We start from the raw sequence: 72,089 nt of genomic DNA, 5'->3' as shown, positions 1-72,089 counted from the left end.
GGCTAATAATTTGCAAGAAAAGGTACTATGGTTTTTAGACAGCTTTGTGGTTATGAGAACACAAATACAAGAAGCAGATCTAACCCTGCCCAGAAGGAGAAACACAAAATATTGCCTCTCTAAACTTCTTTTGGTTACAATGAAATTTAATAAAACCTAGTTGAAACAGTAGCACACTAATCACCCAAGAAAGATAGTGTGGTGACATAGACTATCCCTCCACAAAGCATACACAGGCTCTCCCCTTCATGCCTGAGGCGTTTGATAGGAAATAACAAGTTCTGGACTTATAAATCCTGCATTAATACAATATTCCATGAATTAATAGGGATTACTCTTTCCAGACCAGTTCTGCCCCACGACCCAACAACTCGGAAATTTGTTCAGGATTGTCAAAACCTGTCTCAGGAGAGATAGCAGAGTATACTGATATAGAAGCATTTTGTTGAACTGTTGGAAAAAGATTGCATTTTCATAATATGTTTAGTGCATTCTCCTATATAATCACCCTGACTGCAAAGTCTCAAACATGTACAGTGAAGCAGCCACAGATCTCCATGAAGCTTCTTGACAAGCCCAAGTACTGACAGTATTCAGGATATGTTCTGTAACCATCTGGACATCATAAAACAGGGAAAGGAAATTAAATTGGAGATAGCTTGCCAGCTAATTTGATCAGTTAAAGGTAAGATCAGCACTGCAGTATTTCCAAGAGGTGACAAAGATCTGCAATACAAATTGTTTGGGGATTTTTTTATTAAAAAAATTAAATCATCTGTTTTAATAATAATAGATGAAATTGATAAAAAGATTTGGCTTTGACTTAAAAAAAAAAAAAAAAAAAAAAAAAAAAAAGCCACAAACATTTTGCTTGACATATAGCTGTTTGACATTTCAGTTAATGAAAAGTTTTGACTTCTTCATACTACTTAGATTTCATCATGTTTTTCCAGTGATGAGAAAACAATAGGAGTCAAAAGATCAGTTATTTGTCCAGCTTTCACTGGTCATATTTAAGTAAATTTTCCAGACAGAGTGTCTTTGGCTCATGTCCTTTATCAGTGTGTCTCTATGGCAAATACCACTCAACGAAAATACCAACCTTGGCAGACTTCGCTAGATTTTACATCTTTAATTTGCTTATCTGTTCAAAAGATAAAAAAAAAAAAAAAAAAAAAAAAAAAAAAAAAAAAAAACCATAATTCAGCAAGCACCTAATAATATGAGTTCCGTATTGCCTCATCTACATACCTTTTAACTTGAGACATGCCAAGGTGAAATTTGGTCAAAGATTTGGATTCTGGATGTGAGGTTCATTCAAGCCTTGAAATAGATTTACCTGCATATAAGACAGCACATAACATTGCTATTGCTTATAATTAGTGATCTGTAAAGTAATGTGCAGCACTTTGGGCTTTCATTTATTTTAAGAATTGTAAAATGTATAAATACTGGTGGGGTCTTCTTGTTTGCTAGGCTGGGGATAACTTATAATAATGTAAACAATACTTTTTAAAAAACCAAAACAACAAATCTTTCTCCCATCCTACCAAGATTATGAACTTCTTTACAGAATAAAGAGGAAAATTCTAAAAATCATAAATTTGAAGTGATGACGTTTCTCATCCCAAGTCACCATTACATGCCATGGGGCCCTGCTCTCCTGGAGATGGCTGAACACCTGCTGGCCCTTGGGAAGCACTGAATTAAATCCTTGTTTGGCTTTTACTTGCATGCAGAGCTTTTGCTTTCCCTATTAAACTGTCTTTATGTCAACCCACAATATTTCCACCTCTTGCTCTTCCAATTCTTTCCCCAGTCCCACTGGTGGAGGAGAGGATGAGCGATTGCATGAGGTTCTTTTCCTGTCTGGGATGAATCCAGGACAGGTGTGAACGTCAATTCTCCACAATTCTGATTCTGTAAAGATCTCTCACATTTTTCCTCACTTTGTTTTTTATAACTATTTCTCTGCGGTGCTCGGGGGTTCCGCAACAGCTGAAGGCACACCAAGAAAACTGACAGAGCCAGGATACCAGAACAAAACCTTATGAATAAATCCACAGTCCTTGAGATGCTAAGTTTGTTGATATGTCATGGTAAATGCAGTTTGTCCCTGGAAAATCTAAAATAAGAAGGATAAATGGCAACAGGATAATTAATCTTTCTAGACTGTCATTTTTCAGGGCCCCAGTGCTCACTCCCAAAGTGCTCCATATAAGAAAATTTCAGCACACACTCAGTACTAGCCTTCTCTTTCCATCTCAGTCACTCAGTATTTTTATTAGGAATGCAGAGGGAAAGATAACTACTCCTGTGCTTCATACATTTTGCTGCTGATATAGAATTGAGGAGAGATGGCAAAGACCATGTCAGCAACCCTTATCATCCTACAAACTTGTATTTTCTCTGGCAATACAATTCAGTTACCATGGTGCTGTTTGTGGTACTAACATTTTGATTACATGCAGTCATTTTCAAAGGAAAGGACTGTTACAGTAACCACAGCAGCACTTAGTATTTTTCATCTTCAAAGAATATGACAGGCATCAGCTAATTATTTCTCATAGCCCTTTAATTCTCTTTAGAGGGGTATGTAGAAACGAATTCAATCCTGACTGTAAATAAACCCAACCATCTCAGCTTTACCATTCGAGCTGGAGCAGGCTAGTTAACACATTATTGGCCAGTGCCAGAAAGATTATTTTTGTTGACATCAATAACAAGCTGATTTTATATGGCACATCTGAAAAACAAGGAACAATTAAGTCTGTGCATTATAAGGTATATAACGCTTATTTATAAGGTTATCCCATTGCAAAGCAACAAATCCTGTTTTTTCAATCCAGTAAATCTCATAAGCAGTCTAAACTTTCAAGCCTGTGAGTGACCTTACTGACTTCATTTTAGAAGCTTAAGCACAGCTACAGATATTTTACAGGTCTGGGAATGCAAAACCAAGCACTTTCAAGACAAGGATGACTGTCAGCTGAAGATGGAGGCACAAATTGTTCTGGCACCTAATTCTAAACCTGTGATTTTAGATAGTGCCCTCTCTGTTAGCCACCCAAAAGAAAGCTTGCCAAGTCATTACCTTCCCTTTCTCCTCTCTATTTTACTGCTCATGAAGGTAGCAGGCATATATTTGATACGTGCACAGAACCATAACCATATATTTCATCTTATACACTACACACACCAACAACTATTAAAACCCGATGGTCCTGAAAGGCTGTGAACATTACATCTCTAGTAATGCACTGATTGCTGCAGTGCTGTCTGAGTGTTAAGCTGCTATAAACTCAGTGGTTCAAGAAGAAACAGAAGAGTCCTGCTTCAAATCTACTGGGTTTGTATGTGAACTGAAACAAAGCATCATCCCAGTGAATCAATACACGAGAGAATCTTTTCTTAGAATGTTTCTTAGAAAGCTTCTTTGAAAAGGATGGGAAGTTTTTCTAAATTAGTATACATTGACCCTCAGACATGGATAAGTTTACTTACACATAAGTAAAAATTTTATCTGCAAGTAGCTGGAGGTTCCCCATAAATTTCACAGATCTTGGGAAAATAAATGACTGCATAGCAATCCCTTTATGCAAAAAACCCTCCCTTCATTAATAAATATCATATCTTCCTCTTTCACTTCTTTTCTCTCATTTCTCTCTCTTCAACAGCAACAGTTTCCTTCAGATCTTTAAAATTCTCTGGTTTGAGCTATGCACCAGGTGGTATGAGAAGGCTGGGTGAAGGAAAAAAGAGAGAGCTTTTCTTCTGCCATCAGCACTTTCCTTTATGCATGTATAAAACAGAACATTCCACAAAAGACTTACCCCCACTATAAGACTGAAACTTTCTTTATCTTAACTGCCATACGGGTGCGCTATGTATTTTGTCTCCCTTTGCAGCTTTCCATTCCCCATATCCTTCATTCCATTGCACCCTGCATTTCTCCCTTGAGTTCAGTCCTCTTATTTCAAAATTCTTCCTTGAAATTAATATCTTTTCTGACTTAAAAATTAAAGCCTTTTCTTCCAAAACCAGGTATGATAGCTAAGAGTTTTCCCTTGGCTTGACTCAAGCCTATCATTCTGCTCAATTCCCATGCCTGTCTCTTCCTGCTTCATCACAGCTTTAGTAGCGCACATAAGCCAGACTGATATCTGTGTGTAAGGAATGACAGATATGACAGATCTGCTTACCCCTATTAAACCCAAACTGGGTATACTTGCCTTGGCATTTCTGGGAGGAGAGTGTAGGGAGGGAGGACAATTTAATAAAAATATGTCTCTGGGGTTCATTTCCCCAGAAGTTGACTATAGCCTTTAGTGAGAACCCCCAGCTGAACCCTCCCCCTCCTTACTTGATAGGCTGCAGGTGTTCAGTAGCCCTTCTGTCCACAGATTGGAGCTAAGAACTACAGGACACAAGTGCTGACCCCTTCAGGCATCCCATGAAGCCAAGTTCATTTCAGACCTCCACTCAGAGGACAACCTAATTTACTGTTTACCGTGCTAATAAATGTGTAAAAAGTGAATCATGTGAAAGCTGGAACCAGTAAATAAAAAGTTGGGCAAATTCATATTTTGTGTTCACTCTTCATAGGTTTTAGAAATTTGACTCACAGAGGATTACAGTACAAGGAAACTTTATGGAAAAGCAAGAGCATTCATTAAATGGAAATAAAGAGTATGATTAATTGAACTATAATTCAGACATCTCCATATCAGGAAACACTGGAGGTGACAAATCTGCTAGGTAGCATTCTTTGGATAAATATTTTTTTTTTTTTCTGTGGGTCTGGTACATCTCTGGAACAGACTCAATTTAAAAAAAAAAATTCAGTGCAGTTTTCAGTCTCTAACACATTGCAGATCTACTAAAGAAATCTTCTATGCCCAAAATAACACCATTTATTTTAAAATAATCAATACATCAGGCAGATAGAGCAACCACAGCACACTGAACCTTGAAGAAATAGGTTAGCCTAATGTTCTACAGCCCAAGGGAAGGACAGATGATATTTATATTGCCTCTGAATATGAATAAGAACACTAAAGTTTATAAGGTTATTCTATTAACTGGATCCATCACTGGAGAGCATGAAAATTGTATTATGTTTCCGGACAAGGTCTTGGGAGAATTGTAACGGGTCCATTGACATTATTTTTGACTTTTTCCTAAATTAAATGAAGGCTTTACATTTAAAAGATTTTCATTTGGATATAGATCAATGTTCCATTGCAAGTTTCAATTTATCCTGTCCTGTGTACTGTAAAAATTCTCTTGCTGTGATTTTTAGGAATATTTAATTAGCAAATACTATGTAAGTAATTATTTGTCCTACAAATGATTGTCTCATAAAAACAAGTTGGAAGTTATATACAACTACTTAACGAGAAATGAGACTTTCAATTGAGAATTTTAATTTCAAGATGTGTTAGTTGGAAAGTTATCCTCTGAAAAATAGAGATGTTCATAGTCTGTGTCCCCTGGCTTCCTCCCTTTCAAAACTAACAAAAGGTATGACTCTGACAGTTATATGACACTTGGACAAGAATTAGTGAGACAGTGGTGATATAGATGTGTAATGATCTGGTTTAAGTGTCATTCTATTGGTCCTGGAGATTCATGACTCCAGGCACAGAAAGCTTGATTGCTCAACTGTAGACTTTAATTAGCAAAAATAAGAAGATACAGTCTGTCCATGAAAATGCTCCAGTCATGTTTTCTGGAGACCAAAGTGAAGACACAAGTCTCCTTCCTCTCCAACAATTTGCCCACATGTGGGATACTGGATGTGTTCTGAAGCTACCACTCCTATTCTCCCACACAATCTCCTGTGCAAATCTACAATTGCACAAAGACAAGGGAGGTCTGAAACCACACTTCTCAGAAGGAGAGAAACACACAAGTCTGTGATGGGAATTTGGGCAGGAGGCAGTGTTCTGCTTCTAGATGATCAGAGAAGTAACTCTCATTACAGCTCATTAGTAATAGTCAAAAGCCTCATTCCTTTTTCTCTCAGCAATAACTGTCCTCCATCCTTTCTATCCCAAACCCATCCTCCAGAAGGAGTGACACTCTATACTGCACACATCAGTTGAAAGGCACATTTCTTTAGGGGACAGATGGCCAGGGTCAGCAATATAGCCACCTCTTCTAAGGCAGTTCTATTTCCCCAGTCCACTCACCTGGAAAATTAGGAGGGGGGGGGGGAAGTAGAAAATATTTTACTTTAAGTATATTTTAGTCCATAAAACTATGACTAAATGAAAAAAAAAAAAACAAAAAACAAAAAACAAAAAACAAAAAAAAAAAAAAAAAAAAAAAAAAAAAAAAAAAAAAAAAAAAACAAAAAAACCACCAACTCTTAACACCTAATAACCAGGATAATTCATTTTATCATAGGGATTAAACAGTTACAGGAAATCTGCTACTTCTTTAAAGAATTTAAATGATCCTCAACTCTAAAAATAACCAGACATTGAGAAGGCAAGTACCATGCAGACTCACACCTATTATCCATGGAGAAACAGAATTATAGTCAGAGTAGGACCTGTAACATCTCTGTGCTCTGTGGGACAGGCAAGGTCATTCTGAAATTACCACAAAGAGCCAGCGTAGAGAAGGAATATGAGATAGGAAACATTCATTCTTAGTAGCCTTGTCTTCCCTGTGAGGAGAAAAGATGAGTGTCTTGCTTTGCAACTAAACTAGTTAAAATCCAAATGAAGAAAAGGCAGCTTTGTAGTTGTCATGTGAGTTTGGTTTGTCTTTGTTTTTGTTTTTTTTTTAAAAATTCATTAAACTGGATCTTAATATGTTGTGGTTTAACTGCAGTTGGCAAGGAAGCACCACACAGCTCCCTGATCACTATGGTGAGATGGGTGAGGGAATTGGAAACATTGAAGTCAGAGAACTCATTGGCTGAGATGAAAATAGGTTTATAGGAAAAGCAAGAGCCACACCCACAAGCAAAGTAAAACAAGGAATTCATTAACCACTTCCCATGGCCAGGCTATTTCCAAGAAAAGTAAAGCTCCCTGATGTGTAGCTGTTGCCCTGATTTTTCAGCCTTCTGATTGTTTTTATTTCTATGGGAGTTTTCTCACCAATTGTAAGATAAACAAAGACTGATGCTTTGTAAACAACATTCTCTCTAGGGAGAAGGACAAATTGATGGACTTCTGAGTTGATCACTGGGGTCAGAGGAGTGTTCCTCTCGTCCCCCAATCCTTGACCAAATCCCAAAAACTATATAAGCTGAAATTCCCAAAATAAAGCTCTCCTTTTCTCGCTTTCAACCTGACGGGTGAGTGTCGTTCTTTTGTGTCCTGATTGCGACATACAGCAATTACTTGTGAAGACATATGCCATCACCCTCAACATCCTCCACTTCCCTTCTTCTTCCCCTAGTTTTATATACAGAGCATGATGCCATCAGGTCTAGAATCTCCCTTTGGTCAGTTGGGATCAGCTACCCTGACTGTGTCCCCTTCAAAAATTCCTACTCACTGGCAGGGCAGTAAGAAAAGCAGAAAAGGTCTTGACTGTACAGAAGGACTACTCAGCAATTAAAAAAAAGTTTCTGTACAATCCATCTTGCTTCAAGCATAATTCCAGAATACAGACCCTTGCCAGCAATAGTGAAGAAAATTAACTCTATCCTAGCTAAGATCGGCACATAATGGTACATAGTCTGAATGCCACATCTACTGCAGTCTGTTTCATATGGTACTCTAACAGTCTCAACCATCTGTAAAGGTTCAGAAAGAGATGTATAACATATGTAAGAAATTTATGGATAATTTATGGATATTTTAAGATAATTATTGAGAATTTCCTGAAGGAAAGTAACCTTAACACAGAGCAATCATCTCTGGTTCCTCTGGCCCTTCCATAGCTGCAGCCAAGAGCACTTGATTGCAAAAATAGCAAAAATGAGAGGCTATTGTCATCTTGGACAATATTAAATTCAGTCAATTACCATTTGGCTTCTGAATCAAATCAATTCAGAAGATGAATAAAAGCCCAAATTACCATTTCCTTGCTTTCTGCTAGGCAGAAAAAAACAGTTTTATCTTACCTGGCCATGCAGTTTTTAAACTGCTCACCAGTTCATCCACCTCACTGTCCACTAAATACTGACTCTCTTTCCTGTTTTTCCTTAGAAACCATTCCCCATTCTCCCTGTACACCTTCACCACTTTCCAAAATATCAGTGTTCCAGTCTTATCAAATTTAGAAAATATATGCTATAAGATCTGTAAATATCATAATCTTTTCCTACTCAATATCAAATTCACAGTGTACTGGCATGCAAGCTATACTCAATAAAAATGCCTTTTTTTTTTCTTTACTTTTGCTATGTCTAACAAATCAGATGTTCAATGAATCAGAAGTAAACATATTTTCCTATACAAAATACATTTAAGGACAATAAAAATGGAAAAAAGTGAACAAGTGAAATCCCACAAAGATAAAAATGATGATGGGTAAATGTCGAAATAAGCAAGGGTCTTAGATATAGTCAGCAAAATCCTGTAGATTTCAGCTTAAATTTTATAATATTCAACGTGGTTGCTGGGAAAATTTGTAAGTTCTGAAGTTACAATAGAAGGAGGGCCATACCAAGACCTTTGAAGCATAGAGCTGAAAGTCATACTTTGTCATTCTTCTTCACCTTCAGCAACATCTGAAATCAATGAAACTTTGAACACTGTCAACTGTTTCTCTGAATTAAGGCAAGACATACAAGTCTGGAAAATACCATCAAGCTACAGAAAGAACAAACACTGTATGTCACTTAAGAGAAAGTTTCTCTCTGTGAGATTTTTTATTCTGGATGGCAAGAAAATTTCAGAGTTTTCTTGTGTATAGCTATATTTTAACAGATGGACCTAGGAATTTAGAAAGCCTAAATATAGGTTTATTTTACATGTAATAATAATAAAACCAGTGTGTTGTGGTGTCATATTCCCATTATTTTATTTTACAGACAGGTCACTTAGCAATAGTATTTTATCTGAGATTGCCATCTCACAATAGAGATCACATTATCTTAAAGTATGTTTGATAGTAGATGAGTAGTAACCTAATCTTCTGTGTTCAAAACAGAATACAGATGACAGGGCTCTACTGTCCTAGAATAGATTTGTGCAACAGTAAGAATGAAGAATATAGAATAATAAAATAGCTAACTAAAATTACTACAGAAACATCAAGAGTTACAGGTAGTACATCTGATGTGTTATAAACATTTAAGACACTTTATGGACTTTTTCACATAGCAACAATTAAGAGCTTGGGCACATTTTCTTCCTTGTGGATGAGGAATACATTATTCTTGTGAAATTCTTATATCTTAGGTAGAGCCTTGAAACATTCTAGGAAACCTGAAATTGTGGAAAACCAATTTTTTCACAGCCAGGCTTTGCACCACATAAACCCAAATAGGAGGCTAAGGGACTCCTAATTTAGCTGCATTTCAAACACCTGAACTACCAGACTAATTCACCTGGCTAATCTCCTAATGAAGTTAGAGAGCTGTAAAACCTTCAGTATTTATTGGAGAGATTAATTCAGAGTACTTCCCTTTCTCTAGCCATTAATTTCAGATATACTAAAGTAGACCCAACTGGATTCTTACCCAGATGTTTAAAGCTCGACACTATACATATGTACTAAACCTTTGATCTGTATTAGAATCTCAACTCCTTCAACCGCTAAAATATTGAAGGCGTGGTGGGGATTAATTATAATAACAGATCATCTGGAATGCTAAGCTAACAGAGCAACATAATTATCTTCATTTCAAGACACTCCAAGCCAGTGAGCTAACCCATATACTAAGGGTTAATAAATTAACTCCTTCTTTCAGATTATTACTTTCCTGGCTAGGGTCTTTTGCAAAAATCTCACTTTCTCTTAGGAAATGTGAAGAAGTAATGGTAAAATTATTTTGAGTAATAATAATAATAATAATAATAATAGTAATAATAAAATAAAAAGAGTTATTATTGGTTTATTTCTCATTGATTTTCTAATTTGTTTTCCAGTATAAAACTTATTATTTTAGGCTGAACGTTTAAAATCGTTCCAGCATTTCCATAACTTGCAAAGTACTTCACATTTTAATATTAGTTGGCTTCATAAATTCCATATCCCTATCTTAAATAATAAATGTAGTCAAAGAGCAGTTATTATAACAAATGAGACATTTGACACTGGTTTCTATACAGGTTTTCTTGTGACGCCTCAAGCAGTTTTGCATGTTGTACATCACAATATATATGTGATCATTTAAACGTTCAGTGTGATTGATGGTTAATTAAAGCTTCTCATAGCAATGAGTCACAGTAACTTTGCAGTGCTGATAAATCCCCAACAGTCTGGTTGTCCTTTCTCTTCTAATTATATTGCCCCTGTTCTTTTATGAAAGTTATCAGGCACTACTAAATGAGTACCTGGATTTTTATGACATGCAAATAGAGCTAATATTGTGCCGATAGATCCACTGAGCTTTACTTTGCTATGCATGTTTACAAATGGTTTCATAAAATCTTTTTAAGAAGGGATTTTTTTAGTGCCTGTGTAAACTCATTGTGTGCTGCTTAATTAAGAAGTGTAACAATACAAATAACATTATGGTGTTATTAATCTCTGTGTAGGAAGTGAATTGTTTTAAAGGATTTTAGGGATTTTAACAGACTATATTTTTTAAAATGTACTTCATTGAAGCATATTTATATGTTGAATTTTCTGTTTTAGTAATCTCTGCTGCTAACTTAGCAGAGTTCATAATTTAGCAGCATAACATTTAACTTGTGAAGACAGGTCCTTTGTTAAATTGCTATTATAAAAATTCTTGCTCTATACTCTTTTTATTCTTTATTGCAAGGAACTAAGAAAAACCTTTAAGCTTGTGCTGAGTCCTTGAGATCAGCTGAAGTACACTACTACTATTTAAAATCCTCTTGCATCCAAACTTAAAATCAAGCTTTTTTTTTCACTGTTAATAAGTAAACAGAAAATTTCCATGAATTTCATTATACTTCTCAGTTATGGACTTTGGCTTTAAAAAAAATACAGTCATAAAAGTCAAGAATGACATGGAAATCTCTTTGGCTTCTTCTGATCAACTGTTCTTTTTACTGCTCCTCATCTAGATACTTTTACTCATTTGAAAGGTAAGTTGTTGACCTGAGTTGGTTTTTGTGTATAAGATATTCATCCAAAGTATGGTTTCATTTAAAAACTAAACCAAGATATGATATCAGAAAGAACAGAAACGTGACCAATGCTGCAGTGGATTTGTGAACATGTTCATGCACACGTTTGTCAGTTAACATCAAAGGTAATAAACAGAAATAAAGAATGTCCCTTAAACATACTAAGTAGCTGTCACCTGCTTTAAAGAAGGGTTTTGTTCTGGAGGTGAAATAAGAAAGTAAAGAAAACACAAAAATACATACAGCACTGGATGCACAAGAGTGGAAAAAGTCTGTTCAAAAGCTTGAAGAATGCTTTCCACTCTAACTGACCCTTTCTCAGATCTTGTTCTGGAACCAGAGGACTTTGTTCAGCTTTTGTTTTAACTGCCTGTCAACTTAGGAGCAAGATTGTCTTCCAGTGTTAAGAACACTGAGCCCTTTACTTGCTGCATTGGAAAGCCTTTTTTAAAAGGATGATTTATTGTTGTCTTCTTTAACCATAACATTGTCAACTGTTCAAATAGCTCACTTTCGGACAAAGCAATTCCTAGTTAATTGAATTTGTTCCAGCAATTTGAAATTGCTCTACTTTTGGGTGTAATTACACATGCAACTAATAAATACAGTGTAGGCTCAAACTCTTCCTGTTCTTTGCAGTCAGAAAATGTATTTGCAGAACCATTAATAAATACTATTTAAATGATAATTTTACTGTTACAAATTTAACTTAGCTTGTCTTTATTGACCCAGGTCTTCAAACAATGCAAAAGACCATAGATCCCAGTAAAATTATTCAAGTTATGGCAATAGCTAAATAAAATTAAAATCTTGTTTTGTGTTTTACCTGTAATATTTTTTGCTATTAAATAATTTCTCTATCATGGGCCTAGTATCCAATCTAAACCTCCCTGACAATATCAGGCCATTTCCTCTTGTCCTATTGCTTGTTACTAGGCAGAAGAGACTGACCCTCACCTGGCTACAGCTTCCTTTCAGGCAGTTGTAGAGTGATAAAGCCCCCCTGAGACTTCTTTTCTCCAGGCTAAACAACTCTAGCTCCCTCAGCTGCTCCTCATAAGATTTGTGCTCCAAACCCTTCACCAGTTCTGCTGCCTCTCTCTGAACATGATCCAGATCCTCAGTGTCCTTCTTGTAGTGAGGAGCCCAGAAATGCACACATGATTCAAACTGCCAAAGTTGAGAGACACAATCACTCTATACTCTTTTATGTGGATATGTGACTCAGTATAGCCATTCTTATATTTTATTGCAAGTGTACATGAACTTAAACTAGCAATTCACTACTTTTCATCTATTCCAAACATTGCATGGGATGATGAAACATGAAAAGGGCTAAATTTCACTATTATTATTAACTCTTCTTATTTTTACATTATGGATTAATTTCAATATACCCAGAAAGCATTGCATTAGCTGCCTCATTTTCAACTTCAAATAGAACAAATATATTATATGTGTAGTGTACCTCCTCCTCTTGTAAATTTTACTTAGCACAGCTCTGATTTTGCTTTTGATTTGATATATAATCAGCTAAGGAAAATACTCAGAGGGTTTTTTTTATCCCCTGCCCTATGTCCTTCTAAACGGTTCCACACCCATATAGTTGTGATAAATGCCAATACAACATATCTACAATTGTTCTATCCTTTATTAGTTAGTTGTGGGATGCAGTGATAGTCAGATGTAGATCAATGCTACATCTGTTTCCACTTGTTCTGTCCTATTCTGGAGTGAGTTAAAAAGAATTCCCACCAGTCTCCTTTTTCATTTATTCATTTAATCTTCTTAACACTCTTCAAGCCTGTTGCTAAGAGATAATCAAGAGAAGAAAAAAAGCTACATATAGAAACTAAGTAAAAGTCCTTACTTTAGGAAAAAAAATCTTCCAGAGTGCCTTGCAATCTTTCCAGCTGGCAGGAGATGTAATGTATAGTATACAGCAACCCAGCTCTGTCCTTTACACCAGAGAGAGATTAGCTGCTCCACGCAGACTATAAACTACAACTGGCAGCCTCATACAATGAGAACAGGCAGCCACAATCCACTGAAACTGATTCTGTGCCAAATGCCTCCAACCAGCCTTAGAGCCAAGGGACCAAACCATAATTCTTCAGGTAAATATATTCAACTAAATGAGTCCTTTCATTCCAAGCAAAGAAGACAGGGAGCAAATAAGAGCAAGAGACAGAAACTGGAACATAGTACCAGCACAGTAGTGGCAGCCCACATCCAATATAATTAGCAGTCATTCTGGAACATGTTAGGAAAGTCAGACTACAAGCAATTTGCATTTGGAATTAATGCCCAAGGCTACATCATGACAGAGGTCCAGAAAATCGAAACAAAGAGTCTCAAGGATGGAAAAGCACAGGCTACACAAATGCTGCTTTCTATCCATGCAATTGGTTAGACTTCAGAAAGTCTTCCCTAGAAAACTTTGGTTAGATTTGCCTCCCAGAGATCAGTGAAAACATCTTAAACAGCAGCACAAATGTTACCTAACTGCTGCAAGCCCTCTTGTTGATGGAAATGCTCTCTACTTAAGACATCTGTGTAGGCACTGCATATATTTGCAGCATGGAAAGTGTCAACCCGATGTAATTTACTGGCCAAACATCCTGAAATGCCATTTAGAAAGCACAAAGGTGGATAGCTTTTCCTTTTAGAAAGACAGAGGCAGCAACATAAATTATGTCACTTTACTAAATGACCAAATTATAATTGAATAACAGCTCTCCTTTCTCTCCATTTGTGTTATAATACAAACCTAATGACTAAACCTGTTACTCACAAACCTGTTTCTGAGTACCGCTGACCTTTGATTTCAAAAGGTGCCAAGAGTGGAATCTGCTTAATGTAGAAGCAGATTGTGAACCACCATGCCCTATTTCTTTAAGTGCACAGATCCAGGGAGGAGGCAGATGGATGTTGCTTTTTGTCTTGGATCAGAAAGAGCCTTTGGAGGAAGGGAAGACTTTTCCTTCATGCAAGCAGAAAGAGTGCCTAGGTGCCAGAGATGTTCTCTGGTGTGTAGGCAAGCAAGGGGATCATAAGACAGTAAAATGTCACCTTGGGAGAGCATACAGTGGGAAAGAAAAGGGTATTTTCAAACATTCACGTCTCCAAAATGGGAGCTAGCCACTTTCAAGATATCAACAATATTCATTTGTACTAATCCAGTCTCAGAACCTGGGCTAATAGCTAGCCTGGAAGACAAGAGAACTCCGAAAAGACAAAACAGGCAGTAAAAATTTCTTTTCACATTCCCTCAGCTTTATGTCATTATCTGGGCTCTCTACTTTTAAAAGTTCATACTTCTATTCTCTGTTCTAATAAAATCAGCGTTATTGATTCCAAATGTACTCCGTGTTTAGGGAATGATAAATTCAATAATTACTCCAGTCCCATCAAACAGTCACTGAAAAATATTTCAAAGTATGGCCCAGAGTCTCTTGCTTTCAAACTGGCCCTAAAAATGGTACTCTGGAAATCCTGTGCACAGCCCTGCCCTCATGAGACTCAGTTAGGGCTGAGACAGGCACTGCAATGAGAACCTCATAAAGAGGAGGATTTTTCAAAATATATGCCTGAGACACAGTGGGAGTTGTTTTATTGAAAGAATACTACTTGATTGTTGCCTTTTATTTTCCCTTTTTTTTTTTTATTTTTTTTTTTTAATCTATAGGGAATTCTTAATGAAAGAAGAATTAAAACCAGGTGGTTTTGTTTTAAAGAAGGAACACTTTGTTACACAGCCCCACAAACACAAATGGATGTATACACAAGCCTCCTACCAGGTGAAATTTTTCTACCTGTTAGAAAACATTCTCTCTCTCTCTCTCCCTCTCTCTCTCTCGCTTTCTCTATTTTACCATAAAATATAAAAAAGACCCAAACAGTATTGAAAATATACGATAGAAGGAATCTTCTGGAAAGAAGAAAGATTTATCCCTGGCTGGAAGCAGCTTTAAAAAAAATTACTTTGCCACAACATTTCATGCTACATGTTTTCGATTGCACACTTTCCCAAAATACCTGTCAGAGTTCAGCATTGAGCATGACTAAGAAAGCAAAGAGAAACAGGATCTATAAAGCAAGTAGAGGAAGGAACAGTTAAGAACTAAAAATGGGCTTATATGTTTGTTTACTTTAAAAAAAGCAGAGCTGTATATTGTCTCTTTAAATTCTATTCAAAAATTATCATATGAATTTTAATTTTCTAACATTTTCTCTAAAAATTTACATCTACCAGGAGTCCCAAAATAAAAATACTGAAGTTATTTAACATTTTAGAAATCTGAGACTTGATTCTCCGAACAGTTACTCCAACAGGATTTTTATGAACTTTACAGGGTCATTGCAATAACATTTATTTTTACAAATACCAGTATAAACATCAGGGAATAAAAGCATAGAAGATGAGAGTATGAGAAAGGATAGCTGAAGAATTTTTCCAATTACAGTTTCTGCTGCATCTTTATCATCACTGGTACATTAACTGTTATGGGTTGTACATTTTGTCCAATAATAGTGTCCAAGGAAGTATTTAGGATTATTAGGATTCTATGGTGCTAATTTAATTTGATATAAAGTTAATTTTATTGTCACTGTTGCAAGACACACTATTAATCTCCTGTTCTTGGAGAACCAGCATCCCTATAAGCAACATTATGAACCATTATTTTCCTCCAGCCCAAATGCATTTATATATTTTATCTATCTATATAGCTTCCTATGAATAATATGCATGTGGAAATTTTTCTAGGATTACTGGAAGTCGTGACTGAAAGTCTGAGCCTGTAATCATTACCTTGAATAATTGCTAACAAAAGGAAAGAGAAAACAAAAGTAATTATATCTTTAGTAGTCAAACATGAAATAGCTAGAAGTTCATCAATGAAATTGAGATATTCATTATTATTCCTCTAAAATGCATAATTTTTTTTTAAGTCACAAGTATATGGAACCAAAGTAATTATTCTCAAAGTTACTTAATATAATGAGGAAAAACACACATTGAAGTAACCTCTTTAAAAATCCAAATATAAAATCTCCATTGGCATCCCTATACTGTTAGACTGCAATAAGAGAAACCTGGGAAAAAAAAAAAAAAAAAAAAAAAAGAACCACCAAAGCCACCAAAGCTATCCCCAGCAGATAAAAATCAGAAGTAAGTTTTTAGTCAAACTAAACATATCTGACTCTGCAGAGTCCCCTTACTATTCACAATTGAAGAAATGTAAGTTTCCTTCTGCTGTCTGTCCTACTACTGAGGTAGCGCAGTTTAACTACCAAGATGATAAACTGTTGCTCTATCTTGAACTCTGAATTTATCACTCATAATAAAGTATGGAATACAAAATGTTTATTTATGGTTAACAAAGTTTTGCCCTACATTTTTACAGTTAAAAGTATTTTCAAAATGAGTTCCTTAATTCACTATAAAATAATAAAGACAAAGGAAAGTCATAGTGCTATTTGTCTACTCATTTCTAATCATCATTTCTAATTAAGCATTGAAACCTCCAGACAGCATATTCAACTTATGAAAGTCATATGCATTTTGCAATATTTTGTAACATAGGAATTGTTCCAAGAGAACTTCATTTTTCATTTATCATATACTATTCTACACATTGTATTTACTGAAATGGCTTGCCTACAGCTACTTTGACCAACAGGGTACAAATGTCATTAAAAATGTAAATATACCACAGGCTAAACTACTGAAGACATGAAGTATAGCAGACTCATGAGCTTTCTGGGAATTTTTGGAATCTAAGAGAAGAAGAGAAAGTTTAATATAAGCACACTATATGGTAGAGTCTTGATAATTTCTGTTCTTGCAGAGAAAGTCAGGAATATATGCCATCTACCAACTAGGACAAAACCCAGGGAGGACTGGCTACAGAAATCAAACTGAATGTATCAAGGAAAACATGATCTATTATCTACATTTAGGAGGGAAATTAAAATAATGTGGAGGTGTCCTTGACTGGCTGCTATTAACTGCTTTTGCTCATACCTTTATGTATGTATAGTTATGTCTGAACCACAGTGCCTAAGAGAATAGAAAGAATCACAATACTTATAGAAAAATTTTGTATTTCAGTGCTATCAAGGCTAGGGCATAGATGGAAAAAAAATTCCATCAAGAACTTAAACAGTAACTTTTCTCCATGTCACCATTCCAGTACAAGAAATACCATAAAAAGGGCAGTTTCCAGTTAGTGGTGTGGTTTTTTTTTGTTTTTTTTTTTTTTTTTTAATGGAACTAAATTCCTAATCATAAAACTAGTCATTATGAAAATATCTACTCTGCATTCTCAAGCAACCAAATCTACCATCACTGGAAACTCAATTATATCATGTATTAATATTACATACATTAAATTTCATAAGATGTACTTGGTTGAACAGAGCAACTAAATTAAATTTTGATTTAGAATTAAAAACTTATTAATAATTTCAAGAACATTAACATGATCCACATTATATATTTGCTACTCTAGTATCTCCAGAAATTGCAGTGAAAGTTGTCAGACAGCGTTAGTCATCAGTTCTGTGCAGTAGGCAATGTTTGTGCCAATGCAGAGAGCATTTAGAATGGGTCAACCATGGCATAATGAATTATTGGATTAATGATACATGTACTACACTATATATATATATATACGTAGAAAACTGTAAATACATGGAGAAGCATTAAATTTCAAAATCAGAGAGATCTCGAGTTTCTGATAGGTCTCTATTCTTGTAAGCTTTGCATGATCATCATGGAGACAAAGAGGGAAAACATGGGAAGAAAAACGAAGACACTAGGAGAAAAAGATCAGAAATATAATAGCATCTGTATGATTACTTATCCCCTAGATCAGAATGGAGCTACCTGTACTTTTCACAAAGTTAAAATGTGGTGACTTTGGAATATGAATCATTATTTATCTTACAATTATTAATTTGAAAATGCTGATACTATAGGTCAATGTATTAATAAATTACTCATTCGGTATGGTTATGCTGGTAAAGTTCAGATAATAATGAAGAATTTTTGAACGGATTATCTGTACTACAAAGAAGAGTTGATTTCTTTCACTGTCAATTCTAATTTAGTAATTTACGGAGCATGGTATATGTGATTAAGCAAAACTTCTTGTGAATTTGGAGATAAAATGTAAAGTTACCCATTTATCAAAGCAGTGACTTATTGGATCAAAGCCAGGGTTCACAAAATCTTGTTCATATAACTTCATACAAATAAATATATTCAACTTTATCAAGAACTATTAGAGTAGTATTAGACCATGTGATCAAGTAATTCTTTACCACAAGGTTCCTAAATAGAAACCATTTTTGTAAGATGGAGTTCTTTACACTCTGCTTCTTATGGAAGTACCAGTGACATTAAATATTAACAAGTACTTTAATTAAAATTCTGCCATTTTTACGATGTAAAACTTGAGGAATTTTTATTTACATTAAACAAACTCAGATATTTTTCAAAATACATTCCATACTTACAAAATAACAAACTAGTTATAGACTAAAAATACTATGAAGACCAAAATCCTAGTTTTTCTCTGTTCATTGTTTTGAGCTCATTGAAAGAAATCAAGTGTATTCTCCATTGAAAAATATTTATATCTGCAATCCCCTAACCTGGAATTCTGCTTATTAGTCTTGTGAAAATTTGAGAAGTGCCCATTGGACAGTTTCCCTCAGCAGTTCCTACCTAGCTCTGCACACAGGATGTCTCTTAGCATTACTCTGTTGCTCACACACAACAATTTCCTGTTCTTTGTGACATAATTGGAGAGCTGTGGGGTGGGGCAGCAGCAGAGGACCCCAAGCCTTGCAATGTATGACATAAAGCTACAGGTCCCATATGCTCATTCATATAATGGCACTGAAGTCTCCTCAAGAAGATAAGGTATTAATCTTTCTGGTATTTCAGATAGGGTCAGAAATAAATCAATCACTGCAGAAACTTGAGTTGTTATCCATGGGGTTTAAGTGCAGTAGGACAGTAGAAATATGAGAGCACTATCTGGTGGATCTGTCTGTTTCCTTCCACAATGTCTTCTCAATATTCTCCTCTTCATATCAGCATTTATTGTATTTCATGTGCTATTTAAAAAAAAACCCTAAGACAATTATCCTATTTCTCCATTATATTACAATAAAACAAGAGACCAAAGTTCAAGACATTCTTCTTGGATAAAAATGTGTATGTTTTTACCTGACTTCCAGTGACTATGGGGCATTTCACTACCTAAGAGGTTTTGAGAATGACAGGTACATTATCTAGGTCTATCAATAGATATTTATCTGCCCATTCCTCATTTTCTGATAGCATTTACATGCCCTTTAATCAGGAGGAATTAATGCCCTCAGTATCCTTATGAAGCAAGAAAAAAATCCCCCTTTCCCACATAGGACATAGAATAACTTCATTTTTCTCATGTATTAGAGAGTTGAACTCACATATTTTTAATCCCAGACTAAGTCTTGTCTCTGGCTAAGCAGTAAATAAAACAGTTGGGAAATGTAAAAGTGTTCATCTGAACTAAACAGAGTAACCCAGTGATATTTTATGAACACATATAATGTGGGGCATTTTCCTGCAAAAAATTCTGAAATAAAAACCAGGCTTCTGATTGTAACACCAATAAAGATAAAATTGGTGTACCCTGGGTTTAGTGATGGGGTTATTTGACATAAGGTTGGTATAGAATGACAAAGGAAAAAAGAACAAATGAAAATAAATAAATGAAGAGAAACCCAAAATTCATCTCTCTGGAAGCAGGAGTAAGAAACAAGAGAATGGTTGAGCCTCACAGAATTTTAATTTGAACACTGATCGTAAAAATGGCTATGTCTGATGCTTTCATTTGTGTTTGTCTTGGTCTAGTGGAAGGAAAAATCAGACCCTTAAGTGTAAAGACTGTTAAAGGATGTTAATCAGAAAAAAAAGAGAAAGAAATCCCTAAATAAGATTCTACTACTCAGTGAAGAAACATTAATTAGTATGGTTTTATAGGAGGTGAAAAATTTGGGCATAAAATATGGCATTTAAAAATGTTAATATGCATCAATTTTATTATTTTTTAATTATTTGAAATTATTTTAATAAAATATTTAATTCCTTTTTTTTTCCTAGACTTTTTGTTCAAATGAAATTATAAAAACTTGGTCTTGATATTGTCTTTATATTTCAAACACTTTTTCTTTTAACATTGCAAAATAGTGATTTTTCCAAATACGGAAGCTTACTCTAAACTAAATTTCTTCCATCCATGTATTCATTAATATAAAATTCTATAGAGAATTCTATATTCCCTCAATTCTAACGCACTGTTAACAGCAATTCCATTCAGAGAAACAGTTTTAAATAAAACAGTGGTGGTCCATTTTTTTTTCCTATCAAAAATGCAATCGATTAATATTATCTAAATATTTCAAAGGAATGTATTGAATTATTTCATCTATCTTGAACTTCTTCAAAACACGCTAAAATCCACCAGTTTTGAAAATTTTATTACTTTTTTTCAGCTACTCTTAGCACTGCCTTCTAGGTAGTCATATTACGTTACAGAATCTTAAATTTTAATATTTAACTTTAATGTTTCTTGGTTTAGACTTTCCTTACATTAACAGCCAACAATTAGAAAAGCAAAATTAAACAAATTTCTTGGAAGGGAATTTTCCCTGCTAATTCCCAAACTCCTCTAGGTAGAAAAAAAAAATGAAAATTAAATCAGAAAATACTTCTACTGGTGTTGCAATATTCTAGTACAATTTTTTTGTTGTTGCATTTACCTTGGATACCCAGACAAAAAAACTAGTAAAAAGCACTTTCAGAAACAAATTATCACCAATGAAACATTTTGGATACATAAAAAGAAACAGACTTTGGACAATGGTGGATTTTTTTTTTTAATCTAGTCTTTCAGAAGGTCTCTGGAAAAGCAATACGGAAAAGCAATACTGCAGGATACTACTAGGGGGTCTTTACTGTTTTTAGTACTATTCCCTGTTTTTTTTACATACTAATCTAGGGTTGCAGCAAGAAAAAAAGTAAAAATACATTGTTCAGTAACATTAAAACAATGCTTAGAAATGCTTAGGGATGGTTCTTAAACCAAAAGATTTTAACAAAAAGTAATTTAAATAAACTGATGCATCAAAATTGTTGCATTTTAAAGCCCTTAGGTCAAAAATAATAATGAATGAACTTTGAGGGAATAAGGATATCTTAGAAAAAGAAGTTGCTTGACAAAGAATTTATTGAGTACAAAAAAGGTTTGTAAATGGAGATTGTGTTTTGCAAATTTAAGTTGTTTTGTCACTAGACATGCACTGGGAATGATAGTGGTAAATTGGTTCCATATCAACATGATATATGGGGAATAGATTCCTGTTCTGAAGAGCTAAAAAAAAAATGGATCTGACAGGTGGGGGTTTTTTTGTTTGTTTGTTTGGTTTGTTGTTGTTGTTGTTGTTGTTGTTGTTGTTGTTGTTGTTTTTGTTTTGTTTGTTTGTTTGGGGTTTTGTGGTTTTTTTCATTAAAATAAATTTTTTCTTGTCCAAATCACAGCTACCAGTATACCACTGTATTGAACGAGATCTATCTCTTCCTCATCTTGCCAACGAAATATGGGAGAAAGAGAGTTAATATTCACATTCAGCTATATTTGAGCAGAGACAGCTAACCAGAATATATTTTCCTTTCCTGGGCATACAACTGTCATAATATAAAAATCAAAGTCCTTATGAAGGGAAAGGGAAGGATACTAATTACCTCCAAAAGTTGTGCCCATTCTGCTTCTCAGGATATTCGCTGGTAGAAAATTCAAGCTGAGAGTAGGTGGGATGTTCTGTTTGAGTAACTAATAAATTCACCTTAATTGTATGTTTTCTCCGTGGCACATGATACAAGTTTTCTCATGGTTGGACTCTTGTAAGTAAGTTGGACCTTGTAGAGAAGGTGAGTTACTTTGATGGTTTCAGCTGGGGCAGAGTTAATTTTCTTCACAGTACCTAGCATGGGATGGATGCCTTAAGTTTTAGCCTTCATGTTTTCCAGATTCTGTGCTGCCTAGGGGTGTAGTTCTGAGCCTCATATTAAGTGCCAGTAAGCTCTGTTCACAGAGCAGGTAGACAAAACAAATCCTTTTTTGTTGATGTCCTGGGTCGTAGTGTGGGATGTATTTATTCTATCACCATCTTCATGAACTGTTAAACCAAGTGGGGCAGTGTTCTAGTGTTCCCAAGCCCCTGCCTTTGGGCTCTCTTCTGCTAATGGCCCATCAACGCCTGGCCCATGACTCACAGGTAACTCCCTCCAGGAGTTATCTCTGTTTAATGGGCCATCAAGGACCCACTTCACAACTCATCATCCCATTGTGAGATGCTCCGCCCAGGGGGAGGAGACAAGCATTCTCACCTGGATATAAGCTGGGATTTGGGACAGTACAAGCAGCCCTTACCTACTGGATTCCCAGAGGACCAGAGCTACCAGACCTTTCTACAGGATCACTGCTTTAGAAAGAGCACCTCACCTGGACTGCTTCCATCATCCTGCTCAGGTTGTATTCTGACTCTGTCAGTGGTCCTTTGTGTTATTGCATTTATTTTATTTTATTTTTACCTTTCTTGTTATTAAATTGTATTCCTGACTTGGAGCCTCTCAATCGTTTTGCTTTCAAACCACGACAGTTGACCAAAAGGACAACAAAAGACCAAAGACAACTTTCAGGCCCAAACACATAAACAATGGTGGACTGAAGAGAGGAACAAGAAGGATGAGACCTCACAACTTGAAGCTGTAATTGGACAATTAAACTCCAATATGCAAATGGACCAAAACTAATAAAAGTGTAAGACCTCGTGACAGGTCAGCTGTTTTTTGTGACCATTCTTTGTTCACCTTGGGTGTGGCCCTGGTCAAGCTCTTGTCCTGCCCAAGATGGATCCTGGAGGCCTTGCAATAAATACCTACTTTATTCTCTAGCTCTGTCCAGTCTCTCCTTCAGGTCAGCCTTCCCAAGGCATCCAGATTATGTCTCGGATTTGTACTGAGAACAGCTCTGATAACATGGATTTATTTATTTCCTGCTGAGTTGTGCTTGCACAGCAACAAGGTCTTTCCTCCTTCAGACTCTGCCCCAACAGCGAGGCTGGGGGTGAACAAGAAACTGGCAGGGGACAGAGTCAGGACAGCTGACCCCAGCTGACCAAAGGGACATTCCACACCACATGGCATCACACTCAGGATTTCATGCTTGGGGAAGAAGGAAGCAGAGAATTATCAGAGTGTTGGTGCTTGTCTTCCCAAGTCCCTGTTACATGTGACGGAGCCCTGCTCTCCTGGAGATGGATAAATACCTGCCTGCACATGAGAAGTGGTGAATGAATTGTGTAAATGAGTTCCTTGTTTTGGTATGCTTATGTGCACAACTTTGCCTTTCTCTGTTAAAGTGTCCTTACCCCAATCCAAGAGTCTTCTCACTTCTACCCTTCCCATTTTCCTCCCCAGCCTGACTGGGGAGAGTGAGCGAGCAGCTGTGTGGGGCTTGGCTGCCAGCTGGGCTCATACCACAACCCTCACACAGGAGGGTGCAGATTGTCTCTGGTTACCAGCAAGAACATCTCAGTGCTGATTAGGTTCCAGTGGTTGCCTGAGAAACCCTGAATAATACACTTTTTACACCTGGGGCACTAAAAAAGAGATCTCATTATATCCCATTATTGTAATGGGCAACAGAATGCCAAGAACATATTTAATACAGTACTAGTAATGAATATAACACAATGTAGAGAGTAGTTTGAATTCCAACTGCTTTGCATAATTCTTGTAAGACTAACCACAAAATTATCTGACTACTTTTAAAAAAATTGCTTTACTTATTTTTTCTTCTGCTTCAAATATAATTGTTTCCTGAGTTATTTAGAAAATTATACCCCATCCCCCCCCTTTTTTTTTTTTTAATATGGTATTTGAGAAAAAAAAAATATTACAGGCTACATCCAGAAGAATATAAAATGGCCAGCACTGTTATGTAGTTACAAACTGCATTCAATACTGTATCCTGGTCACTCTTGAATGACTTTAAACCACTTCAAACATTGACATTTTTTTAAAAAGGTAATATAACTACAAAAAAGAAAACATTCTTTCCTATACTGTAACTTGGTTCATATCCATGCAAGATGTTTGAAATGGGCTAATCACATTTAAACGTTTGGTTTGCCTTCACGGGAGGGGGCAAGGAAAAGAAGTGAAGCAGCACAGTCAGAGGATGCATTCCCTGATGATATTAGACAGTGATTTTCATTACAGAGACATGCAAGAGAACTGAGAAGTCTTTTTGAATCATGAAAATTTTGTAGGGAAAAATGGAAGCAAAAATAATATTCAATGTTCAAATATACTTAGTGGCTTGACTATTCCTATTTAAAAAAATAGCATTATAGATAGCATCAAATGAATAAATTGTGGCAGAAATAAGATCCTTCTGGATTTCCTATGCACCACTAATCAAGACCAAGCACTTCTTAAGCATGAAAATACACTGTCTTCTCTTCACATTTTCAAGAAGTCTTAACAAAACCCAGAAAGTTCTGAATAGAAGAACAGAGTAGTTAGAACTGCCAGAAAGAGGCTCCTATCTGAGAAATAGTTACTAGTTACTTTCTGAAGAGAAATCTGAATGTCTTTCAATGTTTTTTGTAATGTCATATAGTAAGTAATGTTTTTTAAGACCTTGTGAAATGGGAAATAAACATTGCCAGAAAATTAAAAAGGGGTCAATGGTCATGTAAATCCTTAGAGTGGTACATCCTTTTATGTTGCAAATATTGGCTTGAGTGCACTGGAAGCATTATAGCTGTCATACCCCATATATAGACCTAAACTCTATCAGTCACAATAAAGTATTTAATGAAGGTATAATTTTGTTTATTTTGTGAATCTGTCTGGGACTGCACGTTATTGATTGCAGACAACTGAGCTGCAAAACTTGGATAATGAAGTCTGTGCAACTAAACCAATCCTCTTTAAGAAATAGAAGAGTAGAAAATCCAACTCCTACATATCTGCATTACAGGAAACTGATTTACAACCTGGCAAATCAAGTCTAGTTTTGGTGTCTGTAAGCAACTAAGAGTAGGCAAGTTCTGTCATATAACATTCATGGTATTTACTAGAATGCTAACACAAATTTTTGCTTGGTGAGATGAATTCGTCATCTGAAAGTACTGACTTTCCAAATTGCTTTTCTGTCCTCAGCCTTATTATTTTTAAATGGCTGTCTTTGATATACCAGTCAAAGACAATTTTTCATAGCTTAATGTACCCCTTCAGCATCTATCTGGACAGCAGTGCATTATTGAATGCAAACTTTATGTTCAAGAAGGAAAAGGGAGAAACCCATTTATTTTTCTAAGACATAACTTCAAATTTTAAGTACTTGTCAGATTCAGTCTGCCAAGTTCAATATTTACCAGTTTACTTTAGCAGAGAAACATAAAAGAATATATGATATCCCAGTGCAAAGTAATCTTTGGTTTACACCTCATTTTCATCTGGTATTGATCAAGATAACTGAAGCAATCTCATTCCATGCCAGAAGATAAACTAGCTAAGAGTTGGCTTCTTCCTAGTATAACAGTAAAGAGGGAAGTACTGGATTCTGTATTTTTCTCCTTTCATCCTTCTTTCATCCTCCACTCAATCTATATTTTATTTGCATTGATGTGGTAGATAAAAACACTCTTTATAATTTTTTTACAAGTTACACTCTGAGAAAAGATCTCTATTTCTCATACCTTTATTTTCTAAAGTACTCCTATTTTCTTACTGTAATTTACTTTATTATTCTGATCTTATCCTCTATTTTGTTTCCCTTTAGTAGGATTATCATTTTCATATTGCCAGCACTGTTATTATTGCAGTTCAATGTAGTTCATGAAGAGCCACTCACATTTATTTCTTAATTGTTCTGCAGTTATAGCCTCTTTTATAGGTGCACTGCTAGGTGTTTTTCACGCCTCTTTTTTTCACAAGTTTGAAATTTCTAGCAGTTTTTTTTTTTCCCTTATTTTAGAGTATGAATCATGTCAGTACACAATAGTGCTGTATCACAATGCTGCATTTATATACAGTAAATTGTAGGAATTCAAATTTAGTTCTCTATTTTAATATATTTTCATCTCTGGTTCTTATTCCCCACAATTTATTTTAGTCCTGACAGTTCACATTCATCTAGAATTTATCCATTCTCAGCTGAACTTTTAACTTTTTTTCTGTATATCCAAACTCCATGTGCTCAGCTTTTTGTCTTTTTCACTTGCTATGTTATTATGCATATAATGTGTTAATGCAGTTACCTGATTTGGGGATCTTAACTTCCCCAAGCCACTAAAGCTAGAATGTTCAGTATGTTCAAAACTGTTGAATTTCCATACTATCATTCCATGGAGAATGATGAACATAGATGAAAGAGCCTCCTAAAGGACACTGAGAGCAGTTACTGAAGAAAACAAATTCTGGCACAGAAGTAAGGAATATTACAGCCCTCTATACTATTTTTAATGCAAAAGTTCCTTTTCTGAATTATAAGAAGTTTCTCCCCAAATGCTGCTAGATTCCTGCCATGAATGACTCTGTAAGATGTGCTATTGTGTTTTGAGCCACAAACTCCAGCATTTTGTCTTCAGCTTTGGCAGGATAGCAAATGCTTCAAAAATGATGAGAAATGGAGCAAATATGCAGGGTAGTATCCCTTCTCACCTCACAACAGCCAAAAGCACAAAGGCTAAAAGATTTGAAGGTTGCACCCAAAGCATTGTATTTAATGGACATCATGGGAACCATTTTCTACAAAAATTCCTTTTCCCTGCTTAGTCATTGAATGCTTTTGGTTTTATAATTTGTCTAATAATTTCACTAGGGGCCTTCTGCCTTTTTGTCCCCCCTCTGTTCAAAGAGAATTATCAATAACCAATTTACTTTATTTTTTTTTGGCTTAAACAACACGTAAAGCGTAAAAACAAGCTTGTAACTTCAGCCAGACAGAAACATATCAAAAAAGGTTGAGACAAACAATCTGTCCTCACACCAAGCATAGTCACATTATTACTCAATATAAATATTCATATTCTTGACTATTTGACCAACGTCATCACACTTGCTGTGCAATATGTTATTATCAGGGGCCTATAAAATTCTTTACTAATTATTGCATACATAAATAAAAGAGTAAACTAAAATCCTGATACCATCTCTGAGATAAAGCTCTTCCAGAGTTTTACAAGTTATTTATGTTAGGCTTTGCAGTTTCTTTTTTTTCCCCCCCTTATTTACTTGAGAGAAAAAAAATACTGGCATGATAGCACATTAATATTTTAAATATAGATTTGTAAAATGCAAATTAGGAAAGAGTTAATGGCTATTTCTGTTTATGATGAGAACTATCAAGAAACTGGGAAAAAGTTAATTGCATAAAAGAAAAAATAAATATATCTTGATCAAGAAAACAAACCTGCTCAGTATTAACAACCAAAGTAGTAGTGAGGAGAATGGAGAAGGGATATTACTGAGCCAGAATAATTTTAAAATAAATTCTACCTAACTAGATTGACAGGATAGCACAAAGGAGGAAAGAGACCCCATCTGAAGGAATTTTACTGCTTCATACAAAATAATTTATGTTTCATCCATACAAAATTCTCACAATCCCAAAACAAAAGCATCCTAAAGTTTGGCTCAGAAAGTCAACATAGAAGTTGTCCTTTCATCACTGTTTATTGAACTCTCGAGCCCAAATCTTGCATGCTATCAGGTTTCTAGTCACTCAGCAACCAATCTGTCATCTTTATTCCAGTTATAAAAAGTTTTATCACCTTCCCACCTTTAACTAAGGTTTTCTATCCTTTTACTATGCTTCTGTGCTGGGGAATAAACCAAGAGCTGCAGAAAACCCCTACACAACCCTCCAGTTTAAAACACTTAGAACTTGTATAGCAAGTACTTTATGCCCAGTACAGCTGCTGGCAGAGAAATTGGCTCCGATCTTACCTCCCACGTCTCCTGTAGCTCAACCGCTTCCGCTGGGTACTTGTTTATTTCTCTTTTCCTTTCATATCCCTGACCTTTTTTTCTAATGTGCTGAGCTGAGTTTGGAGTCACGGTGATGAATGAGATGTGATCATGAGAATCACAGTGAGGGTGCAGTGTGCGGGGCTGATTCTCGGGCAGCGTAGTAGCAGACGGAGGAGGGGGAAGTGGAAATCTGACAGGTTTAGCTTGCTGACAGCCCATGTTTATAGACTCTGTAAAGAATACAGATGAGACAGAGGAAAGGCAGAGCCGACAATGACATAATAAATCTTAGCCTCAGTGTTTTCAGTCCAAAAAAGTAAAGAAATAAAGTCAAGTTTGGGATGTTGTTAATGGTTAGGCTGCCACAGAGCTGAACCTCTTCACTGTCTGCTTCATTAGATGAGATTAATAGATACACTCCACTCCACTGTACAATACTTCTGCCATCCGTACGGAAAATTGAAGCCCTTTCCCCCACTTGGCCAAAAAATACCTTAGGTAATAAATGAGTTAGGCATTTTAGTTCCAATAAAGAGGGTAATAGATCTGCAAAGATTTAAATAAATAAATAGATAAATAAATAAAATGGCAGAATAGAGACCAGCCTCCATTCTGAAATCAGCAGTCAGTTCCTCAGCTGCTTCAAACACTATGTTGTTTGGCTTAAGTGGAGCCATGCCAGTTTATATCAGGTGAGGTTCTTCTTGTTTTCACTTGTGAAAAATTCCAAGTAAATTTCAAATGAATTCCAAACCACTAAACAAAGAATGCAATATTTTATCTAATATCAAATTTTAAAATGTTTAGAATTTTTTTCCTCTCCAATGCTCCAGATGCAGCAAAAGTTTCTTTCATGGTTTTGAATACATCCATCAAGAAAATGACTTTTGTGATTTTTAATAGGCTACATCTTGCAGATAGACTTTTTCAGAGTTGCTCTCATTTCTCAAGTTACACTTATTTATACAAGAACTACAACAACTTCCAGTTGTAAAAAAAGAGGAGTAAGAATATCAGCTGTCACTACAAAATATTTTCATTCTTTTTAACCAGTTGTCACAAAGCAAAAAAAGACAGTCAAAGTAAGACTAACCTTTGTTCTGGATTCTGGAAAAGACAATACTGATTTCCTTCTCAGAAGCTGTAAAGTCTGTATCTATTTTCATTCATCTGAGTCCAGTGCTAGGAATGGAATATTTAATATTCATCTTGCTGCCTCTAGTAGATTATCATGTAATAAAGAGAAGGCCATTATACCCAAGGTCATCTAAACTAACAGGAGAGATCAAAGAGCACATCAAGCACTTTAATTTAGGCAGAAGAACCACAGTGAAACACACTTAGGTTTCCCCCTCTGTCTTCCCATAAAAACATCTGGTTTCAGGCCAAGTATCACGTTTTTAATAGCTTATTTGTTAACTGGAAGCTGTTTTGTTCAGCCCTCAAAATTATGTGTTATCCACACCCAGTCAGTTCAGCCTTCCATCAGAATGTGAAAGTGCAGCCAGCACAACCTTAGCTATGTGTGAAAGGCAGAAATGTACGGGATTAATAGCACTATTTCCAATAACCAGCCTTTAGAGCCAAGACACTTTTGTTGGAACATGGGCTAAGTTCATACAAGTTAGGAAAAGGAGCAGGTTTACATGAAAATCAGACTTCTTTATGGCATGTAAAAAACCTCAAGAATAATCACTGACAGTTTTTGAAAGAGAGAATGATTCTCTTCCTAAACTTGTGGGGAATCAAGGGTGGAGGGAGGAGAGAGACTTCCATCTTAGATCTCGAATGATTACACACTTCTCTCAATAGTCAGTCAAAGTAGCAAAGTATTATTTTCATAAATACTAACAGTTTGTTAACTTACAAAATTGAGCAAGTTTAAGCAGTTTAGCCAATATCTTCAAGAAAGACAAGTGTAGAAACTCTGACATCCAATTTCCTGATCTAATTCTGAAATGATGCTGCATTAGACAAGCCTCCTTTCCAAATGCTTGTCCCAACCCCCAGCTGCTGTATTAAATTCTATGTATTTAGCAACTCCACTATATTTAGGCAGAATAATTTTACTTCTTCTAGCATCTTTAAATGTAAACAATGACAAAACAACAAAAAAGAAATTATCTACAAGAAATTACATTTCTTGTTATTGCTTCCTTTGGCACACTTTTAAAATGCTGTTGGTCCTTCTCCTATGGAAATAAGGAGAATGTGAAAAAGAAAATAGTAAAAAAGTTATATAAATACAAATAATAATGTAAATATATTAAGTCAAAAAACCAAGCCAACAAACATCCACAATTAAACGATTTACATATCTGGTATGCACCAGAGAACCAGACTTGTATATAGTCTCTTGAAACTACTGTCAATTATTACAAATATTTCTTGACAGTTATAGCTCAATTTTTCAGGTACATCTACAGCTGAAAATTGTCAAATTGATAAGCTAAGGCTTCCTGTTTTACTGGCTTCAGCTTTTCCACTGTTTCTTATAAGCAGATTGCAATAAGGAAGACAGATTCTGCAATTAGTTTGGGAAAAGCAGAAAGAAGGCAATCAAGTTTTCCCAATTATTCCTGTGTAGTCATAGTTCTAGCTCTTATGATCTGTTAACCTGTGACAATAATAATACCCATGCCAGACCTTGCCCTGCTCTCTATTAGTTTTGTAACTTGACACCTCAAAACAAAAATGATAGCTCACACAAAGAGATAAAAAGAGTATTTCTTCTCCTGAGTGGTAATGATTTTTAAAAGCATATGCATCTTCCCAGAATCTTGAGAGTATAAAAACAAATCTAACCTCTACAGTCAAGAATCCTTATGTTTTGTTCTTTCCTTTTCAAAAAATTCTCTCTGGGGATGTAGTTGAACATTGAGAAAGAAATTTCTGGCAGAAAAATACATACCATCCAAAGTCAAACTGTTGTCTCAGCTGAGGATGCTGTCATTCAGTGATATTATATTCAGATGAAGACAGAATGAGTGAGACTGCTGCCTAATAGGACTAGCATCAGTGGAACTGTTTCATCCTGAACCTGGAGACTAGTTCTATTCTCATGGTAAAATACATAAAATTTTTACTCTTTCCAGACTACTGCCTAAGCAAATCTCTCTTAGTGTATGTAGGATGTACAATTCTAACACTGTAAGTATTATTTATAAAATCAAGGACTAGGAATAGGTCTATTTGAGGTTTAAATTACCTGGCCATTCTACTTAAAAATGGAGAAGGGCAAATAGCCCACTTGAGTGGAGTTAGCTATCTAATATGTTATTTTCTTTACAGGGAGTTTTGTTCCTGTATTATCAAACAGCTGATGTTTACAAAAAAACACAACTGTTACCAGATCATGCATGGGTCTGTAGAATTATCTAATCTCCAAAAATGAGCTAAAAAAAGAGTATCCCAGCAAGTTGAACATCATCTAAACAATTCAGTGAGATCTCAAATCACACCTTTTTTTCTTTTTTTCCACAATGTCCTAATCTTTCACAACACTGCAGAGCTAACACAGCCAGTTTTTTGTGAAAAATTTTCTAGCAGTGTCATGGAAAGAAACAGCCTGACCCCTAGAAGATACTCTGAGGGAGGAATAGAACAGTAGAAAGGCTCAGGCTGTGCATACCAGATTGCAAATGAATAAAAGCATACTCAAGAGGGGCTCAGAATTAAGTGGTTAATCAAAACACTGAGAAGTAAGTCCCCTCATTCTAGTGTGAAGGCATGTCAGGGAAAGAGCAAGAAATGTGTATCAGAATGTGGATCAACTTCCTGAGGCACTGTCACAGTCCAGTAGGAAAAGAGACCTCATTGCTCTTCTTTTTCAATCCTGTACGAGGCACGGATTCACCATGGTAGTGAGATTTAGTTATAGAGGAAGAGTTATCACACATAAAACTTCAGAAAATGTTATTTGCATGAGACTGTGCTCACGTTCAATTTTAGTGATTTTTTTCCCCTTTATTCCTTAAGAGTAAGGGAAAAATATTTTTGGACTGGATATAGTTTGGAAAAAATAAATCATAGCCTTCTAACCCCATTTTCAAAGAGCAGACTAAATTCTCCCTTGTTGGCTTTTTATTTTTTTCTGTACTTATTAAGAGTTTGACTTACAGAATATATATATTAAAAAAGATATAGGAAATCTACCAGCTTCTGAAAGGTTAGACAGAAAGGATCTTGTTGCGAAGTTTTTATCCAGGCTGCTAAGATTTGACTAAGCATTAATCTTAGTGCAGTACTTGATTTTGTTATAACCGAAAAGAAAACCTAGGTATGAAATTTATTTACAGCTTTATTTGTTACATCACCACACATTACCAGATTTCACAGATGAAACAGAATCTGAATTTTGCATAAAAAATAGCGCTAGAGCTCATTAAATCAGTTCAAAAAATATAGCAGGATAGCATCCCTGTTGGAAAAGTTGATTTGGTGTTATCATCTTTCTCAAAATAAAGTGCTAATGATTCCTCTTATGAACTTCTAGCATATGAAACAAATTTAGACAATCTGTTTTCTCAAGAACAGAAGAAAATTATTTCACATATATTAGAAAGAATAGAACCAAGACAGCAAAATTAACATTTTTTGCATTCTTCCATTTGGTCAGTGGCTTTTACACCTTTTCAAGAGTCTTAAAAAAGTACAATAACATTTTTATAAATACATAGGGAAATCTATAGAGTAAAGTCTCAGTAAGTCAGACTTCACTGTCAAAATTTTCCTGACTAAGGAACTGATGATTTGTCCCAGTATGAATAACAGTACACCTCCATGCTAATAATGGAAACTGTTCTCTATTCATAAGAGTATATAGGTGTATATATGAAAATTCTGAACAGTACTATCAATATATAACAAGCACATGTTCACATATATAGTACATATATACACACACATATATATAAGTTTAAAGCAGAATAGAATACATACAAGTTAAGATATTACCAAAATATGCAATATAAAATTACAGCTAAGTTATAAAAACATATGCTCAAGCCTATTACCAACACAGACTGGTGTTATTTTGGCAACTGTCTCACAAAAGCTTAAAACACAATGTGCAATATCACAAACCATGGATGTAAAATTATTTTGTAGCAAAGCTAGTCTGCATGCTGTTTTACAGTCTAGAACAAAGAGTACAAAGATAAAGAAGAATTTATCTGAAACTTTTCCCCATTGGAGTTTAGATTCCATATAATATATAGAGATGATACTGGTTACTATAGGAAAAGAAATGAAAAGAAAAGAAAAGAAAAGAAAAGAAAAGAAAAGAAAAGAAAAGAAAAGAAAAGAAAAGAAAAGAAAAGAAAAGAAAAGAAAAAGGGTAATTACAAAATACTCCTGTTTACATCCCTGAACTTACTCTTTTTAAAAATATATTTAAAATATTTCATTTATGGATGGTCTTTAGGATTGGTCCAGATTAGGTAGCTTTAAAAGAGAGAATTGGAAACAGATTTTAAACTTATATTTAGTTATACACTCAGAATTTTTCACTTTATTTATCCAACATATTAACAGTTTGGAAAACCAGCAAAATCCTTTAGCTGTAATAAAATATGCATTTTTTTTCTATCACCTATTTCTTCTTCTCTTTGGTATATTTTGTGGAAAAAAATGTGAAGCAAATGTGGATGAAAAAGTAAAGTACTGTACAGTGTACAGCACTTTAATAAGAATGAACACCATATTAATAATTCTACTATTTACCTTCCAGTTGTGAGCCAGCTCCACATTATAAAGATTCAACTCATTCCTGAGCCCCTTGCTGAATGACAACAAATGCTGAAACTTCCTGCCTTTGGACCCTTCTGCAGTGGTAGGTAAATATCAAAGAGATTTTAATTATGACTTATTGTATCATGAAGTCCACTATTTAACTACCCCAATCCTGTGTGGATTTTAGTACACAATGTTTAAGTCAGCACACACAGCACTCTGGTGCTTTCAGGAGGAAAAAAAAAAGCCAAAATCCACTAAAATTCAAGCCAAGGTATATCAATACACAGGACAAGAAGAATGAAAGTCTTTTTCTCATATCTGAAATGCATATAACTGACAAAGAAGTATCAATTTTATTACAGCTTGCCTATTCTTTATATGTATGTACATATATATATATATTCTATAGTGATTGGCTTCATTAATGATAAATGTCATGAGTATACACATTAACTCACTAAGCAGCATGGGTACCTGGCAAAGCAGACAGAAATAATGAAAGCAGTTTTGTTGAGTAAAGCAAAGTTTTTATGCAGCTAGGAAAAGTTTCCTGCACTGCAGGAATAATTAAATATCTAAATTATGGTTTTGTTTTATTTTGGGTACTCGCTATTGTAACCATTTCTTACCTATCAGAGTAAGAATTTTCCGTGTAAATGGCTGGTTTTTATGAATACTGTCATCCTTTGAATATGTCATCCTTTGAAGACCTGGAGAGGAAGACAAGACTGCACTGCTCTCCAGAAACTAGCTATGAAAAGCCATAATATAATGAGTACTTCTTACCTATTCCTGTTTGAATCTGTTTCTTCTAACAATTTCTGAAACTATGATATCTTCAAGAAGGATACAAAGCAGAATTGATATTATTTTGCCATATTTCCTTTACCTAGCTCCTCAGATGAATTAAATTACAATATTCAGACCCCTCATTTATTGCCCAAATGCCTATTATTGACTTTGAGGTGTCTCATGTGGGGAACAAGGTCTAGAACCCTCCAGAAAAAGCCTTATCAATTACTTCAATTTGAACAGAGAATATTACATAAAATGCCTTTTTCAAACACAAATGCTGGCATACAGGGAAAACATTTACAACAAAAAAATGTAAATGCATTCATTAGTTCATTTCTATGATTTTTTCAATCTTCACTGATTTCTTTGAGGAAAGCACATAATTTTTGAATGATTGCTCTGAAACAGAAAAAAAAAAGGGTTTTTTTTTCTCATATTTTTGATCAATAGGAAGTATTTGTCACTACAGTGCTTCCTATTTGGTCACAGAGCACACAAGAGCTTTTATTCTCATTTCTCCTTGAAGTTAAGAGAACCATCTATATGTCTTGAAGTCAAAATGAGAAAAAAAAACAAGAAGCTGAAAAACTCCAGAATATTTGGTGAGTTTTTGTGCATGTAAAGCAGAAAGCTATTTTTTTTAAAAAAAGAACCACAAATGAAATTTCTTGGCTCAGGAACTAAAGGACATAGCTGCAAGTTTCCATGACCCTTTCACAAACTCTAGAATTATGGCTATGAAGCATGAGAGGAAAATGAACACATTGATCAGGCTGCCAGTCAAACTTTGGCAATATTTATGCAGAATTAGCTCAAAGACATGCCAGATTCTATAATCTCATTGTTATTCTGAAACTGTCTAGCTGTAAAACCTACACTTCTAAGTCATGTAAACAAGTCTTGAGAAACATTATGTCTTACCATTCAAGTACTTCCCTCCCTAAGCAATGTTTACATTTCCTGTACTTCCCACACAGATAAAAACCAGCATTTTTGGATGTATGGACTGTGTGTCTCTTGTGCAGAGAAAACTTCACATATTTGAGCAGGACATACATTTCTAGGGTACCTATAGGATATTAGAGAATCAAATACATGACTGGCAATTCACATGGATAGACAACTAAAACAAAATTAAAGCCCAGTATGTTCTGGCACTTACTTAGAGGTCAGTGAATCAGTGAACCTCAAATCAATTAAAATTTGGTGAGCTGTAATGTTCAAACCATCAGCACTTAAACATTCAGGAAAGTGTCTGCATTACAGGAAAGTTATTATTCAGCCACCACTTGTCAAGTCTGATAAATGGCCACCCCTTTTGGCTTACTGAAATGCATTACCACAGGCTAGAGCTAATATTACTGGACTGAAACTGGTAAAGTCTGTGCCCTACACGGGAGAAAAAAGGTGACATGCATTTCTTTGTACAAAGTAACAAAGTGAGAAGTAATAATCATTCACATACTTTACACATTACATATGGAGACAAATACACCAATATTTCTTAACTATATGAATAATTACCATTAAGTAAATGAATACCGTTTTTAGAACTCTGTCTTACATACTGTTACAACACTTCATTATGACTTCACTGTCTCACATATTTAGTTTTATGAGATGTGAAAAATGATGTAGCTGCATCTTATTAAATTAAATTAGACACCACATGCAGTTTAAGCAATTGCTGTAATTACTCTGTAATTTCTAAAATATGTATAATAGGAATACACAAATGATATAAAGCTCATTTGTATGTAAACAGAGTAATTAATACAGAAATCTCAAACTCTCCTGACTGTCAAAAACAATATGTTTGCAAACTTTAGGAAGGGCTGGCACAGTGCCTTCGAAGACTTTAGAAGAAATTGGGTAATCAGCTTTCAGCATAATAAACATATGCATGCAGCATACAAATGGAATTTAATATGTATTATATAACAAACACTCTAGGATATGAAGCTATGATTCACCATTTGTTTTTTCTCTGGATAATAAAGACTAATTGTAACTGTGCTCATTGCAATTGGAAAAAAGCCAAAATCTCACTATTGGAATGCAAAATGTTGGAGGTGGCTTCTACCACATCTGTGTTTTATTTTGATGGTCAAAGTTTTACCATGCACAGTTTAAGCTGGACAAAATTTCAGAGAAAAAAGGTAAGACTTGGTGCATGAGTTACTACTGAGCTTCTCCTTTTCCTCAGAGGCAACATCAATATTACCTTCACCAGGGTTACACCAACTGAAAACTTCCTATTGCCCAGTGCAATAGGAAATCAAAGCATTAGTGTATATTAGAAAGTAAATGACAGCCATTTATAAGGGTATTTGTGTATCAAGGCCAAAGAAACTATAAAGGTGATGGATACAAAAGGAACAATACAAAAATCTCTTTGTATTTTATATTATGGGGTGCACTTCAAATATTGTATGGATTCATTTGAATAAACACTGTGTTAGGTACTGCAAGTGAAACCCCACTTGTCATTACTTGGCCAACCATATTACAGAGTGTTAATGTGGAAACACAAGGATTATCCGGCATCTATATTGTTTCTTTAGTGTCAGCTTTCAATATGTCTTTCCCAGGAATCCAGACTATCAGAGCTGTGGATTTTTTCTAGCTATTAGAGCATTTTGACGGAAAGGACAGAAGTTTAGACTCATTTCTTAATGATTTTCTTCATCCTTGCCTAGAGAACATTCATAGTGCCCATTTGTGCTGATCTCCTCTGACTACATTAGGATCAACAGTCCTAGATACTGCAGGGCAATTGCTTTTTAACTTCTTTAGTAGAGACTAAGGGACATTCACAACAGGAAAGTCTTTTTATGTTTGCTAACAAACTATTCTTGGTTTTCTATGTATATCTTTCAAGAATTCATTGTTATAGAGAAATTTTCCTTGGGTAAAATGCAGAGAAACCTAGAACCAGTTACAGAACAGCTTTACTGATTTTCTACATTTCTATATCTCAATTAGTGAGAGATAAGCTGTATAGAAAAAAATACAATATGTGAAACTTTCCACAAAAAATCTGTCTAAAAAGTAAAAGCTTCATGAAATCTGGAAAATAGATTCTGTAGTTTATTTCTGGTATGAAGGCTCTTTTCAGGAAGAAGTACTTTATAATCACTCCTGCCTGACGATCTGGTAGAGACCAGGTTCCTGAAATCTCATGATTATATTTGCTTGCACTATTTCAATTCAGAAGAGTCTTTCACAAATACACATCTTATTTACAATCATTGTCTGTTGCAGTACAAGGGTTGTACACCAAACAGAAAAATAATTATCTTTATCCCAATTTTATAAATGTACAGCATATAACACATGCAAAGTTTAACCAAACAACTTGTCAAAACTCATACAAGATGTGTGTAGCAGAGCCAAAGATAAAACAATCAAGTTGTAAATCAGTGCCTTAAAGAGAATATGGAAGAGAATTTTTAGAAGTCTCCTTCTTAGAGATCCAGCTGTAATGTACAGGATCTCCCCTGATGTTGATCCTGGGTTCCTTGTTACTTGGTTTACTAATTAAACTGATCTTTCAAGGAAAAAAAAAAGACAGAAAAATTAGACCAATCATCTACTTATTTCTACAATCAGATATACCAACTGTATTAAATTCTAGGTAAAATTCTGTGACTGTTTTACATGCTTTTTAATGAGTTATATACAAGAAACTATTTTAAAGGACATTTAAGGTTAAAATCTAAAAATAAAACTAAACAACTACATAACACTTTCTCTTTAATAATCTCTAAAAAGGAAGTTAAGTGTAATTAGATCTGTAATTCATGATAATAAAGAATTGACTTGCCCAAGACTCAGGAAAAAAGTCAATGGAACAGTATCCCACTCCAATGCCGTACTCAAGAAACACAAACATAGGGCAAGTTTTGTTCTGATGGACAAGTGATAAATACCTAAATGGGAACAACCTACTTTTACCTGAAACCTCTTGTGCTTTTGTTGTTTATTGGTATGACATCAGACTTACTCTCAATTGGAATAGCATCTGATTTGCTTCTGGTAGAGGACAAAAGCACAGAAAGTCATCAGAGGAAAACAAAAATAAAAAAAGGAAGCCAATATATTTTGATCTTACAGCATCCGCTTTGAAAAGACTTTTCTTTCTGGATGGTCCTTGTTAATTCAGTACTACATGACTACTAAACAATGGTTTAATCTGTAGGAAGAAGCTTGTCAACATTTGCAGGGCACTTGAGTGTTATACTAAAGTACTTATCTGAGCACTCAAGATAAATCCCTCAATCTAAGTGCTATTTTCCTGTTTTCCCAAAGAGACAGTCACAGACTGTTTGAGACTCTTTATAGTCTGTAGGAAAACAAAACACTTAGAACATCTTAATTCACTAATATTCAGGCAAAGGTTTTGCATGGTTATCTATTAATCTTCCTCTAAAAAACCCACACTGGTAACTGTTTAATATGTGTGGTCAGTATTGAACAATGCAGAAGCATGGTTAACTTGCTATGAAAATCTATAGCCAGTGGGCTTAAATTCATCTAATGTCCCATAACAAGACAAAGTATGCACACAGAACACAGTCCCATAGCTGGATTTTAAACAAATGGTAATCCATTAGAGTGCTTTTTTTTCCTCAAAAAACTACAGACTTCTCTTCTTATAGATTTCAGACAGCCTGAGGACAAGCAAGGTTGCTTGTCAATTTATAGCTAAGTTTATACCTGTAAGGTACCATGGGGATCTAAGACTCAAATGAATGTCCATTCCCTTTATGCTGCACTTGGGCTTTTGAGACCCATGCCCTCCAGGTGCATTAATGCTGTCTGAGACTCATTAATATGGCAAGACAGGAATTTTAAGTGATGGGCCGTGAGATGTTGCACTCCTTTTAGGATTCTTGCTGGTAGTTTCACTAAAGGTCTCTCTAACATTAATTCTGCAGTACTCAATAGAAATATATATTAAAAAAAAAAAAAAAAAAAAAAAAAAAAAGTAGAGACAAATTCATGTCAAGCAATGCAATAAAGACAATTCAAACATAGTAGTAAAAAAGAATAAGAATCCATCTAAGGCAAGAACAAGTTTAGTGTAACACTTACAGGTAACTTCTCAGCAATTCACTTTCATCCAGTACTGTTCTTCTCTCTTTCCTGTTCCTACTGATACACTTCAAATGCTTATTTATTTTCAAAGCAAAATATGGCTGACATTCTTTTCCTCCTCTAAACCTTTGCTAGTACATTTCTTACTCTGTTTCATTAGGCATCTCACTGCCATAAAATCATCTAGCGAGAACAGGATTAATTTGTGAAAGAGAGTCAATTAGTCAACTGAACAGTTACTGTTACAAGAAACTGAACACCTTCTGCAGGATTCCAGGGTTTATTTTCCTTTCTAACCAGTTCAGGGGAGCAGAAGAACAGGAACTATAACACTCAGTAAAGAATTCACAAAAAGGTAGACAAAATATTAAAATTCCAGCAAAATATTTACTGACTTGAGAGTCCAAATTAGCTGAACCACCTACCAACTCAAATGGATTTCAAATGTTCCCTTAAATATACCCTTAGTTTATGCAAAATCAGGAATCTTATCAAGACTTTACGTATTTACTCAACTTGTGTCTTCAGAACTCTTGTAGATTTTGGTTTTGGAAGAGAATATTCACTTGAAGATCTTAGAAGAAGGCTAAATACCATTCTACCCATTAGGGATTTTACAGTAGGAAGGTTATTAGTGCAGCTGAAGGACAGAACATATGTGTTGAAAGACAAAGGCAGATGTAGCAAAAGGAATATTTAACTTCTTGGCATAAACCATCATAAATACATAAATATGACCTCCATACATATCAAGTCTTTTCCACAGAAAAATATAGGATGGGTGAAAAACCATCTGTCCAAACTCTTGCTAAAGTACAGCTAATTTCAAAGAGAAATAAAATTGTTCAGGCTCTTATGTGCTCTACCAATTTTCTTGACAAACAACCCTGTAGTACAACATGTTTTATAATATCTTCTTTTCCTCTCAGACAAAATTCTTTAATAATGCAGTACATGGTCTTGGTGCTTTCTTTGTGTGAGTACCAAAAGCGTTTTTTGTAAAAGCAAATCTGAAGACCACAGCAACAATAAATTTAATGATGATGTAGGTGAGAGACAATCACAAATGAAGGCAAATGATGTTTGAATTATGAAAATTTAAAAAGGAGAAAAAAAGAAAACCCAAAGCCAAACCCCAAACCCGGACCAAACCAAAAAATCAAAATCCCGTAAAATACAAAACAAAACAAAACAAACCCCAAACAACAACCTCCCCTCCAAAACAAAACTAATCCCCCATTCCCCCCCAAAAAAAGTCCCTTCTTCTTTCCAGTCAAGTGACTTTTTGAAATAAATAAATAAATAGATGTGGATATTTCTGTAATGCTTTTGATCTTACTAGCAGGACATCTTCCACTGTCTAAGAAAAGCCAGAACACAAATAGTACTAATCACATGTTGAGTTCCATTCCTTGTTTTGTCTTCTCACAACCACTTTTTCCTAAGACAGTACAGGCAGTATGCAAGCTATGGATGTACTGAGTCATTATCTACTCATAATTATCCCTGTGGCGACAGTGCAGCTACTGAGATTGTGACCAATGCCTCTGTATCATACAGAGGATTCAGAAGGGGTGCCATGGAACAGAAATCTCTTTCCACATAATTGAATCATTTTCAAAACTGTCTTTGAAGCAGAATGAGTTTATTTTCATAGCTAGAGATGTTAAAGTTTGTCAATTTCGCATTTAGCAGTAGCGTTTACAGGCAAACGGTGTTTGTTCTCCATCCTTCATCTGGAAGTTGTAATTCCTTCAGCCCAGAGCTCTGTCTGTGCACAAGGCATGTGCAGGAAAAGTGCTACTCATTATCTGCTGAAAAAATGTTCTTATATCATAAAATCATAGAATATTTTGGGTTGGAAGGGACTTTTAAAGGTCATCTAGTTCAAATTTCCCTGCAATGAACAGGAACATCTTCCATTGGAGCACCTTGTTTAGAGCAGCATCCAGCCTGGTTTTGAACACTTCCAGGGATGGGACATGCAGAATTTCTCCAAGCGGTTTGTTCCAGTGTTTCACCACCTTAATTGTAAAAACATTCTTTCTTATATCCAGTCCAGCCTTCCTTCAGATAAAACCATTACCCCTTGTCCTATCATAACAGCCCCTGCTACAAAATTTGTTCCCATCTTTTTTATAAGCCCCCTTCAGATACTGAAAGGCTGCTATAAGATCTCACTGGAGCTTTCTCCTCTCCAAGATTAACAGCTCCAACTCTTTCAGCCTTTCCTCACAGGAGGACCATTTTCATGATCCTCCTCTGAACCCACTCCAACAGGTTCATGTCTTTCCTGTGCTAAGTATGCCTCATCAGATACTTCTGCCCTTGCTGAGGAAAACTAATCTCATTTTTGCTCAACTGACTATCATGCACCACATATTCAAAGAGATTGCTCAAGAACACAGAATGGCCACAGGACAACACTACTGTATTAAAAACAAACAAACAAACAAACCAAAACAAAACAAAATGTTCTTGTTTAAAATATGCTTTTGATTCACACAGCTGTAGCAACCATAACATTCACAACCAGCAAAATTAATCTCATGTATCAAGGTAATGACCAAATCCTTAGGTTGATATATAATACCCTCCAGTGTCTTGAGAAATGAGTAGCAGATCATTGTGCAATATATACATACGTAGTAGGCAGAAGCTTGCATGCATAATATACAAGAAACTTAGTTTTAAAGCTGTGTATGAGGGAAATTTTCTCCAGAAAAGAAAACACTGACAAATGTAGGTTAATATACTAAAAAAAAGTATGTTAATGACTAATTACTACTTCCCTCAAAATTTAAAAACAAAACACCAAACAATAGACTTTTCTTATATTTCTTCTATGAATTAATATTCTAATTTGATGACATTTGTTAATGAAGCATTCCTATACCAAAGTCATAATACTGGTAAAGAAATTTAAAAATTCTCCAAATAAGGATGTGACTCTAATATTATCTATATAAGAATGTTCTTTGTCTGGAGTTTCTAGGTATCATCATAAACACTTTCTTTTCAGTTTCTGCTGCTCTCTGTTCTCCCATACATTCAGCTGCAGAACCAACCAGTCATTTGCTGGGATAACTCTTTTCCCTATTTTGAATGCACTCCCATAAAAGCAGGACAGGCAGCATGATCCATAATTGCCTTGAATATGAGGGACAACAGGGGATAACTGGCAATGATGTAAAGGGAAAGGCATGTGAAAATATAGGTCATGTGGGAAAGTAGGAAGCCCTGGAAGTCAGTCACTAGAGATATCAAGGAGAGGGGAGTGGCCAAGCCCAGGGCTTCAGGGTTAGTCAATATTTTCAAATGTAATTTTTTTTTCAAAAATTGTATTCATGCTACATTATAGGTTCACATAAACAAAAAAGAAGCATTCTATAAACATTAAACGTTGCATGTATCTTAGAAAATATATTCAGATATCATGCACATTCTTTGGAGCCTTTGCTGGTCTTTATAATGCTTCTCCCTCATGACGAACATTTAAAAGCTTGTTTTACAGGAGATGTGAAAGCAAAGGAACCTCTGAGGCTGTTTGTATAAATTCATATCTCACACCAGATATTTGAGCAAGCAAGTACAGAAAAGGAGAGATGATGCTGAATGCAGACACTTTTAGGGAAAAATCTTGGTATGTTGTCCATTGGAAAGCCTTTGTATAGCTCAGTAAACAATGAGGGAGAAACTTTATTGTGCCTGGAGAAACTTCATTGTGCTTGAATCAATAGACATTAATCCAGTGCATTTCTGCCTCCCACACAATCATCTTGGCTGGAGTAACTCCCATTCAGAAGTCCTTTGTCCTTTTCCTTTCATTTCTGGCTTTGACTAATTTCTTCTCTCTTTTCTTGTTTGAATGTTTACATTCAATTAAGGATTTTTCTGCTTTATTTATCAGCAGTGCTTGATCTAAATTACAAAAATAACCAACATATAGTCCAGGGTCATTCAGAAAGTCTCATTATTAGCTTGTTGATTATTTGAGAGAAAGTTTCATTACCATGTAAATAGAAATAGGTTCTTTACTCAGACAGACTAATGTTTAGTGTTCTGTGAATTATGTCATGCAACAATTTAACTCCTCAGAAGATACACAGCATATGACATTCATATTATACAGATTAGTTATTCTTGACACAAAGGATAGGATAAAAAAATTTGTTGCAATTTTTAAACTGTCACTGACTTTAGTATAATATAGCTTAAAAGCTCAAATTCAGACCATACAACAAAAAGATGGCAACAAAATATTCATTCAGAAACACTTATTTTCATGGGTTTCTGAATGTGTTAACAGTAATGCACAAGACATTCACTACTGATGTTTCTAGAAGATTCATTTTGGCCCTTGAAGCATAAAGGTCAGGTTTAAGCTAGAAAAACAGAGAAATGAATTGTCAATCCACAGAGAATACACCAGAGAAGGGGAAATACCAGCTGACAAGTCGACACTGTCAAGTCCTAGACTGGTATGATATTTACACAACCTACTTTATGCAGAGTTTAATTGGGCTTTTCATTTATGTGCTCTGAAATGCCGTGTTAACTCCTGTGTAATCCTTCAGCATTTAGGAACCTAACCATTTAATTTATGTGCTTAGATTTTAGCTCTTCATCATCCCTTTCTACTTTGAAAGTATAGAAAACTCTGACTGACTAGTATGACAGAAGAGAAATAAAAGGGAAACTTTTCCCACTCTGCCATAACAGTGGAAGCTCTGCCCCAGCCTCACCCCCAGTGTAATTTCAGCAACTCAATCCTTTTCCTGACTGGGGCAGCTATCTGTGCACAGTCTGTGTTCCCAAGAAAATGTCTTGATTTTGTCAGTCTGGGAACCTAGCTCTATTTCCAATGCATGTTTTTAGCAGCCTTCCTGTCCCTCCTGTGCTGTGTGCTCACAGCTTGGCTTGGCATTTGCCCGAAGGCTCTGCATAGCTGCTGCCTGCAGCCCAACATGACTTGAACCTTCCTATCTCTGAGCATGCTCCCTTGGCTATCTCCATCTCTTCATCCTTCAGGAGCGTTTATCCAACCTTATCATTCTCTTTCATATGAATACAGAAATGTACAGTACCATATATTAGAATATAAATAATTCTGTTCACATGGGGGAGAAAAAGGTGATACCTTTTTTAGAGTGGAATAAGCAATAGATGTTCACAGCTTGAATGTGAACAAAGTAATAATAAAAAAAACACTATATCAAGTTTTTTCTGGTAGGTATGTGTGAATACATGACTATTTCCAGTCGACACAGAGCTGTAGATTTTCAGTCACTGGATTACTTTAAACAATCAATGTTGATATCCCATATTGAATAAGATGAACAGCTAGCCAAGCAGTTTAGCCAGTCATTGAGTTCTGCACTTATTTGATTAAAAGAAGGATGCAGAGTGATCTCCCAGACACACAACATTAACCTTCAATCAATAACCATTTTAATGGTAGATGGACTCCTTTCTTTAGGCCTCTTCCAGTTGCATTACTGTGGAATTGCTATTTGGATAATGATTAATATGCTCAATACATCAAAGATTAATTCCTGTTTACACTGGAAGATGCAGCATTACATATTTCCATACCACAGTCTCGTCCTCTAGTCATGGACCTTGACAATGACAGGGTTTTGATTGCTTTCAGAATAGTCTACATGATAAACAGGGATTTTATACTTGTGGTAATCAGTAAGAGAGAAAATGTTTATAATGCTGTAATTTGAAGGAATGTAGTTATTTTCTGAGTTCACAGAAACAACATTAGGGGGTGAGCACATGGATAAAAGAAATACAGGTGTTAAGCATTTTCCCCCATGTATTTTTTTTCTTCTGCTTCTAATGAAGCAAGATTATAAAGGCAATTTATAAAAGGCTATGGTTTGGGTAGAAAAAGAACTTTGTTCTTAGCTCATCTTTGTTGAAATAAAGTAGACACACATAGTCAGATAGTAAATAGATGTCCAGTTCCTAGAAATACACAAGATTTAGAAAAAATCATTAAGCTACATGCACATCTGAGTGGAATTATAATATAAATAATGTAGTTTTGGAGTCCAGGGCACCCCTCTGGGCACTCTGGAAGGTCACAGACCTCAGTAAGGAGGCCTGGAACCCAAGAAAGAGGGTCTGGGGTCTGCGCAGGGAGTTTGCCGGGCACAGAGCCCAGGAAGACACAGGTTTTGATTTTAGTCCATGAGAAAAACTTCCAAGAGAGAGGAATTACAAGTCACAAGTAGTGTAGCTAATCACCGGCTTGTAAGTTTTGTAGTTTTTGGGTTTTTAGAATGTAGGTGCAGGGGAAAAAGATGAAGGATTTAGGATGGTACCCTGGGTTGTTCTTGTTCTCCCTTGGCTTCCATCTTCTGCAGTAACGTGGGCACAAGGTAGTTTGAGGGGATTGGGTCAGAGTAGAGATGACCCTTTTAGTCTAGGTACTAAGTACTAGTATGAAATTGTAAATAATAGGCATGTAATTATCTGTATAAGAGGTAGCGACCTCCCATCGTGGGGGGAGTCGCATCATGTCCAAGCTGCTGTGAACATCTTAGCTGGACACAAAGAACTTGTAAGATAAGAAGTAACAAACATGTGGGAAACCAGAGAAAAAATAAGACCTTGAGACTCCAATTGATTCTCGCACCAGACTCAACGCCTTCAGAGGGCAGAGAGCAAAAAAGACTCACTCGAACGACCATTCAAACCACCACCTGAATCTCGGGGAAAAGAGAAACCAAACCCAAGAATATAGGACTAAGGTATGCTACCAAATTTTAGATTTCACTGGGACAAGTGTAACTTTTTTCCACCAAGACTTTGTAGGGTCATGATCTCCTTGACATTCTCTCTAAAACCTCATTCACTCAAATCATTAGGGCAAAAAACCAAACAAAACCATACCAGTGTTAGAAACAGATTTTATGTTTAACTAAAATGTTTCTAAGATAGTTAAAAGACCATAACATTTTTTCATCTATGTATCAACATTAGAAAAACTCTTTTTATAGGTCAACATATAAAAAAGTCTCCTAAACTAATTTGAAAAGAACTTTTTTTTTTTTTTTTAAGAAAATTCTTTCTATAACATATATCTCAATTTTTTTTTAGGCTCATGTACTAATTATCTATCTGGCTAAGGCATCAATGGCTGTATTTTAACTGCCAAACTGAGCCAATGGGTTGCTGAGTCTTTGAGTGAATGACCTTACTACTTTCAGCACAGCCCTGTCTCAGAGATGAAAAGGAATGGTTTGGTTTTGAAAAGCAACACACTGACATGTCTTTGAGCTGAAGAAGAAAAGTAAAAAGGAAATAAGTTCCACAGCCAAGAATTAACAACCCCCTTCAAAGAGTCCTGCTTTCCTCCCTCACTAAAGCCAGAGTTACAGCTCACATGAGAGCATCTTGATCCAGGTTCTCCACTCATCGAGACAGAATGGAGAGGCCAGCTGCACATAGGGAATAGGGGAATATGCCTACACTGAGTGCATGCAGAGCATGCAAGGCCATATTTGCGGGCCATACATGCATGATTTCTACTCAGTGTTTGAGCTCACCCAGACAGGGTGTCTTTAGATGTATGTGATATAGTCATGGACATTCCAGGGAGAGGAGTCTCTGATACAAGCAGGCACTAATCTCTTTTTCTAATGAGAGAGGAAGAATGCAACTGTGGCAACAAATCATTAAAACTCTTCTATGCCCATTTCGACAGACAAACACTAAGAGTTTAGCTAGAAACCAGGTTTGATGCTGACACACCGTGTTTACGTCAGTGCTTTTCTGTGCATTGGGAAATTGAGTCATGATACAAAGTTTCCAGGACATGGATAATATTGCCAGCAGTACCACCTCCCAAAGCGTGGGATCTACATATTCAGCTCCCACAAAGTTTTATAAAGCATGCCATAAATATTATTGTTCAAAAGATGTTCATCATTGCAGAAATTAAGACTAATTGGCTCTTGACTTCATTGGTGACAAGATTTATCCTTGAAAAATTTACATATTGCATAGCCTTTTGAAGTCCACTGTAAAATAAGTTTTCCTGTCTCCTACTCTAAAATAGACATACAAACTAAAATTAAAACTAACTTTTCCACTAGCTGGACATTAAACACAGACCACCAAATTAGGATCCTGAATTAATTTTCTTATCATGAACCTTTTCATATGGGCTTTGTATTAAAAAAACAAAACAAAACAAACAAGGGGAACACGGAAGTGGAGAAAATAAAGGAAAATAAAGAATTATCTCTTCTCTCTATTTTCAGACACTGTTGGACAAGTACAGAAAATCATGGTCATTGTTCTTTCGTAAGGAAAGTCAGGAAATAGGCTGATGTGGGCAGAAAACTGCTGACAATGACAAGATCATGCTTAGATACTTAGAAATTCAAGGGTTCTCTTCTATTTGTGGCTTATTTAGGATCAGAAAATATTTATGCATGGCTTTTAAAAATGGCTTCTTTTGACAAAGAAAATGGGCTTTATTCTAGGTCTGTCTGATTTTTAATAGGATGTCGCATGAAAAAAACAGATCAAAATATTGTTACTCTCACATGAAAGAAGATAGGAACCTGACTGAAAAATAACTGATCTGGCTCAAGTTTCATGATAAAATATACTTTCCTACCCAAAGCCTTCCCACCAAGCCTTCCTATTTCTTCCTTTTCTTTGACCCATTTTACACATATTACATAAGCAATAGCTGTCACAAACAGAAGATGGCAAATTGCAATTTCTTCCTTCACTTGCCTTCATCACTGGAACTTGTAATACTCACAGTGCATTTTGATCCTTTCTGTGATCCATACCTCCAAGATGGAAGGTTCACTGCTAACATCAGGGCATGACAGTCCAGTGGGAGCTCACTACCCAAGAGTTAGTGATGCAGATTGTAAAGGAATTAAGGAATCAAACTGCAGTGCAGTGTTCTTACCCTGTCCTTAGCTCGCAGGCAGCTCCTTAACAAAATGAAGAAAAGTGACAGAGACAGATGAGAACTCAGTGTGACAACTGCTTTTAGAGGCAGGCTGAGCCAAAACAATTTGATGCAAGCAATATTATGATCAATAACACCTCCTAGGCTTGCTCATTCCATTATGTACAAGTCTCTGTGACTCTACCTTTTTCTTTTATCCTACTTACTATTTTTTTACAATTAAAAATGTTTCAGAGTAGTGACAGGGAATGATTTCTATTGCATTCATTTTTGGAACAAACTGTCACTGCCACCCTAGTGCAGCTTTTGTTCACGCTCTGTAAAGTTTAATGGTAATGCAAGACATTTAAGGTGTTCTCATTTGCAACAAACATTGGCTAGTCCAGTTCACTAAAGGCTATTAGTAAAGTGAAAAAGATAATGGAATTTCCTGTATGCTTCAGGGAAAGAATAAGTACAGTAAAAGTACTAACCAAAAAAAAAAAAAAAAAATTGTGTAGTGCTCTCAAACTAAGCAAAGTCACTGTAGCTTTGAAAACTGAATGAATTATATCAGCATCTAACAAAGTAACAGGAACTGTCATGCAATGTCACATTGCAAAATGCAAACTGTAACCTATTTGGCTAACATCCCTACAGAATACATCTTTTCAATATCAATCTTTTAGCACATCTTTTTTATCAAATATCAGCTTATTATATTTTGAGTACATCAGTAGTTTTAGTAAAGTCAAAACAATTCAGGAAAACAATATAAAAATTCTGGCAAACCTAGGGGGAAACATCCTAATTTTTATGAAATCAACTGTTTCCCATAATGCAGAATGTAATTTTAAATTTTATATTCACTGAAATATAGATAAAAATACATTTAAAATGAAAATTTTCTTAATTAAGGAAATCCTCCTCTATGTCCATTGAAAGAATGTTTTGTTGAGAGTGAGATCCACTTGACAAACATTTCAGTTGTTGCACCATCTACACAGTTGACTAAAATCACCTGATGTTACCATAAGAGATCTACATAAAGACTTGGTACTTAATTTATCTTTCTTTAGAATTGTGAGTTCTTGCTTTATGTTTTCAACTGTGGTTGATTACACACACTGGTAAATAATACAGTTTTCTGATTTGCTGCAAACGCAATCAGTTTCACACTTGTTTGCCTCTTCATAAGTTAATAACAGAATTGCTATATTGTTTCTCACTATGTAGCCCAGTTATTCGATCATGTAGTCAGAAAACCCTACTGAGATTACTCAATTTGATGATCTATTTTAGGCTTAGGTAGGTAATGGAATATTGTCATGGAGATCAATAATTAACATGTTTATGTTTGATGTGTGCTTACCAATTGATAAAGGTATAGCAAGGCAAAGCAATCTTATAGTACTAGTTTTGGAGGGGAAGCAGAAAAATGCATATATCTAAAAGTGGCATAAACTGATTAGAGATTACTTTTTTCTGGCTTTATAAGTCTTTGTAAGGACAAAAGAAATCATTACTTTTTTATCTTAGAACTGCATTTTAAATGACAAGAAACAATCAATGAAATTGCTGAGGCTGAGTCCATGCCAGGCTAGAAGCCTGCATTCTAATGCAGTCTATAAGATCTTTAAACCAGAGACATTGTCATAGCTCTAGTCTGAAAATAACATCCACATCAGCTGACCTATAGATCTGGATCAATAATAATCTACCCAAGTATCTCTGCTGATCTTCATCAACAATTATTTTATCTTAAAAATAAAAATAATCTGATGGCGCTTCAATTCCATATGGAAAGAGGCAGGAGTACTTGATCCATTTTAATTATAAAGGAATAATTCATAATAAGAATAGTGTAATTCTGATAAAAGTAACAGTACCCTGTATATGACATCTTTGTCTCCTAGATTTCCTGCTTGGAGGCTATGTAGATTGCTGATGTCTTCATTCTTTAATGGACAGGAAAATGTAAACCGATTTTTCCTCTTTTTAGCTTCCCTGAAGTATCTAGAGGCATTTGGGTTAAATACTAAAATAAAAATATTATCACTGGTAGTGCTTACTGTCTCTATTGCAGCCTAAGAGAAGACTGATCCATCTCATTGATGGATCTTAAAATGTATTTGTAAAGGAAGAATAATTCACTTGAAATATTTTAATACGGTCCTTCAGGGGAAATGAAAATCAATATTCTGCACATATTTATGCATATTTACATGACCTATCTGGAAAAAAAGATTTTTTTTACAGTACAGATGACACAAAGTCATGGATATGTTAATTATAAGTGGAGGCTATTTTACAAGGAAATTAAGATTCTTAGGTAAACTACGTACACTTGAAATACATATATCCTTATATAATTTGCTATATCCTATATTTGTAAATTAAGAACACATGTAAAACTAGAGAATGAAAAGAGTGAGTGTTCTAAGCTCTATGGGAAGGATTTAAGAGAGGATAACCAGATGATTCTTGCATACCATATAATGAAATAATGAAAAAAACCAACTTGTCTCAGATGTACCTGAGTAAAGGGAAGATCTGCTAAAATTCCTGATGAAATATGGCCTGTATAAAGCTATTTGGAAGACAATTTATACAATAGTTTGGTAAGTTCTGCAGCTTCACCTGCCCATGGGGATGATCCAAGATCCAGGAAACTGGTTACATAGTGAAATACTAAGAAAAATCCTAATTCCTCTCATGGTAAGATCAGAGAGATTTTGACGTACAGGTACATGGTTCAGCACATATATTACTAAGAAAAAAAGATTCCTTCAAACGAGTTTATAAAAACATGGGGACAAATCATAAGGACAAGCTTAAAATGGGAAAACTAGATCCAAAAATGATGTTATCCTTATTCTGACATGGATAAATTCATCCTGTTTTGACATCAACATCAGTAGGCTTTGATGTCTGTTTGATTGATTTCTTCCAAAACTTTTGAAAAGTATTAACAGGTTCATCCTTGTTTCTCTCCTTTTAAATACATGTTAGTTAGTTGCAAAAATTATGTTTACGTACACTGTTATACATCCAATACTATACTAGATTGTTTTTGTCACAGAATGTAATTTAATTTTAATAGTTGATATTTTTCTCATCTAGAATACTTTGGGTTGCATAATTACATTGTAATTTCTGTGATTACACATCTCTGATATTTTTTCTTTAATTGACTGATGTCATATTTATCAGCTAGGCTCTAAAGAACAGCTTGTCCTACAGGAAATGCCAGGCCCTTCAAGAAATAGCCACAAATGTCACACTTAAAATTTTGGTCTCAGGAATGAACTTTTCTACAGCTCGCAATTGTTTGGAAGATGATGTGGTTTAATTCATCGTTAGCAAAAATATCACTCTAAAGCTAACAAATTATCAATAAAGATAACAGAAGATGGCTCTGGTATGGATATAAGGTAGTCTGGAAGAGGCAAAACTCTATTTGCATACAAAAATACAAATTTTAGAAAGGGTCTGATGCCAAAATAATGATAAACATGGTTTAGTACAATTCTCTCGTTTCTCCCCCAAAACAGCCAGCCCACAATCAAAGCTGAGAGATTCTGAAAGAAACAATGGGGTCCTCCTACAGTGGACAAGTTGGAAATTGCAGCAGCCAACATCCTATCACAGGTCCTCATTGACTACAAACAGCTATCTGGAGAATTTACAGCCCTTAATTCCCAAGAGGATAGAAAGGTGAATGAGTAAATGGCAAAGATACAAACACATACTTCTCCCAGGAGTCATCATGAAGTCCAACCCTAATGGATCATTTATGAAATGGTTTATATTAAATACTCTCTAGTGGTGTCTGTGAAACACATAACATATGCCTAAACTAAACACTGGTTTCTAATCAGAAGGATTTTAAATTTTAAATGTCTTATCATTTTTTAACATTCCTCATGCTGGCAAAAATCATAAGTATAGAGTTGCTCCCATCAAAACACACAGATGAAAGAACACGATACAGCATCTTTAAATGTAACTACTATTTGTTAAAAAAAGTGATGGACATGTTTGACTTTTTTTTCTCATGATCAGGGTTGGATTCTGATTCAGTCTTGAATGAGGTGATATCTTGCCACACAGTATAATGGGCTTTACTATTAGGTTCATAGTATGAGCAATATTAATATGAACACCAGTTTGCTGTTCATTAGTTCAACAGTAAATTTTGAAAGATCACTCATTTTCTTAGAAAGACTTGTAAAGGCCTTGAATGACTCTTTCTAATATAAACCATGAAGAAAGAATATTATAAGTTAACAATAAATAGTCCATATTGATATGCCCTCCAAAGTAATTTCTCTTGAGATATTTAAAAAGAAATCGTGCAAATATAAAACAAAAACAACAACAATGACAATGAGAAAACAACAGAAAAATACAGCTTGCGGGGAAAATGGAAAAAGTAATTGAATGCTTCATTTGAAAAGGAGAACAGCTGTGTATAGGACATTGGACATGCAGTACTGCATTGTAGCTCAGTTGAATTAATAGCAATTTTCTTCCTATTATCTTTGAATAAGATTATCTATCAACTTAATATAACTTTGAAAGATTTGGATGTAAAAATAGTGGAACAATATTTGGGAAAAAATTCGTTGACCTATCTCCACCTCTATCACTGTGATATTTACCTATGCTACTCCACCATTATCTGTCTTCAGAACTGACAGTAAATTACAGAAACAGGTATAGTGCTTGAAGGCAAAGAAAAATGGGAGAACACTGCTGGATTTACTTACCTTAACACTCTTCTTGCTGTTGCCTCTAGGAAAAACAAAATAACCCCTTTTGGTTTGCCTTATGGTGTAGCCTAGGTCTATTTCTCAGGCTATTTCTAATGTAAGTATAATCACCTGCACATTTCTAGAACTCAGGAATTAAATTTTTGCAGAGGATGAGCTGTGCCTTGAAATTATGACAGTAAAAGCTTTTTTCTTTGTTCTTTTTGTTTTTTCCCTTAAGATAAGGCTAAAGAATAATAGATGTGACTGAATCATTGTTATTCCCTAATTTATCAAATGAGAGATTATGCACTTGTGAGGGATTTTTATATTCTTTTGTCCACATGTATAAAAAAACAACAAAAACGGTTCTTCCAAATAATTTTGCTGATGTTATTTTTTATTTGTTATTTTAGCTTTACTTGAAATCTCCATTTTTTTTACTAGTCAGAAAAAAAATGAGTAAGTACTTTTTTAAAAACTATATCAGATTTCTGGGGAGACAAGAAGACAGGCACAGATGTGTGAAGAAACCAGTACAACTGGAGGTACAACTGGAAATGAGACAAGGATGAAAAGCTGAAAATAAAAGAGATATGGTACAAAAATATCAGTGTGAATTCTGACATTCTGATGAGGGTGAGTGCCTTTAAAAGGAAGAATTAGACAGTTCTCAGACTTTGATTTGCTGTGGCACACAATGAAAAAGATTAAGAATTCCCTAATTTCAGCCATTTCTCACACACACACACAAAAAAAATCCCAAAAACCATAGACCACAAGCAAACAAACAAAACCCCGAACCACCACAAACAAACAACCCCCAAATCAACCTGCTACACCTATGTAATTGCATATTCTTTTTCCATGACAGAGACTGTAGAAGCTGCAACAGAATCACTCTGGAACTACTAAGGGAAAAAACCTGTTTGTCCTATGGAAAAAACCTCATGCTATACAGCATGCAGAATAGCTGAAAACCTGGTAGATGAGTTATACAGAGTATGGTGTCTGAAAAATTTATCTTTAAAGGAAGACAGCCTGAATACATAAACCTGTGATTGAGTACCAAAATTTTCGTTAGGCCTCAGTCTTGTCTGAATTTTAAACAGAAAATAAACCAACAACTCACTAACTGAGAACACCACTAGAAATGAATTATGGGGAAATATCACAGATCACAAAAAATAACCACTTGCTATATTTTCTGAAAACAAAAGGAAAAAACATTGATAGCAGGAATTAATAAAATAGATAAAGGAAACAGATGTGATACGCTGGTAACAACAATAAAAAGTTCAATAACATTTATTTTTTATAAAGACACAAGCATTAATTTGTCTTCAGCATTTAAATGGTTATAGCATGACAATTTTTGCCACTCTTATAACAGCTAAACAAGACTGTCAACCATTTGAAGATGAATCATCTTTTTCTAGGAACAAAGTGATTGGGTTGTTTAAAAGTCCTAATGACATATTTGTTACAGACTGATTTGGCAGAGACTCTAGTTTATCAGTAATTGCATTGTGAAAGCACTAAATCTAAACAGTAGCTAATAAACAGCACTCCAAAATAACTCTCCAGTCAAAGGGTTTAATTTCTGTGCCATGGTACTCTTTTTGAGCTAAATCTCTTGATGTAAGATAAAGTATTGCTTTGATCACTGTTTTCCCAATGTTGTCATTTAATTAATCCACTGTTGCCATCTACACTGTCTCCCTGCACCCCTGCCAGGTTTGCACCCCATGGTGTCTCCCCTCTTGCCCCTGGGTTTGAGGAGTGAAACTGACTTTTTCTGGTGGTTTGAGAATGGTGCTTGCTGTTAATTCACAGTTTTATATGCAATATATCATTAGCATTGGTCTGTCCTGATGGGAAGAATTACCCAACTGCACCCCAAGCCAGTGGTCTGTCTTTACCACCAGTTTCACCATGAGCTACCTGTCCTGTTGGTAAACAAACCAACCTATCCAGAGACCACTGAACTGCATTTTTGGTTTTATGTGTTTGCTGGGCATACAATAGTTCTTTAGAATGGAGCTGGCCAATTAGATACATCATATGCTCAGGCAGTGTTTGTTGTGTTCTTTTCTTCAAAGACTTCAAATTTGCTGATTTGTTTACACAGCTTGGGCTACATAAGTAGTCAGATTATGCACACAGCATTATTTCTGACCCTTCATTTCCCTTTAATCCTAAAATCCAATTTGTCTTCTGAGTGTCCTGGTAGAGGGTGGAAGAGAAAAGAACACATTTCAAAATGAAAAACAAAGTACCTGGAGATTTTAAAAAGACATTTTATTTTCTGTCCTCTTATGTGTGCAAAAACCCCATAGATTTAAACACAATCTAGTATTTAGGGACATAAAAGCTGTTTCAGAAGAGAGAGATGACAAAGAGACAATTAATCAGCTGTTTAACATACTTTGCATTGATCTATGAGCTTATTTTCATATTAGAGGATTTTTCAGATCAAAGTATGAGTGGTCAGGAACTTTTGTCTCTTTTTAGAAGATGCAAAGTGAAAGACAATTTTTCTCCCTCCTATTTCTCTATGTAACTCTAGGCTAGATTTTTAGTAGATACAGATAGGCTCAAATGCCATAAATTTTGATGTAGAGCATAGCACCTCTGAATCTGAACCAGTATTTTTTGTTAGTCCTGCCTATGAACTGCTCCTAAATATTAAATTTTATAGGATTTTGGCAAGTCAAAAGCACTATATTGAGTCCTGATTATTTATTCAATTTCTTTCAAAAATACTAATTAATATTTAAGTATTTACTTGAGAAAATTGTAATTAAAATTCTGGTTTTCTGTCACTGAACATAAACAAACAGAAAAGGATTAACTCTTATGGTAGAAATGTTCTTTTAATACTAACAAATGGATTTGAGATAGAAGTAATTTTATTGTGTAAATCTTTCAAACAGGATGAACAAGTGTATTTTAAGTATAGCTTACAAACAATTACATGTGCACAAGAAGCATGTTCATACATTTCTCAGTTGATCAAGAAGGATACCTATGGCACAAATGTTACTTCTTAATAATGATATTCCAGTAAAATTTCATTTTTCTTGGCACAGTACAAATCTGGAAAAAAGGAAATCTCCCACACAAAACTTCAATAGTTAAAAATTCAGTATTATAGGTTAACTTTTATAAACTATTCAATATAATTCCTGGCTTTTAAAAGATGTCATCAAACTTCAGATTGCCATGGAAACTAATTTTTAATTTTACTTATTTTCTTACTAGAAACATTAGTTATTCTTGTAAGCAATCATATGTTCATGCAATAGAGGTTATTAAACTCACTCTGCAGCTTCTTTCTTTGGATATGACACTCAATCAGTATAACTTCCAAAACATATATGTGATTAATGCAGTATGAAACCAATTACATACTGTCAAAATATTTTTTGCACCTTCCAATCTTATTCCTTCTTTTTGGGATTACTACAAGTATTCAATTTTAAATATATATATATGGATATATATGTAGGTATACATATGCATGTATATGTATGTATTTGGATATATAGAGTAATAGCCTCAGTGTTTCATGTTGAAAAAAGATTTCACGTGAAAAAAGTGAAATTCCTTCAAGGTTTTTACAGCTCTAATTTTTACTTTATATTAGTTACACCCATTATGCTGTTCCTTTCAGAGCTGCCACCTGCAGCAGTTTTATATCAATTGTTATATAATTAATGTGTCAAACTTGGCCTTCAGGATTACTGAGAGATTTACCTATTCACTCTCTACTTGCTTTGCAAAATGGAGTACTTTGCACCTGAAATGAGCTACCAGATTTAAGCTTTCTGTGTTTAATGAGTGAAAAGCTACCTATGAAGTAAATCCCAACAAACTGATTCCTAAAGTCATGGAATTAATTAATTTTAAAAAAATTAATTAAGAACAACTATATGTGATTATAAATCATCCAGCATCCTATAGAATTTTGTTATTTCTAGACAGGGCATCTTCAGAAAATCATGACTTTTTCTCATATGAGAAAACTCACTAGTGACAAAAAGTCAGAAATTTATTATTGGCTAGTCAATGTTGAAATCTATTTTTCCTCCCCATCCCCACAATGATTTCAATTAATAAAACCAATAGATTTTGTATTGTTGTATTTTGAAAATTAAGGCTTTAATAAAATATTCAATAAACTGATTTTTTTCTCTTTTTCTGTTAACATGACTCAGAAATCACTTGAAGTGATTTTTCATACTTTTTTTCACAAAGTACAAATAAAACAGTGAACTCATTTCTGTGAGAGTGTGAAGACAATCCACTTACAATAGATAGAGCAATTTCATTTCTCTTTTACATTTAAATGCAGAATGGGTTGGATCCAATACTACCATTTCACTTAATTCTTTGCTTCTCATCTCTTTAACTACGAAAAAATCTATATAGTGTGGGTGTGTGTATACAGAAACATGTTCACCGCTTAAATTACACCTGAAGGCAGAAAATTACACCAGAATACAATAAATGATTCCAGCGAAAAAAGGTGCAGTGCATCGAATGCAAACTTATCCCACACATCAACATGAGCTCTCTTAGCTATAGCTAGACTCTCGGACTGGTTTTAAATTTTGTCAATTTTTATTTAATTAAAAATAACTGACAATATCTAGTACACATATCGGAGAGCTACAATAATAACATGAGTGAGCAGAGTGTTGCATTTTATTTTTCCATCTCAAGGCCTGGGTGTCTGTCTGTATATGGGGAGAGGCCACTTTATCCCAATATTATTCTCTACTTCCCTGACTGGATATAACTAAGCCCCAAAATCCTATAAAAGACTGTACAACAAGCTAGAAAGGACTTCTATCCTTGGCCCTTAGGTAAATGGATGGAAAGTATATATGCTGGCCTTTTGAGGAATGTAATATTAATATTTAATAACATATACTAGTCACACAACAACCATGATTGGAATCAGATGACACTCACTCACTGGCTTAACAGGAACTCAAGGAAAGAAAAAAATGAATGCTAATGATGATATATAACCTCCTAGTTAAAATTAGTTGATAGATCTAGGCTGAAGGGAGGCAAATGTGAATGTTAGTTTTTACTAAAGGTTTCAAAAGGATTTAAGGAACTTCAGACTAATTAATACATATTTTAAAAGATAAAAAAGAAAAGAATAGGAAAAAAAATATGACTATCTGGGTGAATATTATTTCTTCCATTCTTTTACAGAAGCTGATGTTGCAAAATTTGTAGTCACCTTACCTCAGGCTTTTAAGAAAAATAAGCCAGCATTTAAAGATATTAATTCAGATTGTAGGTGTAAAGAGCTATTTCCCATAATGGAGGGGTGGTGGTAGGGGTTGTCATCAATGACAAAAAAGGTGCACATGACAAAAAATAAATCTACTTCCACAAATAAAACAATTAACTCTAGTTTAACGTAAGGAGGATCAGGTTGGTGTTTGGAGAGTTTCATCAGAAGATGTACAAAAAAAGCAAATCGCTGATAGGAATGGGGAGCAAAAGAGCAGAATAAAAATCCAGGAGATCATCCTGCCATGGTACAACTCTATTTTCTCTCATATCCCATGGAAAACAAAACAAAACAAAACAAAAAACCCCAAAAAACCCACAACTATTGTTTACCTCCAGTAAAGGTAGTAGCAGCCAGACTCAAAGTAAATAAGTCATTGTTCAATAGCATTCCTTGCTAAAGGCAACTGTGACTAGAAAATGGTATATTATATATATTCAAAGGTTACTAGGCAGGTAAATCACACAACAATGTCTCCTGGCGTCCAAAAAAAATTTGGAGAATGGAAAAGAACTCCCTTTTCTTCTTTTTCCTGATACCATTTTATCTGAAAGTCATAGTATTGTTAGACCCTTAACTGAGGTGCTGCAGCTCATATAAATGGCATCATCTGAACATTGCTTTTATATTTACCCTCTGCCTTTTTCTTATGTATAGGACCTGTGGTATCTGGGACATCATACAGGAGACTGAAAGTCACACTAACATTGCAAATATTCAGAGGAAGTTGTTTGCCACAGGATAGATTTGATTTGTAATTTTTAAAAAAATCCAAACCAACAATCAAAAAAATCCTATAGCACAAAAGATTTGATGTACACAAGCCCAGTTTGTTTATTTATTTATTTTAGTAAAGTGTGGCATATACAAAACCAGCATGACACATAATTTATCATATATCTTCTTTCAATCTTGAAATAAATTGCAAGGAAGTTATAAAACAATTTAATAGCCTTATTTTGGAATGGTTTGTGGCTCCAAAAAGAAACTGTTAGAATAATATATGGCCTTATGATTTGTCTTAGAAGAGTGTCTTTCATACATTTCTATATTTCCTGAGATTTTAACAGTCAGCAAACTCTGCATAAAACATATGAGAGCAATAACTATGAATGCTTTGCAGTGAAACTAGTTCTGAGTTCATATTTTCCATTCCAGACAAAAAAATGCACCTAAAAGTAAAAGAAATACTGTTTAGATTCTGAATGCAAAGCACAAGCTGAAATACAAGTCTCTGGGTGAAGAACACTTAAAAAATATTAGAATCCAGAACGAGAGAATTAAAAAAAAAAAGTCCAGGCTTTGAAATTATTGAGTCATTACTGATTGGGTTCTGCACTTCTCTGAATTAATTTTCAATGGATTTCTCCGAAGAGTATGTGCAGGATAATTTATTTCTTGCTTTATCATCTGCTACATAGGTGGCCTGCAAATATATTCTGATAACTTCTGATTTATGTACAGGTCTATTTCAAACACATTATATCTCTCTTTACCTTTGCCCTAATAGTTCGGCATCTTCATGCTGACTAAGCTGGAGAAATATTTTTGAAGAATTAATCCTACTGTTTTCCAATTTTAATTAAGAATTTTTATGTGCTTAGAGAAGAAGAAATATTTGGTTTTGTGGAATAATTTAAAATATACTTTGCTTCAGTTCCAAAACCCAAACCAAACCAAACTAAAAACCCAAACAAACCATGTTTTGTCTGGAGCTGTGGAAGGAATACTGGGTAAAAAGACTCTAAGGTGGAATAATGCAAGTGTGGCTGGAGGACAAGAAGAGGGAGAAAAATGAGTTTTACTGCAAGGAATAAATAGCATGATGTTGCCAGCACAGAAAGACATTTCCAGTATAGTCTTAGAGAAGGGAAAACAACAGCTCTCTAACTGTGTGTATTTGACTGAGGACAGCATTGCACATCACCTTTTGTTGATTACTTAGCATGTGTCAAAGTAAGGTGATGGCTCTAGGTGATCTTGTTGCATGGTAAGAGTGTTATTCATGTCCTCCTACTTGTTTACCAGATAGTTAAGAAAGGAAATAGGGCATATCAAGAAATATATGTAATTGAACCAAAAAGCAGAGAGAATAATCAGTGAGAATAACAGCCTTTGGGTGAAAAATCCCCACAATTCCACTCAATGGTGAACAGATAAGAAACTAGTGGAATAAGTCGTGTTGATATTATTAACTTAATCAATTGTGGACACGTGCAATCGTGGAAAAGAGATTGAGGAGAAGGAGGAAAGGTCAGTGAATAATTATGTCACTTGTAAATAACAGGAATTCCAGAAAAAAGAAAATATTTGTAAAAGCACTAGACTTAAGACCCCTCTGTGAATTCAGAGCTCAACTTATCTTTCATCTCTATCAAACAATGCCAGACAGACAGACACATTCCACAGAGCTATTGTGGCTGTTTAGAGCTGGACTGTCTCTGACCTGGGGAACCAGCTGTTCAGATATAACTCGTGTGGCACAAAACCACCTCTCAAAACCACCAGGTGGTGCGTAAGTTTTAACATAATGCACAGATAATAAATTCTTCTGTCCAGGGTCCTTATTGTAATGTCAGGACCCTTCAAACAAAAGAAGGCATACATTAGACATTAATTGAAACAGGATTAATTAATCATAGGGATTTTTAACAATGGGAAAGAAAGAAAACCCACTCAACATTTACCATATTTGTAGTATTAATATGCTTTAAAAAACCCCAACTCTCTTCTTCCTGTATTTTATTGATTATTTTTAAACCTTGGCTTCAAAGTATATTTCAAAGCAGGAATGTCTTTGCATCACTATATTACAAACCCTGTAACAGTATCACCTGCTATAAAATTAAACTGGCAGAACCCCTACCAGAATTACAGCAATTCTATGAAAAAAGAACAATTTTTTACCTTAAAAAATTGTTTAATCATGAATGTTAAACTTAATAACTACGTATTTATAAGCTGTTAAATTTCTTTGAAGAATTTGATTTAGCAATCTTGCAAAATAACCACCTAGCTTACATCTAACAATGTGATGAAGTTTCTGCTAAATGATTGTTAGATATTTTTGTCCCCAAAGGTCTTTGAATATTAGTATTTCTGAGGCATTACTTGATTTCCATTAAAATAAAATAATTTTTATTTTCAAAATATTTTTTTTCTGTGAAATCAAAATATTCTCTGACCTAGTTCTAAAAATATAAACAGTTTTCAAGGAGTCAACAGGTTAATTAAACAGTACTGTGTGAGCTAAAATGAAAATAATTCAACCCAATGAACCTATAGGCTTACTGGATTGAATTCTTTATATATATGTATATATATATATATATATATGCATGTATGCGTAAATGCATATGAAGTACACATACTGTGCTAATGTCTGCAGGTGAAAAATGTGTGGTGTCTACAAAGATTCGTGGTTTTTTTAATGAAAATGTCAAATTTCTCTTCCCTGCAGACAAATTTTCTCGCAAGTTTTGCACTCATTAAATTACTGTTTCTGAGGTTCCTGGTTTTTTTTTTTTTTTTTTTATGCTAGCCATTATCATCACTATTACTGTATTTCTTAAGTGTCCTATAGGTTAGGATCAGCACCAATGTGTTACTTTTTGAACCATGGGATGGTTTAGGTTGCAAGGGACTTTAAATCCACAGCCTGACATGGGTAGGGATGCCATTTACTACATTCAGGCTGCTCAGGGCCCTGTACAACCTGGCCTAGAACATTTCCATGAGTGGTTCAGGCACCACCCTCTGGAACCCGTTCTGGTGCTTCACTACTCTAAAAATAACCTTTTCCTAAAGGAGAGTTCAGAATTTCTTCCTCTCTCAGTTTAAAACCATTGTCCTTTGTTCTCTCACTCTCTGCCCATTTGAAAAGTTGTTCTCCCTCCTTTTTATAAACCACTTTAAGGTTCCGAGAAGTTTCTATAAGCTCTTCCAAAAAAGTAATCTCTCCTGCATGCTGAACAACTACAGCTGCCTCAGACTGTCCTCATAGAGGAGGTGCTCCAATCCTTCATCTTCATAGCCCTCCTCTGGACTCACTCCAACAGCTCCATGTACTTCCTGTGTTGGGGACCCCAAGCTGGATGTATCACTGTAGGTGGGCTCTCACAAATGCAGAGCAGACAGGAAGAATCCTTTCCCTTGACTTTTTCGCCGTGCTGCTTTGGATGCAGCCCAGGACATGTTTGGCTTTCTGGGCTTTCAGTGCACATGGCTGGGTTGGGTCCAGCTTCTCATCAAAAGGACCTTAAGTCCCTTTCCACAGGGCTGCTCTCAATGACTTCTTCTCCCAGTGTGTACTCATGTCTGGGATTGCCCCAAATCAAGAGCAGCATCTTGCACTTGGCCTTGTTGAACCCTCATGAGGTTCTCCTGGGCCCACTCCTCGAGTTTGTCCAGGTCTCTCTGCATGGCAGAGATGGCATCCCATCTGTCAGGTGTGTCAACTGAACCCCTCAGCTTGGTGTCATCTGCAAACCTGCTGAGGGTGCACTTGATCTCACAATCTGTATAACAGATAAAAATACAAAAGAACACTGGACCATTCAGTGGGTTCAGGCAGGTGCCCTGAAGGACACACTTGTCAGTGGCCTCCACCTGGACACAGAGCCATTGACCACAAGTCTCTGGCTGTGTCCATCCAGCCAATTCCTTATGCACCAAATAGTCCACTGCTCCAATCCGTGTCTCTCCCATTTGGAGATAATTATGTCATGTGGGACCATATTGAAGGCCCTACAGAATCTAAATAGATGACTTTAATCAATCTTCCCTTGTCAAACATTTCTGTCACTCCAACAGCCATGCTCTCTGTCTCAGATAATCTCCTTTGTCCTTCGTGTGTCTTACCACATCTTATGGATGAATCTGCTCCATGATCTTCCCAGACAGAGAGGTGAGGCTCACCCATCTATAGTTCCTTGGATCTTCCTTTCTCCCCTTTTTAAAAATGAGGGTGATATTTCTCTTTTTCTATTCTATTACTAGTTGCAAGATTTTATCCAATAACAAGAGTGGACAGGAGTGGGGCTTGGATATCTACTGCCAATCTACTAATAAATTAAAAAGAAAAAAATGGGAAACATTTGTCTTATTTGTAATGTGCAGGTTTATAGAGTAGTCTCTTGTATAAAGGAAAACAATTTTTTAATATAGCTCTGATTTTACTGCCAGGGACTTTTTTTTTGTTAAAATTTATGTGCACTTAGCTGTCACACCATACAGCACGACTTTTGATTAAAATGTCATATAATTAATGAATGCATTATGGTTTTAATAATTAAAAAACCCTACAGAATATTTTATTGAATAACTTAACTGGTTATCCCTCAAGTATTTGGGAAGGTTTATTTCTTCCCAAATAGTTACAGATTGTAATAGATCTACAATCTTTAAATATTTAAAAGCTCATCAGTAACAATGGGGAAGATTGTTTGCAGAGGTTTAATTATATACTATAAGAAAAAAGATGAATGCATAAATTACCCAGTATGAGCAAATGCTTTTATCGTTTCCCTGTTATTTCCATAATTTTGTGATTTCTACTCCCCTATACAGCATTGCTGGCACTGTACATACAACTTGCCACTTATTCCTAAATGTATTCAGCAGCAGACCTGATAGAAGACAATATGAGTATTTAATTTGAAGGTGCCTCAACACCACCACCACCACCACTTTTCTGAACAAATTCTCTTCATTATCACTGAAAAAGCACTGTCCAAAGACATGAGTCATTACAACACAATCATTTCAGGTGAGTCCTCATTCTGATATGACACCTCCAGCTTTCCACAAAATGACAAGTTCTGTTGTAGCTCCTTGTACACAGAGACAATCAGAAGACTGGAAGATACTTGCCAGCAAAGAGATTACCTAGGATCTTCAATTAAAACATGTATCTCCAATGTGCTGTTGAAATTAGCCTTCTAGAACAAACCTTTAAAACATTTGTCTAGTTGATATTTTATTCCCATTTCTAGCTTTCATTACAAAGATGTGATGGGTTGACTTTGGCAAGCTACCAGACACCCTTCCAGACAATCTCTCACTCCCTTCAACAGGGAAGTGGGGGAAAATAAGACAGAAGAACTCACAGGTTGAGATAAAGACAGGGAGATTGCTGGTCAATTGCCACCATATGCAAAACCGACCTGATTTGGGGAAAATTAATTTAATGTATTGTCCACAATTTGATGGTGAGGAGCAAAGGCAAAATCAAAAATATCTTCTTCTCCTCCAGTTTCTCCCTAGGCTGACCTTCATCTCCTTCACTTCCAATTCCACTACCTCCTCCCTGAGCAGCTTAGAGAGATGAGGAGTTAGGGGTTGCAGTCAGTTCTAAGAGCTTCTCTCTGTTGCTCCTTCCTCCTCATGATCTTCTCTGCTTCAGCCTGGGCCTTGTCCTGGATCTGGTTTTGTACAGCAAGAGGGAGCACCAATTCCTCCTCAGAGCCCCACAGCTCCTCACTGCTCCTGCCAGCACCTGGGACCTGCACCTGGCACAACAGGGATATCGTATCCTATATATACATACGTAACCTGTATACAATGTGCACAATTATACAAACACACACATGAAAATATATACAAGTAAATAACATGGTTTAATAAATCTTTGTCAAAAAAACTGTTGAATGTTTTCTCACCTATGTCAGAAAGACATTTCCAATAAGCACATCTCCCAAACTTAATGTGTGTGTGCCATAATAATCCTTCAGAAAATTAAAATTAAAAATCTAACTCCAAAAAATCTCATCTTTTGGATTTTGTAGAGAAAGCAAAAAATTCCCTGGAAGCTTACACAACCAACAGCACCTCAGGTTAATGCATATTGCCTCAGTTGTCTCAATCATCATTTGAAACAAAAGCATTAGACTTTAATATATGGATTGAGACCACATAGATTGTTTGTTATGTATCTGGCATTTCTGGTTATTGTCTAAATTCTTGTCTTACTAAAATGAAGAATATAATTTAAAAATTCTTTAGGGAAAAAGAATGTATATTCTTTTGATAGAAATCTAGTCCTAGTTCTGCTAGAAATATGTTTTTTCTTCAATTTTTGAGAGAGACTGAATGTCTTCCTTTCTGCCTTTTTCTTTTTATTATTCTGTTATTTTCAGGTGAAGTCACTCGACCTTTTACTTTAGAGGGAATAGGTACATGGTTCAAACGACAATACAGAATAAAATTTTAAGATTATAGGGGATTTTGTTCCACTTCTGCCTACCTGTTTACCTTTGACCAGTTCACTTCAACCTTCTGCTGTTCCTCCTCATGCCTGGTGCCTCTGTTCAGGCACCATAGGTAGTGCTTTAACAGACAGAATGTATATTTATTTTAGTGAGATTTAAACCTGTACAAAGTAGCTTTACTGAACTGAAACCCTATAGAATATTAGCACATACTCATTCGGACAGACTTTTTTTCGCCATACATAAGATAAATATGTGAAGATAAAAATGACAAATTTTTAGTTTTATTTAATCTGTCATGAAATGCAGAATGTGTTTTCCTACTTGCTACAATGCCTAAGTATAATCTTGAGAAAGCTAATTAAGGCATCTGATTACTTTTATCAACAAAATTTTGTTATTTTCTTTTTTTTACGAGTTTCTGAAGAATCAATTGGAAAAAAAATGGTTTAGGAGTTTAAATTTCCTTCCCAAAATGGTAGCAAACTCTAAAATACATTTTAGAGAATATATAACATTTTATGATATATACCTATACATACAAAGCATATAAATTAATTATTATATACATCATACAGAGTATGTGTATGTACATAATCACATATAATATATAATGCATACCATATGTACACACACATATTTTAATTTAATCTCATGCTTTTCTAAGACAGATTTGCTGTTCTGAAAGATGATTTTGATAGTAACATATTGAGATAGGTAAGATTCTGGTGTTGTTTATCCATATGGAAATTATAGTATTCCAAATTACCTTTTTTTTCCCCTCAACGAATCACATCCAAAAGTTTTGGTGCATGTCAGGACAGGTCTTTCAAGATCTTTTTTTAATAGTAAAGACAACTAAATAATGTAGTATTATATACACTTATCTATATCAGCATTGATCCTTGAACATTGCTTGGGAACTTCTGGGAGTTCCTGGTGATAAGAATCAGATAAAACAATAAAAAACAAACCAAAATAAGCAAACAAGCAAATAAACAAACAAAAAAACCAAACCAAACAAAAAAGAGAGGCATGAATAATGCCAAAATTACCCTCCTGGACAAAACATAGTTTTTTAAGAGATGACCTGCTCTAAAAAGTAAAACGAATAAATACACTATTTTTGAAACACTCGCCTAACTCATCTCATTTCTAATTTTGTTTTCTAAAGTAGGGCTGATACAGGTATTTTTGAAGATATGTAGCCTGAAATTAAAACTCTAAGTTTATATTCAGTGTTTCTCTCTCTGTCTACTCGAGACAAGCTTAAGGAGATTCTATTACCAAGTATCTGATGTATCCAGGTTATAGCAGCATTTTACAGTATCTAGGACTGCACAAAATGAGATCATTAACTTCACTGCTGTAATTATTACCTTTATTATTAACTGCAACCTTAGCAGTAGAATTAAATACTTATCTGTTCCAGGTACTAACTCTGAGAAAGTGGAAAGTCCCCAATGGAAAACAGTTCTGTCACTAAAGGCTGAAATGTTCCCTGTAATTTAGTTCCTTTTGCTGACTTTTCTCAATAGTGTAAAATCACTTTTAGCAACGAGGCTATACCACTTAGAAAAGGCACTGAGAAAATCTATACAGGTTATCTTTCCCAGTCTATACCAAGTAGGCTTTTAAGGGGCAACTCCAGGAGAATGCCACTCAAAAGGCACAAGTGATTTAGTGAAATTTGAGACGAGAGCCTGAAACAATAAACATCACGGTGCCTTTGGTGTATTTGTCCTTGCTGTACTGAGATTTACTTCAGAGTATATTTTACATTAGTGTTGCTCATTATTTGTTGTCCATATAATAATAAGAGAATAGACTTTTTTTTTTTTCTGTATCCGCTTTACGTTTTCTAATGATTTTCATACAATTGGGTATTTTTTAAAAAGAAGAAGAAACCCAAGCCTGTACTCAGAGGTATACTGGTCATGCCTGTCATTCTCAAATAACTTCAACATAATCTGCACGACTTCATTTTTTTTCAAGTAATACTATGTGGACAATGAACTCAAACCACGGACAAAATATGAGTGAAATCTGTAAAGATATCCTAGTTAACAAAGGCTAATAGACCATCGTTCAAAAAAGATCTCCTCTTGCTATTTCCAATTTTAGAAGGCATTAAGATAATGATTATATATATGCTTGAATAGGTGAACCTATATAAACAACAATGAGGTGCATAAATTATGCAGACAAATCAGTAAAAAAGCTAGCAAGGGTGGAGATATACAGATATAGATATAGATGATATAGATATATAGGACATACTGTAGATCATTGTGGGAAAATTACACTCTGCCTCAGAAATAAATGTACACCACAGAGTTGTATTTCTGTGAGTTTAGCTTTTGTTTACTAAGAACAGGGAAGATTATAAAGAACAATAGTCATGATTAACGGTATTTTTTGAACCATCACATATGCATGCACCACTTTGGCAAGAAGGTGCATCGTAGTTCCAAGATGATTTTCAGGGAAATCCAATTTTCATTACCTGATTTGATCTTTTTCAGTGATAAGGTGATAGGTTCATTTTTACTGTCACAACCATTAACTAAAAAGCACAATCCAATAGTTCCCACAAACAAACAAGTTAATGCATTTTCTGAACTTATCCATGATGAAATAAAAAACTTACCTAATCAGTCTTTTTATATTATTTTGATATGAGGTATGAAAGATTCCAGAATGTTTTAGTCTTACAAAAGCCTACACTCTAACAGGATGCTATAAAGACATAGTTATTTTCCTCCCCAAAAAAATTTGTATCATTGTTTTTTTAAGCCACCTACCTTATGTATTTTGATGCATTGTCAAAATATTACATAATTTCTTTTTATTTCATAAAAAACCTTTGACATTTGTGATTAATTGCTTGCAAAGACAATGGGTTAATTGCAGTAGGAGAGATTTTTTTACATGACTTCTGAGACAAGCATGGCATGGGCATTTTGGACATTATTCTCCTGATAAATATTTACATGGGTTAAACTATCCATAATTAAAACCAGAAACCCAAGCTTCTCTCTTTATATGTGACCTCAAATCAATCTGCTTCAGGAAGACAAGAATAATTTAACAAGTTTTTTGGTACTTGACCTGCAGGAGATGTGCACAACTTAGCATCAAAGAAGTTGTATCCAATTGTATTCACCCAGTTTCAACCCCCAGCCTCCCCCCCGAAAAAATCTCAAAGTACCAAACACAAAGAAAACCACCAAAACCCACAATAAAGAAAACAACAACCTTGAATGTATGCAACTTGGTTGCCATTACATGGCTTCTTTTTCAGTTTCAGAAAAAAATTTGATAAAGAACATACCATTTAGCCTTCTCTCTAACATTCAAAATATCCAAGTGAGTATTCAGGGAAATAGCAACATATTGAAACAACCACACCACAAACTTAAAGGTAAGTATTTTTTAATTTAACCCCAAACTTACATTAAAATACTCTACAACATTCTAGGGAGAAGTCTGAAATAGAATCAAGTACCAAGCAACAGAATCTTATCTCACATGTGGTACTTCATGCAAAGGTAACATCCTGTGTTGAGAACAATATAATTTTAAATGGCATGGATTGCTTTCAAGACTACAAGTCACCATCTATATGTTGATCAAAAAGAAAACTGAGCAAGACCATAATCTTTGCTATAACCCTCTTTATGCAGGATGAATATAAATAGGAAGGAACTCAGAGAGCAACTCCTTGCTCAGCTCTAAGTTACATTATGCATTCTTCTTATTTATGATTCCTTTGATTATGACCCAGGAAAGAAACTGATGTGTTTGCTTGCATTAGCATAAATTTTTCAGAATTACAAAGCACTTAATCTACACAGAAGTACCATTATAAAATGGCTGACTCATTGCAACCCCATGGCTGCTGTCACTACATATAGTGATACTATTACACAGCGTTTCATTTCGTATAGGTCATGCTAATGATTATAAAGACCAAACTATTTCCTATAATGGAAAAAAATTCCTTATTTCCAGTGCCATCTGCAACTCCTCAAACAAAAAAGTTAGAAAAAGTTTGTCACAGAATTTAATTAATTTTCTTCTGGCTCAACCACAAATCTTTGTTGATTTCATCTGAAAGATACAGGAACAGTCAACAAGGTTAAAAATCTTATTAGCCAAGAATAACAAATATCAGTGAAATGAAACCTGCAAGTCCTAGATATTTCAAGTTACAATTTGAGTTGAGATTACTATTACAAGTTACTATTGAGTTACAAAAGAATGAACTATTTTAACTGGGACTCTGCTTTTCTTCCTCATCATTCTAATGTCAATTTATTCCTCCTCCAGTATAATCAGACACATCCGAACTTCAAATTCTGAGTAAGGTCAACAAATTGTCTGATCTAGGTATCATAAAGTCCTTATTGAGAATTTTCAGATACAGATTTCTCACTCACCTCTGCAACAGAGGCCCATGTATTTTGAATCTGAATTCTGAATCATTCCTCAAAGTGACTCATAGCCTAGCTCAGCTTGCTCATGTCAGATAAGAAGAGCCAGAGACCAGAGCAGAAAAACTGTCAAGGATCATGCTTCAATCACTAGGATTACACACCACTTTTACTAATAATGCCTACCTTAGTGCCTCTAGTAAAGGTTGCTCGGTAGCAGGACTTTTTCAAGGGCATTACAGATTTCAGCAGCTTCCATTTGCCAATTATACAAGACCTGGAACAAAACTTTTATCTCTTACAAATGTAATTCTATTAGTCTTCAAACACGAGAAAAGTGATATAGCTACATCTGAGCTGTGCCCATATTCATTATTAATTAAAATCCAAACTATGGTTCCCAAAACTCTATAATCCTTGTTTACTGCAATATTAAAATTTCTGAATTGTTTTATCTTTTTTGATAATTCTTTTTTTTAACCTCTCATGAACTTCTTTCCTCTAGAGACTTGACATGACAAAAAGAGAACTTTTGTAGAGGGATGGAAGAGTTCTATCATCTTGTCTGCTCTGCCAAACCTCATCTCCTGAAAGCACCAAAAGACAGCTTGGCACCCTCTCCTTCCATTCTTCATTAGAGTATCAGACAGTCCTTACAACAACAGCAGACCTTCCTCCTGCCTGGCCCTCTCATGCTTTCTTTCTTTTCTTATTTAAAAGAACAGCTAGAATCTGATATCCAGAGCAAAAGAAATGTTACGTTGGAAGCGGAAAACAATTCAGAACATGCTGAAGGGATGACTCCTATTCTGTAATAGCCTGAACTCTGTCTTTTAGAACATGAATCCTTCTCCGTTAAACTGCTGTTCCCCAGTCTCTGTGACATAGCCCTCATAAGATAAAATACACCTAAAAATAACCAGGGAACTAAGTGCTAGTTGAAAACTCGGCTACTGCTTAACAACTTCAAAATTTGTTGTTCATGGCTATTTACAGTATACTCCCTTAGAAGCACAAAACCACAATTTCTTTCCGAGAGGTTTTATATATACATTATTCTTAATTATTGATTTTTCTTCTCTTTTTTTCTTGTAACGACAATCAACAGAAGACTTTGCTTCACTTAGATTCTTATTACCACTTCAAAATCATCAGAGTTCCATTTTGCTTTGTTTTGTTTTCAATTTATTTGTTATACTTAGAGATCAAAACTATCTTGTGGTCTTTAGATACTGCCTTGTTTATTTTTATACAATGAAGATACACAGCTGCAGATACACATATAAATGAATACTACACATTTATGCATAATAAGATATATTTAAAAAATACTCATAGAAAGAAACAGGCAACTTAGTGACACAGCTTATGATTTGTTCTTTAACTACATTTTCAGTTCAGGTATAAGCCTGTTTTAAATGTTTAAAATGTTTAAAACTAAATCTAACAGAGTAGAAAAATAATATTTTATAT

Source organism: Zosterops lateralis, assembly GCF_965231275.1.
Source record: "Zosterops lateralis genome assembly, chromosome: 1".
Taxonomy (NCBI): domain Eukaryota; kingdom Metazoa; phylum Chordata; class Aves; order Passeriformes; family Zosteropidae; genus Zosterops; species Zosterops lateralis.
Note: the sequence above shows the minus strand (reverse complement) of the source record.